Below are 72089 nucleotides of genomic sequence, written 5' to 3' on the forward strand. Positions count from 1 at the left end.
AATACCACTTGGTAGGACCCCCCAGAAACAATTCCAAACCTCTTTATAGAAAAATTTTGTATAACAAAAAGGCACTGCTATTAATCCTGGATGTAAAACTTTTTCAAATCCTAGTGTTCATTTTGCAATGTGTCCATTGTGAGACTTGTTAATGTTTTTGGCATACCAAATACGCCATGGGAAGCTTGTTAGGCTCTGTCTTGCGGGCTGCATACTCTTGGTAGCTGGCCGAGCTTTCGAGAGGGACAGAGGAATCAATCTCAGGTCGGCCGCATGCAAGGCAAATGAGTATCACTCCAGCTCATATTGATACAATAGAAAAACTTTATTTTATTTAACAATAAGTATAATATCCAAAAGGAGAAAGAGAGAGAGAGAGAGAGAGAGAGAGAGAGAGAGAGAATCTGTACCACAGAAATTGGCTTCGAGGGAGGGGATTATGGCAGCAGGGAATTTGGCTATTTTGGGGATGGTAAATCTACACAGGTGAAGGGTTTGATGTTGGAACGCCCTACCCACTGTGCTATCTCTCCAGCCACAGGAGAAAAGCATTATACAAAAACTTGATTTCCACCTCATCATTTAAAAAAATTGGATTCGCTCCTGAGTCTCGAAACCCAGTGGCTTTTGGCAGAAATCCCTCCAGATTTAAGTGTTAAAATTTCGGAATTTCAAAATCATATGGCCCTACTGCAGGTGCCTGCTCAAGCAAATTGGTGAACAAAGGGAGGACAGTGCTACAGTGCTACAATGCTACAAATATGAGACACATATGATCATAATTTTAAAGAAAAATAAAAAAGTATACAAAGAGCTCAACTTAAGGGGTTAAGATATAAGTAGGGAATTTCTTTGAGGAAAAGTTTCAGTATTATTGGAAATCAAGGTGATTTATATATGGTAAAATATAAATAAAGTATACCGTGCACTCATTATCGTAAAATACATGAATACTTTAAAAATATAAACATAAACACTTTAAAATTTAGTATATAAACAAAAAACTATCCTGTTGATAAACTTCTAGTAGACTATAATGCATTTTAGAAAGTAATAGGATTCAATCCATGGCATCCCATGTGGTTCCCCAAATTTATCAGGAATTTTTTTGAATGCAAAACTCAGAGTAACCTCTGAGCAAGCTTAGTGTGGCCCTCACCAAAATTAAACAAACAAACAAACAAACAAACAAACAAAGAGACCCATGATAAATTTTACTTGGGGAAATCACATGCTATTCCATGGATCAAATTTGGGACAGCCTCATACAGGGTAACTGCCTTCATCATTGTACTATCTCTCCAGACCCTTTCACCACTTTATGTCTAGCCATTTTTTCCTTTGCTTTAAAAAATAGAATAAGATGAATAGAAACTTTGTGAAGGTAGTACAGATCACTTTTTTATGCCCAACTTAAGCCTTCTTGATCACATTCAGTATTTCGACACCAGACCCACCATTATTATTTGAGATTTTACTCCAACACTCAGATCTGCTGAAATGGCCACAGTAGACAATTTTTGTTCTACTGCTGGTTATGAATAACATATGGGTTTTTGGTGGTGGAGAATGGGCACTGGTGAGCTATGGGTGTTTCATTGTATGACTGAGATTTAGACCCGAAAGCTTTGTAACTGCTTTCATGGTGATTCAATAAATAAAATTTTAAAAAATGAAAAAAATGGATTCATCTCTTTTTCAGATTTATTTAATACAGTACCTTGATTTTTGTTTGAAGGGAGAAATTAAAGTTAAAAATTTATCCTTAAACAATTTGCAATAAATGTTTTGTGATTATGTATGATGGACCCCTTTGGACCCCTTCAGTCAGTAATATTTGACTATGGGAACAAATTTGAAAGGAATTGTGGCAATATTCATATATTAGTTGCCTAAATCTGCATCCCAGACTCATACAATGAGAAATATGGGACATTATGAAATCTGAGTAGTTTTCAACAACAGAGCTGTGATTAAATCTTGGATCAGACATTTCTTCATGCACAAGTTCGGAATTTTGTGCAGGAAAATATGGTTCCAAGTAGGGCTTCATGAAGTGGCTCTAGGGCTCACATGATGTGTCTTGGCCAGCAGCTCAATGTGACGACTCAAGGGTGCAGTGCTGCTGAGGCCCTTTGGTATTGACACTCAGCACACCATGTCAGCATGTTTGAAGGCCTCCAGGATCATAGCCAGTGACATTCAGTGACTACATGGTAACAGGAATCAAGCACGGTCCACCATATGCAAGACATGTCCCATGTCCTAAATTTCTGGTCTCTCTTTCCAGCCCCTCAATGCGATAGCACAATGGGTAGGGTGTTCGCCTTACAAGCCTTACAAGCAGCCAACATGGCCGACCCGAGTTCGATTCCTCCGTCCTTCTCGGAGAGCCCGGCAAGCTACCGAGAGTATTCGATATGCCAGACACAGTAACAACAAAGTCTCCAATGGAGACGTTACTGGGCCCATTTGAGCAAATCGACGATCAACGGGAGGGCCTTTACCTTTACCTTACCTTTATCTTGCAAAGTGGGATAAAAATGTATTCTGTAGATTTTCTTATGGTGCCTGAACAGAAATGCTGTATATTGTATCTATCATATAAAACTATATATTTTATTGGATATATCACTTTCATTTATATATGTGTATATAATCATCTTACATACTCATAACACACTGTGTTGATTAAAGACCATATATAGTTTAATAGTTGATACTACAACATTTCTTTCTAGTGTTTGGCTAGTGACATAAAAAAAATAATTATTTGATAAAGAAAATTGTATAGTCTAACTTTCCTTTCTTCAAGTTGCTTCTCTCACTGAATTCAGTATGTGCACTGTTATTTATAAGTGTTAAGAAGCATATTTACATACTCCACTGAACACAAAATTAACTACAGAGAATAGAAAATGGCTTATTTATCCCCAAGCAAGTGCAGATTGAAATGAAACATGAAGATGGGAACAAAGAGTCTATTTTGTTTTATTGATCCTAGCCCTTTATTGTTATTCTGTTCCTCAAACACTTCCTGTGTCCCTCTGTCCTTTGAGCAGGAATGACTTCAGATACAATACTTAAATCTCTGACTGCTTACTTTAGTGCTCTTTCTGTCTCTGTGTCTATGTTTGTATCTCTTTCTCTCTATCTCTGTCTGTCTCTTTCTCTGTCTCTGTCTCTCTCTCTATGTCTTTCTCTCTCTTTCTCTCTCTCTCTCTCCATTTAAGATTGCTCTTTTATCAGTAGTTACCACAACTTGGCGATAAAGGAGATCAGGTTAGTACGAGGTCTGACCTGGGAATTCTGTGCTTAGTGCGGTAAATTGTAAATAGAAAACAAGATAAAATATAGTAAACTGAATATAATGATATAACACTGAGAGTGAGACTCAGATAATACATGCAGATAAGGCCTTAATTAGAAGTATACAAATAATTTTAGGGTGTGTGGGCTACGTGTGAAATTCTCAGGGCCATTGAGAATTATTATAGGACTTAATTGATGATCTAGTGGGTTGGGGAATGTTGATAAATGATTTTCCCCAAACTTGTGCTAGGCAAGATTCTGTCCCTTCCTCTGAATGGTTCAAAATTAGGATACATTTTTATATATGAGAACTAAGTCAGTTCATGGAAATACTTGAATAGTAAAATTTCTACAGATTCTAAGATACAAATAATAATTTTAGTATACATTTTGGTGAACATAATCTTTTGCACACACGTTTTCATATCATTGGTGGAAATTTTGACCACGGGCAGGGGAAAATGCATTATTTAGTGTTAAATATCAAAACTTTTATTTCTGACCATATATACTCAAGTCCTGGCTGTTATTAGCATTTTACTTACATGATTTAGACCTTATCACCCTTTTTTCAGGTTGTTTCTACCGAAGAAGACCTTTAAAATTATCATCAGCTATGGAGTAATGGAAATACCTCAAAGGGCTAGAGGACATATTTTGCATGAGAGGGACCTAAACTTAATCCCTGACATAACACACACCAGGACTCTACACTAAAGGTGGCAGCTGAGAATTGCTGGGTGTAGTCTACAAAACTAAAATAAAAATATCCAGTGTATAAGATAACCAACAGAAATTTATCTATGATTTATGAAATGGTTGATTTTGATATCACACTGATTTGAAAGTAACATAGATTTTTCTTTTAAGTAAAATAATAATTAATTTTTAATTGGTAACTATTATTGTTGTGTGCTGATTGAAACTTTGGTTTAAAAGTTACTTGATTCACATGCACAAATAAGACTGCAATTACGTCTCAAGTTCAGCAATTACCCTGAACTTTCCTGAGCAGCTCTAAAAGGGAAAAACAATAAAATAAATTCAACTTAAGCTACTCACGGGGAATCCAGTATACCTTTTCAATCACTAGACTTTTTCCTGGGGATGAATCTGAACCTAGTTTTAAGAACGAAAAGTTTTGACACTATTTATTATTCCACTGTTCTGCTTCTGAAATCAGATGTGCTGTCTCAGTCTCGACTGTGAAGTTTTTCCAGTATATGAGCTTATTACCATACATGGGTTTAAGCAGATTCTCATTTTCTTATATTCTGCTTCTCTTCCTTCCTTTTGGTTCTTCTGCATGATTTCCCTACCCTCACTGTCTGTCTGTTTTGTGTTTCCTTGCTCATCTTACAGCAAGCTTGCCGACTCCCAGCATATCTATTCTCCTCGGGAGGCATTTAAATGGCTTGTTGTTTGCAGCCCACTGCACTCTGGGGCTGCAAATGGAAATAAGAGAAGGGCTTGTGGACATTTTCCATTGTCCTTAAATATCCAGGGAGCTACACTGTGATGAATTAACCGAAGATTGTAAGAAACATAGGGACGAATAGATACACAGATACGGTCACCTTTTCTAATGCATGTTATAGGATTTTTAGTAATAGATTTTTTTTTTATTCACTAGACCCCTTTTTGCTGGGTTTGTGAAACTGCTGAGATACATTTTGATTTTCTATCATGAAACAACTCTCACAAAAGCTCATACGTCTGTTTATTTTTACACTAAAATATTATAATTAGACGTATATAACAGTTCAATTAAGATTCCTTAAAACCCACTTTTCACCTTTATGTCCCCCCCCCCGGAGCCTCATAAAATTTCTAAAGAAATGTGAAATCTTGCTTTTTTTCTAGTTTTTCTAAGATATGCAATAGAGTATTAATTACTGCAGTGTTTTCAAGGCTCTGCTGTCTACAGTATCACTTTCAGTCTTAGAGATTGTTATAGAGAGCACAACTTTTAAGTATTTCTATGCTTCTTAAATTCCTGACATAACTAATTAAAGTGAGTAAGTATGTCACAATAACATTTCCAAGGTGTGATTTTCAACTTATCTAGATTTATTTGCCATGTGAAAGAATGCACCTCAAAGAACATGAGTCCCTATTTTCTCCCCACTACCATTCATACAGGTTTTTTTTTTATGGTTATGGCCATAATCAAAATTCTGTAGTTTCCTCTATGATGCTATGTTCTTTACATGACATCTAGAGGCCAAAATTGATGTGAGCCATAATTAATCTTTCCACGTGACTATGCAGACCCTTGGTTTATCAAGGATAAGAATCACACTGTCTGCATACTTAAATTTACAGAAGCTCCCAGCACCAATCTATATTCTGTGCAATGCATAGTTTGATCCCATCATCTCACAGATACAAAAGATAGAGCAAGAGAAAGCAGCCTTATGAGGAAAAAGCAGACTTAATAGAATAGCATTCCTTCTTTTCGAGTTCATATTTTTATGCAATAATGTCTTGTGTTAATTTCCACATGAATTTTGAAATAATCTAATTAGTGTTCCTGACATTTACCCATGACAGTCAAAATCCTCTTGGTAATCAATAATGTAAATGTAAAGTAGCTGATTAAATTTCCTTTTCTTTTTCATCAAAAAATTTAAGGGAAAAATTCATTTTACTGTCCCTTATGTGTTTTCAGAACACTCTTCCAACTCCAGCTTTAATCTGCAAATTCACAGAAGGCACAGAAAATAATTTCACTCGTGTGAAGGATAATTGATACTGTCACCACTTGGCTATGAAGTTTTTCCTACATTTCTTCAGTAGCTGCAGCAAAGTAAATTTCAGAATCATAGACTTAATATAGTTATAAATTAAGAAAATATTCTAATACTTTTCTAAATACTTTAAATATTTTTTTAATTACCATGATATTCTAATTGAATTCTTTGACTACAAAAGAAAACTGTTTAAAATTCTAATGTGCTTTGACCAAATGTGATGGAATGGATGCTATGCCTTCAGCCTCAGTTTTATATGCTTAAATCATAATTGCCAGTGTGACGATATTGAAGACAGGGCCTTTAGAGCTAATTACTGTGGAGATTTGGGGAATGGAATCACTACTTTTATTATCTCTCTCTTTCCTCTCTCTCTCTTTCTCTTTGTCTCTCTGTATCTGCTGTGTTTCTGTCTTTCTATCTTTCTCTGTCTCTCTCTCTCTCTCTCTCTCTCTCTCTCTCTCTCTCTTCACTCTACGAGAACACAAAGTTAAGATGCACACTTATAACTCTGAAAAATACACTTTCCATAACCTAACCATGTGAGCATCTATTGCTGAGACTTTCAACCTCCAAACTGAGACAAATTCACTTCTGTTGTCTGTAAGTCACTCCCCACCCCACTTTACTCTAATGACTTTATATATATACAGTAACAGTCACAGAGTAAACTTAAGTTTTAGTCTTAAACATATGTGTACACACATCAATATATGCAAACACGTAGTTAAGTATTCTGTAGACATTCTGTAGACATTCACGGTATTTGTTGTTAAACATGCTCATATGACCTAAAATCACATCATTCAAATGAATTCAAATAAAGTATCAAATAATTATGTGTATTGGTATTTTACTCATGTGCCTAGTTATGCATAATAACATTGATCATTTTCCTGCCTTGTGCAATGCTCTATTATTCTGGATTTCTATGTATGGATATATAAATATGCATATATAAATATACATATATATGGCAAATTGCATACTATTTCTTCATCAAGACTTGCATCTACCATACTTAGTTTGCAGACTGATTTTCTGGTGATAGATACACACAAGATGCTCACAATGTAATGCTATTAAAATTTGCATTACTATTAAAAATAGACCTAAGAAAATGGTCAGAACAATAGCACGGTGGGCAGTGCCTGCGCCTTGCATGTAGATGACCCGAGTTCTATCACCAGCTTCCACATGATGCCCTAAACCCCACCAGGAGTGATCTCTGTGTGTGGATTAAGCTCTAAGAATTGCTAGGTATTGCACCTCCCAAAATAACACCAAAAATGTTAAATAAGTGTCCTTATAAATTGTTCCAGTATATGGACTTGTGCAAGTATTTTCTGAAATATATACTAAGACAAAGATTTCAGAAATTTGACTAAATATTGCCTGACAACTTTCCAGAATGGCTTTTTCAATATATAGTGACAACCTGGCATGAGTTCATAGTCTCATTCTTGCCAGCTATAAAATGCTACCATGTTCTGATTTAACATTCTAAAAATATGCAAATACATCTCATTGTAGTTTTTAAATCATTGTTTAATAACAAGAACAGCTCAAACAAATTATTAGATGTTTAGATTTTTTTGTAACCACTCACAAAATTTCAAATGTTTTGTCATTTTTCTAATGTTTTTGTCTTTTTCTTAAATATCCGCAATAACTTGGATCTCTGCTTTCTTAATTGTTCATTTATTACCTTTAGATTATAATCTCAAACTCTTCCATATCAATGAAATGATTCTTAATTTAAATATCAAAATCCACCAAGTTTTCTGTTTATGATTATTTTCCCTTTGGATGTCTTAAATATTAATTTTAATGTGATAGATCACATATTTTAAAACATATTTATTTTATATTTACTATTCTATATAATTAAGTGTTTAGTCTGGAGGACACCTATTTATGGTGTACAGAGAATTCAGAATTAGTTTTGTCCATATAATGAGATAATTTTTCTTATAATGTCATAAAACTCATTTGTAATTTTTCCAGAACTTTGAGATACCATCCTATTTCACCCAACTTTATTGATATATAATTTACATGTAAAATTTTGCAAATTTAAGCTATAAAAATAAGACTTGGGGCCAGAGTGATAGTACAGATGGTAAGGAGTGATCTTTGAGTCAAAAGTCAGGTGTAAGCCCTGAGTGCAGCTGGGTGTAGCCCCAAAATAAAATAAACAGACACAGGAAAAAGAAAACATATGTGCTCATACTTCAAAATTACCACTCAATAATATTAATATATCTGCCACCTCACATAATTGCATTTTTCTGTCATTAGATGAGATAAGAAGAATTCAGAGTGATTTTTAAATATAGATACAGTATCATCAATTTCAGTTGCCATACTATATAGACCATATTAGACTTCCCAATCATAAATTTGGGTTTATAAACAAAAGTTTATGCACTTTCATAAAAATGTACATGTCATGCCCAATCCTTTCAACTCCTGTCAACCACTATTCTATCTATCATTTCTAAGAATTTAGAATTTTTTTCCTTCTGATACTACACTTAAGTGAGAGATCATACACTTACTTCACCTTATTGAATAATTTCATTTTTCAGAATGCCTTTATAGTTTCTCTATGTTATGTCAGATAGCTGCATATCTTTATTTTTGTAGTTAATAACATTTCTACATATATGTGTGTTTGTGTGTGAATACATCTTCCAAATTCTTTAAATTTATTCTTGTTTTATAAAATTTATTTTTTCACATCTTATTTATTGCAAATAATACTGCCTGAACATGATGGTGTAAATTCAGAGACCTATTTTGGGGAAGTGCAAAGTATCACTGTATCATCGTCATCCCGTTACTTGTTGATTTACTCAAGCGGGCACCAGTAATGTCTCTATTCCTCCCAGACTGAGAATTTTTTATAAATTTATTTATTGAATCCCTGTGAGAAAAGTTACAAAGCTTTCAGGTTTAAGTCTCAGTAATATAATGATCAAATACCACTCCCCTCAGCAGTAATTATTTTTCACCACCAGGAACCCCAATATACCTCCCTCCCACCCTCCCAGTGTCTGTGAGGCAGATGATTTATACTTAACTCTCTCTCTCTCTACTTTGAATACATTCATTCTTTTGACAAAAGATACACCACTGTTGTTTGGAATTTCCCCCCAACAATCAGAACTGCTGAAAAGGCATTGTGAAATAATTTGTTTTCTATTGCTGGCTATGAAAACCATATGATGCCAAGCGGCCACTATTGCGGCTGTGTGATTTTTGGATTTCTGATATTTTATTAATTAAGTCTCGAGGGATTTCTGCCAAGAGCCGGATGATAATGAGATTGGTTTCTGTGTGTCTGGTGCCGTGGCTGTGCTGGAGAGTCGGTCATGGGGGGCAACTCATGGCCTTGGTTCCAGACTGAGATTTTAGCAGCCTCTCCCTACTCATCTTTCCTAACGATTGGAGGCTCTTTCAGGTTCAGGGGAATGAGACCTGTTATTGTTACTATTTTGGCCATATCGAATATGCCATTGGGAGCTTGCCAGGCTCTGTCTGTGCTGGTGGGATACTTCCGGTAGATTGCCAGGCTCTCTGAGAGGCATATATAAATATATTTCTCTCTATGATTTTGTTGCTTACTGTCTGAACCCCATCAAATATGATGTGGTAAATATAAAAAATGGGTGAAAGTGTCTTATGATGTGTCACGTGGTCTGGAGCATGGCAACGGTTGGGTAGTGGAGGTCGGCTGCTGGGACTCGGTCCCTTGGGGTAGGGAGGGCGGGTGCCCCATCCCACTCAGGGGCACCCCAAATGAAAACAGCCTGGCAGGGAGTCCGGCTGTTTGGGGAGGTGCAAAGTAAATTTAAAATTATTGTTTTTTGCATACCAATATTCATTGTTCTTTAGCACTGAATGAAAATCACTTTTTTTTCTCAATTTATTAAAAATATTGTCTTTTCTTCATTGGGTATTCTTGGGTTCTTTATCTAATATTAGTTAACTGTATATGTGTGTGTTTATTTCTTGGAATTCTATTATTTTACATTGGTCTATATGTGTGTTTCAATGTTAGTATCATGCAGATTTAATTATTTTAGCTTTGTACTATTATTTAAAATCAAGGAGTCCCAGTATCCTTTGAGAGTCTTTATCATAGCATCTACTAGCTTACTCCATTTCCTTCAGGTTTATAATTGTATTTATCTAATGAAGTTTACCAGCAGGTCAGAAAGTCGAAGTCAAACTAGTTTAGGACATTTACTCTTCAGTTCTTTCTCAATATTCTTTCAATGGTTGAATTCCTTGACTTAGGATCATAAATCCTATTAATTGCAATCTCTACTGCAACTATATGTCTTTCTCCAGTTTTAGTAAACATTAATTTTTTTCATTAAGATCCAAGGATGCTAATGGCTTTGATTATTTCCAGGCTGAGTACTTTCACATCATTTCTTAGTCCATTAAACTCTGTTCACAAAATGGGAGAGATAAAAAAGATTACTGTTTGAATGAACATGGCTACTGAAAACATTACCTAAACATACCCAGGAAAAGGTGAATTTATCTTAAACTTCATGTGAGACAAATAATAAATACATACATTATTGTTAAGGACTGATAAAATGGTATGCTTTGGTTTGCATTATTTAAATTCCATAGAGTTCAACACATTTCATGAGAGGTGCAAGTATTTTTCACAATGTGTATTTGTTTGCATAAATATTTCTAAGAGAAGTCATTTCATAGTTTTAAAGTACTTAAAGATCATATCTTTTCTAAATATTGTAAAAATCATATATGATTCATATCCTAGAAATTAAAATTGATTTAAAAGTTATTAAAATTGAGATATGAAATTAAAAGATGTATATTGAAACAGAAAATAGAAAGGAGAAGGGATGAGGTTAGAGAGGATAAGAGGTTGTCTAGGAACAATTCCTAAATTTGAAAATCCTGGCTATTTTAGAGGGATTTGAAAACTCTTGTTGCTTTAGGTACTTTAGTCCAAGATGACTGATATAAATCCTGTAGTCAAATTTGCTTTATTACCATTTGACATAGCACAACCCTGTGAGAACTGTGAATACCAGGAATTAACTTGGTTAGATAATTTTGGAGAGGTTAAGAGAATGAGTTTCATCTGGTTGAACATAATTTGTTAATAAGTCTTATTTAAAACAATACAATGCTAGCATAATTCTAATGCTATAACTAATAAACTGTCATTCTTATCTGAATGGGGTAGGTTGGCAATTTTTGGTTGCTTGGACAATATGGTCTGTTCAAATGTGAGTATGATATACTATTTTTGTCATTTTATGTCACAGCTTTACAGAAACCTTGTCTGACCTCAATTTTTCTTCACATTTTGTTTTTAGTAGAAGGACTCTGAGGCCAACCTTTGATTGTCTGGCCAACTCAAAGTATCAGGAAGACCTATCTGATAAACAGGTCAACTTATGAGTCTCAGGGGAGATGCTTTTCACTTTCTCATTTATTAAATAAGTCCAAGTAGAACAAGTAGTTCTCTATTTAAGGACTTTTAAATAACTCCAAGTAGAACACTTCTAACTGAATGATGATAGAAAGATAATAGGATTCTAAAGAGTTCTCATCAAGTGCATGTGGAGGATACTTGTGTTCAAAGCAGATAGTGTTTTCTCCTAGAGTTTTGTCATTGAAGGGGTAATTGAATAGAAGAACACCTCACTGAAATATCAATGAATAAGCATTGACACTGACAGATATTTAAAATTTATATTTTCTTATGCCAACCAAATAATTAGACTTCTTCTTATGTCAATACATCCAAATATTTAAACTGATTTTTATCACCACCCAGTATTTTCATAGGCCTTCAGTTTAGGATTATCAGAGACTTTAAAAGTGAGTTAAAAAAATTTCAAACATCTGAATCCATGTTGTGGGTTTTTGAGTCTTATGTAAAAGGTAAGGGTGCTTTATTTTAGAGGATACAGCCACTTTAGCTTTCTTTATGCTTCCCTTTAAGAAATTACAATTTTCATTTTCTCCACTTGCATCTTTTAGGTTTGTTTAAATAATATTAAATGTGTTATTATTGTAGCCATAAGACATGAAATAATATAAGCCATTCTTTGAATAGAGAAGCCATTTAACCACAGATCTAGTCTTCAAAAAAACTTCACCTTTAATTCCAGAAAAATAATAATTTGATCAAATGGACTTTTAATGTATCCAAGTATAGATTTACATTAAATTTAATTATTTGGAGTGCTTTGAATATATACTATTGTATGAAAATTATCTACTTCTTTAGCAAATGAAGAACCACATTTCTTCCCTTGCCCTCTTTAACTTACAGTAACACATACTACCAAGTTCGCTGCAGAAAGTCAAGTGAACTCTATAAGCAACATTTTTAGGTTTGCAGTCTATAAACAATACAGTAATACACAGAATTCTAGGATATTGCTATTCCAGATACATATATATTACACCTTTGTTAGAGAACCTATCACTATTGTTTTAAAAGTTTAAATAGTTAACTTATGTTTGTATTAGCATCAATGTCTATGAAATACATCAATGTCTATGAAATTCTGAAAATAAATCCCCAAATATATCTGCTCTTAGGTCTTACAGGTGTTCCACTATCTTTTATTTTAAGCTGATAAATTGAATATATGGAGACATTTTAAAGGATATATTTAAAGATGAAGATACAGGCAAATAAAAGCTTAAAACAAATTATGGCATATATGATGATTTGTGTATTGATACAGAATGATTCTCTCTTTTGGATAGTTGAGAATAACGTAGGAGTGACTAGATATATAAGATGTTTTTAACGAGTTAGTTTCTGTTTACTTCCTTTTAATGGGAATTTTAAACCAAGGATCTCCTATGACCTGCCACATATGTAGCACCTCAGGACTGGAGTTTCTCTTCTCTTGCTTGCAAGGAGAACACTTTCATCCAATGAGTCATTACAAACTTACAAATTTTAGTTTGGTTGATGGCTCTGCTTGTTGCTTTAGATTGTATTTATTTATATTTTCTCAAATCTTTATTTTCTGTTTTTTATTAATTTTCTTAGTTTGCTTTTACCTTTACTTCTTTACTTCTCCCTTAAAGTGTAATGTTAGGTTGTTTGTGATCCTTTTTAAAATTACTGTAAATATTTATTGTGCAAACTTTTAGGCAAAAGACGTGGCTCTTACTTACTTGGCAATGGGGTCAAGGATCGATAAGCCTACCAGAAGGGTTGGGTATCAGATTTGAGTTCTGTGTGGTCCCAGGCTAAAAAGAACTGCCTCCAGGATTTAGACAGTAAAAGCTGATACTGAGAAGGATGTACTGTAGAATCTGCCTGTACATGATGACCTTTTACCTGGTGATTGAATGAGTGGGACTTGCTTGGTGTACCTGGGAGGACTCTGGCACTGTAACAGTCTTAGCATGGAGAGGATTAGTCCTGCATGATAACAGGAACTGTAGCCCTGATTCTGAAGTGCTTCAGGGTACAGAGCGAAGAATACAATTGTTGAATGTTACTTGAGGTTGAATGTGACTCTTTGTAAGTCCCTTGATTGCTGGTATGGATGACAAGACATAGAATGATCTCCAGGGGTATGGAACAGTTTCCAGTATCTGTAACGGAAGTTACAGTCAGTATCCAGACCCCGGGAGGAACAGAACTTCCCCGGTGCTGTATTTGACCTTGTGTTCAATGAAAGCATCTGTCTTTTCCTTGAAAACCTGAGCTCCACAAAATGCACTTTTCTCTGTGAATTTCTTCCAAAGATTTTTACTAAAGTGGAATGAGTATTGTGTCATTTTGTTGCTGTCTTGCTTGTATTAACTCTGTCAAGCTGTATGTCAGTGCACATAATATTGGTTATAAGGGATTTATTTATTAAATGTATAGATTTCAACAATAAAGTCATTTCAGTCTTCAAATATGTTTTTGAAGGATTTTAGGTTTTTTTTTTAGTTACACAATTGATATCTTAATCACTGAAAGGACAAAAATCTTTTTCTTTTCAATTTATTTTTTTAATTGAATCACTGTTTAAAGCTGTTCATGATCCGGTTTCAGTCATACAATATCCAACACCCATCCGTCCACCCATGGAAAGGACCATAAGTCTTATATGTCTTCCTTCTTACTTTTTTTGGTTGTTATTATTATTTTTTTTGGTTACCCCAGCAGTGATGTGAAAAAAATGTGGCCTAGGGGATGAGAATGTTGTCACCCACATATGATTTTAGTGACTCAAACTGTGGATTATCCCTTCAGCTCTGCAAATTTGTTCATTTATTGAATTATTAAATCTATTGACTCCAAATAAAGAATTTATGCATTAAATCTGGATAAATTTCAACAATAAAGTCATTTCAGTTTATTGGAAATGTTGAAAGTGACAGGCTAACATAGGTTTGAGGGTAGTTACTGAGCACTGACATGTGTGTCCCCCAAGCACCCACCCCACACAAGTAAACACAATGTTTTAGTTAATTTTCCTCTTGCTGATTCCACATGATAAAAGACTTTTCAACCAGATTTGTAGATATTTGTTTTTATAATTGTCATTAGAGCCTTTTATATTACTAACAATGACTAAGTACTAGATTTTAGAAAGTAATGGAAATGTTTTGTATTTACATGTTTTATCAGTCAGCTAGATAAACTCTACTATTTTAATGCTACTTTGGTGTAAGTACCCAATTACCAATTATAGTGCAATCTAATCCATTAAAAAATTATATTATTCATAGAATTGATCACATATAACAGTTTCAAATATATTTAAAAATAAGTATTATTATATATCCTTTTGTTCTCAGTGCCAGTAGAGATTCAGATAAGTTACTTAAAATGTAAATTTTACGTCATAAATATTCATGAATTGAAATGTCTAAAATTGTAGAAGTTGTAGGATTAAATATTATTTTGTAGGTGTCATATTTTATCTACATAATAGTATTGATTAAAAATGTAAAAAGAGGCAAATGGTTTTATCAAATCTTTGAATATAAATCTAATTTCCTATGTAATAAAAGTTAAAAATGAAGTTAAAATTTAACTTGTTAATTTTCAGTTTGCCCAAAACTTGATTTGTCTTATCATTCTTTAAAAGTAGCAGGGGGCATTATAATACTTTCTATTCAATTGTCCTAGATTAAAAACCATAAAGGAAGAAAGGTATCCTAGAGAGGAAAAATATTCCAGTGACTTTAATATACACTTCAAGATTGTGAGTGTGACACATTTACTCCTAAATGAATTAGTGTTTTTAATATTACTAATTTAGATGGATGTAGTTAGGTTCAGTTAGGAAATTACTCACTTTTCTATATTCACAGTTTATCAATTACTTTCAATGCAATGCATTACATTGCTTGTTGAAAAAAAAATAGAATAGTAAATTTTTTCAACTACTTTGTGTATTTGTATCCATGCAGATTGGTCTTAGAGATTGAACTAGGGCCCCACAAATGCAAGTTGAGTACTCTAGCACTGAGTTACTATTCTGGCCACACTGTTTCCTACTTTGTTGTGTATTTTTAAATAATCTTGGGGGAGAGGTGGGTTACACCTAGCAGTGGTCAAGGGCTAATCCTTCCTCTGTGCTCAGGAGAGCAATTACTGGGGAGCCGCCAGGTGGTGTAAGTGCTTGAACCAGGGTTTACTGCACTAGTAAGCCAAGTGCCTTAATTCTTGAACTACTTTTCTAGCTCTCCCTGTTTTAAAATTTTTTTATTGGTATTCTTATATGAACTTTTTGAGTTTAAAAATTGAAGTTGTAAGGTAAGGTAAGGTAAAGGCCCTCCCATTGATCGTCGATTTGCTCGAGCGGGCCCAGTAACGTCTCCATTGGAGACTTTGTTGTTACTGTGTCTGGCATATCAAATACTCTCGGTAGCTTGCCGGGCTCTCCGAGAGGGGCGGAGGAATCGAACTCGGGTCGGCCATGTTGGCCGCTTGTAAGGCGAACGCCCTACCTGCTGTGCTATCGCTCCAGCCCTAACTACTGATATTACTTTCTATTAGATATTTATTTCTTCTCTATCTTGTTATTATTCTTTTTATTTCTGGAAAAATACCAAGTTCACTTCATGGAATATCAAGTGCAAAATAAATTAAATTTTTGGAATCAAATGCAAAGATGTTTTATGCTATATATTAGTAGTTAATAGAGATTTTTACAAACCCTAAAGTTTTCATAGGCACATAAACCTAGAGATGGCAAACATTCTTCTACTTAATTTGTATGTAGTTTAATTGACACTTTTAAAAATAAATATATTTGTATTATGAACCTCCAAACCTCCTTCAAATCTGCAATGTCGTATTGATGATTATATACATTTAAATAGGTTGTATTTTCTTGCAACATTTAGATTTTTTTATTAGATCATTCTGTGTTGAAAACAAGAGTTGATGTTTCTTTAAATTGCATTCAATACTAAATGTGATGCCATAAGTGACTGATTCATGAAGTTAATATATATTATATAGTCCACACTATCACATAAGCATTTTCCTCTCTAAATGAATAATATATCTTTTTTAAAATTTGTATTCACTAACTATATTATTTTAAATAAGAATTTTGATGGGGCTGGAATGATAGATAGCACAGCTGGTAGGGCATTTACTTGCACACAGCCGCCCTAGGTTTGGTTCCCAGCATCCCATATGGTCCCCTCCTGAGCACCAGGAGTGATTCCTGAGTGCAAAGCCAGGAGTAACCCCTGAGCATCACCAGTGGTGACCCGAAAAGCAAAAAAAAAAAAAACAACAAAAAAAAGACTTTTGAGTGAGATTAGGAACAAATTGACTTTGTTTTCTTAAGTAAAAGCATACCAAATGAAATTGTCACCTTCCTTTTTTCTTAATTTGGAAGTAAAATGTCTGTTCATGTGTCATGATTATTATATGACCAAAGAAATTCCTTAGTAAGAATCTTAACTCTGCATCTATTATATTCTATATGTCATGACAGATTATAATATAAATAAATGAAATCCATAGCTTTTTAAGATGTACTAATACAATAGAGAAAGATTAAATAGGAAAGCACTAATTGAGAGGTATATATTGTTTTGGAGGGATAGTAGCATAATTTAGCAGTGTATTAATTTCTTTTTTTTATTTTTTATTTCGATTTGCTCGAGCGGGCCCAGTAACGTCTCCATTGGAGACTTTGTTGTTACTGTGTCTGGCACATCGAATACTCTCGGTAGCTTGCCGGGCTCTCCGAGAGGGGTGGAGGAATCGAACTCGGGTCAGCCATGTTGGCTGCGTGCAAGGCAAACGCCCTACCCGCTGTGCTATCGCTCCAGCCCCTCTCGGAGAGCCCGGCAAGCTACCGAGAGTATTGGATATGCCAGACACAGTAACAACAAAGTCTCCAATGGAGACGTTACTGGGCCCGCTCGAGCAAATCGACGATCAACGGGAGGGCCTTTACCTTTACCATTTTTTATTTATTGAATCACCAGGAGAACAGTCACAAAGTCTTTCAGTTAAGTCTTGTTCGGTCATACAATGATCAAACACCCACCCCTTCACCAGTGCATGTTTTCCACCACCAAGAACCCCAGTTTACCTCCCTTCCACCCACCCCCTGACTGTGTGGCAGATTTTCACTTTACTCTCTCTCTCTCTCTCTCTCTACGTTGATCACATTCAATATTACAACAAAAGACCCAGCATTATTATTTGGAATTTTCCCCAACATTCAGACCTGCCAAAATGACATCACTAGATAATTTATTTTCTATTGCTGATTATGAAGCATTATGAAGAGCAATAGCGGCCACGCGAATTTGGATTTCTGATATTTTAGTAATAAGCCTAGAGGGATTATTGCCAAAAGTCTTTGGGTTCTAAGATTAGTTTATGTGCCTCTGGGATCATGGTCATTCAGGAGCCGGAGGAGGCGTTTGAGGGTGGCAACCCAGGGCATTGTCATGGGCGGTACCTGAGCCAATTCCACCCCCCATCTCACGAGGCCCCACGTACCTCATCAATGTATTATCATACCTGGCTGTTCATTAGGCTTTAAAAGATAGAGGCCACCATGCTGCCGCTGCAAGCAGGGGACAGGAGGAGGAACAGATGCCCTTCCCCTCCCAGGGTGGCATAACACCAAAGTTAAATGGACAGTCCAGATACATTTTGATTGTGCATTAAATTTTGTTCAGATTTTTCCACCACCATTCAAACCTGTCTTTCTGGGACAAACGCTAGATGATTTACTTTCCTTTGATCACTTTGCATATCAGGAAATATCGTGCAGCCCGCTTATCCGGCCGCACGGTTCGGAAAATAGTCCTGGTACTCGATACTGGAGCCATGCTTGTAGAAGCTCATGGTCGACAGGATTCCATCTGGAGAAGGTGGGGTGACAGCACCTACCCCAATCTGGAACATCCCGGTGATATTGGCTCAATATGGGGCCGAGAGAATTCTCTGGGAGTTGTGGGGCCAGCTGGCCAGTTTTGTTCGCTGCTGTGTGCTGTAAGAGGGCCTGGGGGCAGGTTGTGGGCATTACTTCCAGGATCAGAGGCTGCCTGGGAACCCGGGTGGAACTGCTCAGCTCAGCGTCTCCGTGCAGTTTGGAAAATAGTCCTGGTACTTGCATATCAGACCCATGCTTGTAGAAGCTCAGGGTTGCCTTGATTCCATCTAGAGAAGGTGGGGAGACAGTACCTACCCCATCTGGGATATCCCGGTGATATTTGCTCAGTGATATTTGTTCACCTGGAAAATTCTCCCAGTATATTAATTTCTTAATAAGCCATAATAAATTATGACAAATTTGGTAATCTCAAACTATAAATAGTTCTGGAATTTATAATTCTGAGATAAATTGCTTCAAAGACCATGTTTGGTTCAGAGACTCTAAGACTGACACTGTTTCTAACCTCTTAAAGCTCTAGTCAAATTAATATTGCTTCTGTTTTCACATTTCCTTCTCTCTATCATTCATTTTTTCTTGCTTAATTAATTCCCTGTCTTTTTCATATAGGAAGATTTGTCACTGAATTCAAGTTCCAGTTTGATAATCAAGTATTATCTCGTCTCAAGGTTCTTGACATTCATATCTGCAAGGAAATCTTATTCCAAATACAGTACTCTTTACAGATTCCATGGGTTCACCATAGATTTCAAGGGACCACTATTTAGACTATCACATCAGTAAAATTCAAAATTGATTCTACAGTAAAGCAAGGTCATCCTTATAATAAGGAAGAGAAAAATCTCTGTTCAGTTGTTTGTTTGTTTTTGGAGTGGTCCATACCCAGAGCTCCTCGGGGGTTATTCCTGACTCCTCACTCAGGATTTACTCCTTGAAGTTACTTAGGGACAGTATGGGATTTCAAGGATTTGAGCCTGATTGGCATTAAACAAGGCAAATTCCCTACCAAGTACACTGTCAATCTGACCCTAGGAAGAGAAAAATCTTGATGAACAATATTTTGTAGGACTCTGAAAAAAATACAACATTGCTTTTCTTTTTAATTTTTGAGTGATTAGAGATTATTGTGAAAAATATGTTTATCAATGAGTATACTGGGAATCTTTCACTCTAATTGCTCTTTAATTATTGCATTTCCCTAGGGACAAAGTTAGCCAGGAATATCAAGTATTGCTGATTACCAGATTGTTTTAGGTGCCACACTTCATAGAAACAGTATATAAACATGTGGGTCTAGGTTAAATATACCAGAACGTCTTCTAAAAGTGATGAATTCAACAAGCATTTGGAACTACTCTACTATTACAAAGGGTCTTTCACATTACATTTCAGGGTGAAGCATTTTCTGGTGAAATAACACAGAAGGAACCCACATTCCAGAGAGTAAACAGACTATGAGTAATTATGTTTAATTGAATTACAATAACACCGAGTGCCAATTTAAGTATTTACACAATTTGGGGAAACTTCAAGGACTTTTCAAGCAACACAAATACAATACAGATCAAGCAGCAGTATCTACCCTGGCATTTATTTATTTAGTGGTGAGAACTGTGTTGTGAAACTGACTGCAACGGAATTGGATGAAGACCAGAAAGGTGGACATCAATGTTAAGGATTATGGATCTTCTCCTGGAGATTAATTAACTGCATAGAAAATCTGATCTTGAAATAAAGCCTCTTGCAAATAAGCGTGAGTGCTAGAACTGATTGATATGCAAATGAAGCTTTAGGAGAGGTACAATAGCTCACCTTCATTCTCCTTTCTCAGAAACAGCAAAATGTAGAGTCAGAGAAGCAGAGAAGATGGTTCATGAAGTAAAGTATTTGCCTAGTTCCTGACCACCTCCAGATGGGGCCCACAAACCTTCTCCCTATTCCTGAAAAGCAAAACAAAACAAAACAAAACAAAAAACTCGGTGCTGTGCAAAATTTTCTATCTTGCTCATCTTTTTTTTTTCTTTTAATTGTTGTTCTTGTTTGTTTGGGGGCCACAACCAACAGTGCTTAGGGTTTACTCATGGTTCTATATTCACAGGTGACTCCTAGCAGGGCTCAGCGAAGTTGTCATGAATCAAACCAGGACAACTACGTGCAAGGTAAATGCCTTACCTGCTATAATACTGTTACTTTAGTCCCTTGATCATCTTTTATATAAAGTCCTTATGGCTCTTCATAGTCCAGAATTTTGCATCTTTCGGTAGTATCTTCTCCAAGTTTTTTTTTTTACAATACAACAATAGTTACAGGAAATACGCTCTAATAGAGTAATAAATGGCCCTTCTAAAACAAAATGACATCTGTTTTTAAAAACGTTAGAAAAATCACTATGCTTAGTGTTCCCAGAGATACTATAGTGGGTAGGGTGTTTGCCTTTCAAGCAGCTTACCTGGATCTAATCCCAGGCAACCCATATGGTTCTTTGAGCACCACTAGGATTGTTCCCTAAGTGCCAAGCCAGGTTAAGACCTGAGCATATCCAGGTGTGATTCCAAAACAACAACAAGAGCAATTAAACACACACACACACACACACACACACAATGCTTATGTAGAGTCTCTGGATCTCAACCTCATTCGTTCCAAACTAAGTTTTTACAGAAATATTACAATTATTATTCTTTTTCTTCATGCTAATATAAGGAATGAAAATGGGGTAAATATTAAAAACAATGCCATGTACTAGTTAAGTGTCAGGATTAGCCAAAGTCAAGATCATTGACTCTTGAGTAAGAAAAATTAGAGAAATCTTGTAGAATTATCAGGCACAGGGCAGAATTGCCTCAAATTCCATCTGGGTTCTTCTAAGACTAGTTGGGCAAAAGAATTAGTCATTTTTTGGAGGGGGATGTTGAGAGCTGGACCAAACAAGAATGTGCTCAGGTCTTGTTTCAAGCCCTGTGATCAGAGATCATTCCTGGAAGTGTTCAGAGAATCAAATGCTGTGGTACCAGGGACTGAATCAGGGTCAGCCACACATAAAAGCAAGTTTCTTTTCCACATTGCTGTCTTTCCAACCCTGAAAAAACAAATTCACATCATACATTTTGACAAGCAAACAAAAGTTAAATAGAAACAATTATTAATGACTGTCACATAGCAAATTTACATGACTATCAATTCTGAAGTAAAATGTGGCAGACCTGGGACCTTCGTATTAATAGATCTAGGGCCACTAGCTGACCAGAACCAGAAGCTTTCATATTGAAATAAAGGTACTGTCACATCTTTACTCTTAGAATAAAAAAATAAAACTTTCTTATATAGACAACATATACCTGCATACCCACTGATAGATGTTTGGATATAAAAGGTATAGTACTGAGAGTATGGTGCCGCCAGCATGTCAATCTGTACCTGTGAGACGAGTACATCAGCCGCCTGATAGTGCCTTTAGACTTCCAGATAACTCTAAATTGCTTCTGTGCCTTTGATCAGACCCCCAAAAATTGGGGCAGAGTTTAACAAGAAAGTTAATGGCAAAATGTTAGGTATGTGGGAGACACACACACAAACCACCTCTGGCTCAGCTATATAATTGGAGTGAAGGCCTTTGGCTCCTAATCAAGCTGCTTAATGGCCATGATCCCAGAGACTCAGAAAAAAATCTTGAAACCCAGAAACCTTTGGCAGAAATGCATCTGGACACCGAAAAAGGTTACTGTCGCTGGGCCACCACAGGGGGGGAAGGGTGTTGTCCCTCCACCTGCTCCCCCTTGGCGCCTCAGTGGCTGCCATCCTCCAGAGGCCATTGGACAGTCAGGATTGGGCCGTCAATGATGAGACAAGCAGGGGCTCAAGGGATGAGGGTGGAGCCGGCCCTTTCCTCCCCACCCCAATGAGACCCCTAGTCGCTGCTCACAAATGGCCTCTCTGGCTCCTGATCAAGCTGTTTAATTGCCATGATTCAACAGACACAGGAACAAATCTCAGAACCAAGCAGGTTTGGGCAGAAATCCCTCCAGATTTAATTGTTAAAATTTTGGAATTCCAAAATTTCATATCCACTACTGTGGCCATGCAACATCATATGTTATTCATGACTAGCAATAGAAAACAAATTGTCTACTGTTTCCTTTTTGGCAGATCTGAATGTTGGGGTAAAATTACAAATAATAATAGTGGGTCTGGTGTTGAAATATTGAATGTAATCAAAGTAGAGAGAGAGTAATGCGGAAATCATCTATCCCACAGGTAGAGGGAGAGTGTAGGATGGGAGCTATACAGGGGGTTTTGGTGGTGGAAAATGGGCACTGCTGAAGATATTGGTGTTTCATTGTATGACCGAGACTTAAACCTGAAAGCTTTGTAATTTCTCTCACTGTGATTCAATAAATAAAATTATATAAAAGGGAAAAAAAGTAAGGTGGAGTTCATGCCAAATTCAATCAGCCTAATCAATGGCTAAATAAATAGCAATACTCCTACAAAAAATATAAAATAAAAGGTATGGTACATTCATATAAGGAAATCATATTCAGCTATAAAAATGATGAAATTTTGCCACTTTCAACAAAATGGAGGGAGATTGAAAGAATTATATGAAAAAAATCAATCTGAAGGTAAAAGGTTGGTGTTGGATAATTTAATTTATATGTACAATATAAAACGATAAAAATGATGAACCAGACAAAGTGAAAAAAATATAATAGTGGCCATTGATAATAAAACTGAGGTTAACTGAGGAGAATGAAGAGAATGGTCATAAAGTAAACTGGCATAGAAAAGGAAAACTTCTATTTTTGTTCAAATTTAGAAAGAACTCGAGGTCTGTATGGCTCCCACACAGACCAGCTGGGGAAAAGGTGGATAATTGCAAATGAGAGTCTTTTCTTGAATTTTCAGAGAACTGAGACCAAAAAGCCAGTAACTAGACTGAATTCTGGTATTAAAAGCAAAATGCAGCAGAGGATGCAAGTGCATATATTTATTCAGTGGCAGTAGGAAGAATACCTCAGAGACAAATACCTTTATATCTCAACAGAACGGCTTGCTGGAATGTATTTTTTATAGACAAGTGTATATAGAGATGGGTAGATGAGATGTTTTTGCTGTCTAAGCAAATCTTGATCAGTTAGCAGAAACAGACACATGGTTTCTGTGCCAAGCTGACTTCCAGGGACAAATAATGTGTTTATTTGTTTAGTTTGGGTTTACACCTGAGGTTCTCAGTGCTTACTCTTGGCTCTAGGCTAGGGATCACTCCCAGTGAGCTTAGGGACCATATGTGCCATTAGGCCAGTGTCCTTCCCACTGTACTTTTTCTTGGGCCTCAGGAAAATAAACTTTATTTTTTTATTTTTTAAATTTTTATTAGTGAAAGACCATGAGGTATAGTTGTAGACTTACAAACTTTTGAGCTTGGGTTTCAATTATACAATGATCGAGTACCCATCCCTCCACCAGTGCCCATTTTCCACCATCCCCATCTCCCCCATTCCACCCTGCCTCTGTTGCAGGGCATTCCCTTTTGTTCTCTCTCTCCTTTTGGGTGTTGTGGTTTGCAAAAGAGGCAATGGGTGACAATCATGTTTGGTCTATAGTCTACTTTCAGCATGCTTCTCCCATCATTGGAGGATCCTCCCAACACCCTTTATTCGGTGCTCCCTTCTCTATCTGAGCTCCCTTTTCCCCTAGCATGTGTGGTTGGCCTCCAAACTATGGAGTAAAATTCCTGGTACTAATCTTGGCCATTCTTGGGTGTTAGTCTCCTATTTTGTTACTTTATGTTCCCTAGATGAATGCAGTCTTTCTATGTTTATCCCTTTCGTTCTGAGTCATTTTGCTTAACATGATACTTTCCATGTAGTACCATTCCTATGTAAGTTTCGTGACTTTTCTAACAGCTACATAGTACTCCATTGTGTAGATGTACCAAAGTTTAGGAAAAGAAACTTTAACCTCAGATATTTACCATGAAACTTAGAGCAAAAAGTGAGTAGGAATGTTCTAGATAGTTACCTAGACAGGAGCTGTGGAAGAGAAGAGAGGAAAGAGGGAAATTACAGCAAAATATCCAGGACCTTCGTAATCAATCAGACCCTATTGCAATCAAACCATGCTAGTCACTTTGCCAAAAATGCTTTGCTCAGCAGTTCCACTCTAGACTTGAATGCTGGGAGTCTCAAAAAGATTGCAGAAAACCTGACCACTCCACAAACTCCACAAACTTCCTCAAAGGTATTAAACTGGCAAGGGCAAAGAGGTATCTGAGAAAAGGAATGTTCTCACAAACTCTAAGGTGCACACCTGACTGCCCAAGATAGGCCATAGAATGGCACAGATGACAAAGTGGAAAGGATTCCCAAGGACAGTGTAGTCAAAGGAGCTCCCAATATAATAATTCTAGCAAGTAACGGGGAGTCAAAGTGCTAAAATTTTTTTGGGTACCTGGATCTTTCTTGGTCAGATAAATGTCTTTTGGCCACTTAGAACTTAGTTGGTCACCTGCTCTGTAACCCAATTTTTATGAAGCACTGTAGCACTGTCCTCCTCTTGTTCATTAATTTGCTCAAGATGGCCCAGTAATGTCTCCATTGTGAGACTTGTTGTTCCTGTGTTTGGCATATTGAAAACATCACGGGTAGCTTGCCAGGCTTTGCCTTGCAGGCGAGATACTCTCGTAGCTGGCTGGACTCTCTGAATATCCTTTTATTCTGAATGAATAGCATCACTTTCTGCTTTCTGTATGGTTCACCTGACTTAATTCTTTTTTTTGGAAAAATTCAGAACCAAGTTGCAATGGGGGTCTGTCCCTGCTTCCATTTTCCTGGCTCAAAGAATGAAAGGGGAAAAGGGAAATAAATCTACTCAGGGTGAGGTTCCCAAAATTACCTTCTTCTAGAACATAAGAGAGGGAAGTTACAATTGCTTCTTTTATTAGTAAATGGGCAAAGGACTAAAACAAGATCAAATGTAACCTCTTAACTTTTAGAATCTCACTAACTGAAAAGAAATTCGCATTTCTAAGGGGTGATAATAGTTTCTCTAGAATCAGAGGTTTTGAGTTAACCTTCCAGACACACACCAAATATTTAATTTGACCCTTGTTAATAGTAAGGGATTATTGAGAAAAATCTCTGACCCTTTTGCTGAGACTAATCCCAAAGCAGCAAAGCACTCCAAATGAGATCTGTAACTCTAGTTAACTTCTGAGATTGCTCCAAATGTGCTTGAGGGTACATCAAACTCAAGACACAGTGACAGGTCAGGAAAGGGCTTATTGGCAACAACCTGGCAAGTTGGATAATGCTGGATTCATGTCTTCAAAACAACTATCTTTTCTTTAAGGTCACACACAAAAAAGAGCTTTTGTGAGAAACATTAACCGGTAGGAACACTTAATTTGGAAGAACAGGTTCTGGAGCAGTTGACGCCAGAATGAACAATAAATTCACTTTATAGACTTGTTGGCCTCTAGAGGCATCCTCCACCATACACACAAGCTTAAGTACTCTGAAAGGTAGGCTTTTCAAGAAGGACAAAATGAGGGAGATTGCCTTTATCTTTAGGTGTTTGGGATTAAGGCACTTGTCCTTGTCTAAAATTGAATTTAGGTGTGGTTTCAATAGGAAAGAGTTCTAGGAAATGTTCATATTTAAATACAATCTGTCTTCTATCATTCTCTCATGAAAACATATCATGGCTCATAGCATCTCAGTAACACACTGTGCATCATCATAGAAATTTCACTAGACCTACATAGTTTCTCTGTGAATTTTGTTGTCAAGTGTGAAATAGGCAGTAAATGAGTCAACTAGTCAGACAATGATATCTGAAATCCATAAAACCAGTATGTGATCTGAAAATTAGTTAACTTCTCAGGCCATTTCCCTAGTTTCACTTAAAAAAGGAACTCAGTCCGGACTTATGACAAGTTCAAGACTCCAACTTATGACAATTAATGCCAAACCAGAATTCTGAAACCCTCAGGAGGCAATTCAGAAACAAAGACTAGAATCCAGTCACTACAAAGGCCAAAGCAATGGACACAATAACCCTAGGATAAAGTAGCTTGGAAAAGGTCTAAAGAATCAGATTACTGGGATAGGCTTTGAGCTCCATTTGAGTTCCATAATTATCTCTCTTTACTTATTGGAAATCTCATCTCTCAGATATTCTAAGCATTGTTTGTCCACTGTCCTGTTGTTCATCGATTTGCTCAAGGGGGCACCAGTAACATCTCCATCATGAGACCTGTTTACTCTTTTTGGCATATCGAATATGCCATGGGGAGTTTGCCAGGCTCTGCAGTGTGGGCGGGATACTCTCGGTAGCTTGCTGGGCTCTCCTAGAGGGACAGAGGAATCAAACTTGGGTTGGCAGCGTGCAAGGCAAATAAAACTATTTTACCTCACTATCCATCTTCTATGGGACTTTTTTTCCTCTGGCAAAAGACAAATAACCTCATGATTGGAGAAAGTCCAGGGGGTAGGGGGTAAGCCTATCATGTGGCGAATCCCATTTCCATCCCCACTCTGTTTTCCCCTGGCACCTCTCAGATTGACCACAGAGCCCAGATTCAAGAGAAAGAGCCGAGTATCACTGTGGATGGAGGAGAAACAAAAATCAATTAAAATTATAAAAAAAAACCCAAAAATTCTAAACCATAGATAATGTAGATAATAGGGATGATTTTTTACATAGAGAGTGACTTTGTCTCAGACTGCAAAACACAGCTCCCTGATCATTCTGGCAGTTGAGACAAGCTCCCATAGCATGCAGATAAAGTGGATCTGATCTGACTATAGGACTTTGATATCTACATCCTGCAAGGGCTCATGCAGTCTTTTCCCAGGGCATAACCCCAGGTGCATGAGGCCTGCTTTTTCAGTATTCCTCTGTATCCTTTCCTTATATGACTTTGACTCCTCTGGCAGACAAACAAGTGAGGAGTGAAAGTCACATCAACCATGTGATTTTATAATTCCTAGAATTGCAGTATACTCAGCTAGAGATCTATTTTATGTAGAAGCTAGATCTTAGGTGCTTGCATGCAGTATCTCATGAAAGGCGTTGTTTCTCCTGTAGTCTCATAAAGAGGAAATTCAGACCTTAGACAGTCAGATACCTATTGATCTCTGATCCCTTCATTCCGTCTTTCTGAGGTTAGAAGAAAGTGAATCTCTTCTTCTACTACGTCCCCTGGCTAACTTGGTAGTTCATTCCATTTTATTTCTTCTCTTTGCCCTGGTTCCATTTTTTTTCTGTTTTCCGTTTTCCTGTGAGTGAGCATACCTATGAAAATTTATATCCTCTTTTCACATGTGTGTTCTAGTTCTGAGACTTGTCATTATGAAATTTCTTTCTTGGGTACCGTGCAGTTAATTTGAGGAGAGTACTTGACTATTTTTAGAGATTAGATCTGGCTTTGTGCTCAGAGGTTACACCTACAGTGCTCAGGGGACCAGCTGTGGTGCCTGGGTTAATCATATGTTGGACACAGGCAAGACTAGCTTCTTATGCACTGTATTATGTCTTAGCCCCTGTAATTTCCTTTTTTTCATGAAATGATATCAGAAGTGAACAGCTGAATCTGGAAAGATGGACGCACTTGCCTTGCATGTTGCTTACCTTGGTTCAACGCCCAGCAATGCATTTGCTTCCTGAGAACTATCAGGAATTACCTGAATCCCTGTTCCACCAACAATAAAAAGCAAGGAGTGGTCTTTAAGACTTACCTGAAAAAAATAATGTTAATATTTTGTTAATATTCCTTATTTAATTTATATTTTTGTAATATGGTATTATAAATATATCCATGAGATTCAGATATTAATTTAATTGAAAGAACAGAAACCAATATCAAGTTAACATAGTATAAAAAAGTTATCCCCAACAGAAATATCTTTTCAGTATAGACAACAAATAAGTCTGAATAGTTACAAAGAAAAATATTATAGATCAAGAAACAAATTAAGAATTTATGGCAATAGTTTGGAGAGTGGCAATGAGGATCTGAACCGGAAGGGAATCAAAGTAAAATGCATATTTGAGGTTACTGGTGATTTTATAGCAAAATAAACAGTGTTTTCTGGCAAATTAGACATACACGATAAAAAGAGTGAAGAGGTTAGGAGGTTCTATCTTCAAGCTTGCATGCATGAGTGAACAAAATCGCAATATCTAAAATAGGAAGTAGAGTGGGAAACATGCATTTTAGGAAGGAGAGAAAGTAATGATTATTTTGAAAGATTATAGCTGATCTGTAAAACCACTCAGAAAACATTTAAAGTTTTGGTAAAAGCTCTCAATTACAGAAAAATGACAAAAAAAAAAACTCTCTACATATATTCTTGAAAAAAGAAAATTTTATCAAGTTTTAATGTTAAACAATATCAAAATTTACATAGTGTATACAAGTAGCTTTATTTTGGTAAAAGTGGAGATTCACTTTTGAATAGATGACTGTATTTTTCAGCTAGGGTTAGGTATTATATGTGTGTGTGCAAGCTACATGTGTATGCTATATACAAATAAAACTGACATATATATGATTATGCTGTTTGACTATCGCAGAATCTTGATGAATTAATCTCATAATATTGATGTAATATGGGTTGTTAAATTATCGAAAAAATGTAGTTGTCTAGTTTCCCAGTATTTTCAGTTTTACTGTTACATACCTTAATAATCTTTAAATATAAGTCATTAAGTATTTAAAACAATTTGAACATCATTGACTTTTTGATACGTTAAGGTTTTGTGCATTTAAAATATAGCATAGGCTTTACTGTTGATAAAAACAAAAGTGCTATAAGGGATGCATTCCTCTCAAAAGAGGCATATTGGGAGAACAATTTCTTTGCCCGTCCAGTTTGAAAACAACACCTACATTCTTCATTTACACTTTGTTTCTTTTCAACATAGCATATGTATGAGCCTAATTTCACCTTCACTTTTCTTTATTCCATCTTTAACCTGTATCTTTCATTTATGACTTTTATGGGAACTCATTCTTGCAGTTTTGTTGCACCAGTGTTTTCATTGCAAAATCGTTGCAGATTTTAGGCTTTTTTTTTTTTAACAAAGAATGTGTAGTGCAGCAATTTTCTCTGAAGCTTTTTAAAATATGTTTGTGCCAGAATTTCAACAGTCCCACATCCACAGCTCCTAAACCCCTGCCTTCTGCACACCTTACCCGGTGAGATTAATCTTCAGACTCCATACTTGACCTCTGCCATTTCAGCAGACCCATATGGAGAAAATAATGTTTGTTCAATAAATGGTATAGCTACATGTAAAATAACGAAATCGAATCACTATCTATAACCACACACAAAAATGAACTCTAAATGGATAAAGGACTTGGATTGTAGACTCAAAATCATAAAATAGATTGAGGTTTGCTCTTCAAGCCTGTGTTCTCACTTGAACACTTATCTTGCTTGCTTGTCTCTCTTACTTGCTTTTACATTCTGAAGAACTACATTTTCCCTTGAACACATACGAGCTCTTTTTCTCTCCTTTCACGTATTTCTTAACAAGTTTTTTTCAATAAAAATATCTTCTTTGTTAAAAATAAATACACCAAAAATGCATATGTTAAAAATACCTAAAATATGTTGTAAAACAATCCACAACTTTTGTTATATTAATAACTAGCACATGGGAAAAAAATCTGATTTCCCTGTATCTGGAAGGATTTGACTCAAATATCAATAGAACAAAATCAAACATTAAAAAATGGGATCATATCAAACAAAAAAGCTGCTGAGCTAAAAAAGAAACTATTACTAAAGCAGTGACAGAAAGCATTCTACTAAAAGGGAGAGAACATTTGCACAGAGTTTACCCAAAAAAATGACTAATATTCAAGATGTATAAAGAATTCACAAAATCAAGAAGAAAATTATGAGTTCCATTGACCAGAAAACTGAACCAGGACTTTAACAAAGAGGACACACAGATATTCAAGATGCATATGAAAAAAAATATGCTCTGCTTTAATGAACACGAAAATGAAAATAAGAATTACAATATCACCTCACACTGGGGAGAATGACCCATATCAATATAAACAGAGAAAAGTGCTAGCAAGGATGCTGAACATGCCCACATGTGCACACATACTATCAATGGGCTTATAAAAACTTATCCAAATGCTACAAAAATTAGAATAGTTATATCTTATATATAAAAATGAATCTACCATGCATTTTAGCAATTTCATTCTTAGGTGTCTGTCTGAAAAATACAATATGAAAAAATAAATCTGTGATAATATTCATTATTGCTACACTATTTACAGTATACCCAAGATTTGTAACAAAAGAAGTATCCAACAACAGACGAATGAAAAAAGAAATATAATGTATATGTTGGAATATGTATCTACACAAAAAGAAGACTTGCATGAAACCAACCTGGTTCATCCATACCACATAATATGGTCCCCTAAGAAGCACCAAATCTTAAGTAAAGAGATAGGAGTAGCCCTGAGTCCAACATCCTGCCACCAAAAAGGGAAAAAAGAGAGAGAAAATATGAAAACCTGTCTTTTGCCACAATATTGGTGGAATTGGAAGGGATCACACTAACTAAATAAGTTAAATGGACAAAAACAAACATTAAGTAATCTTACTTTTATGTGGTATATAAAGAAGCAAGCAAGAAACAACCAAAGTTCAATAAAGTCAAACCCTAAGTCTTTACCACAGAGTTCCAATTACTTACAGGGGGAGGAGAGAGAAGAACCAAAGACTTGCAAAACTTTGGAAAATAGTTTTTCATTCTATCAGCTAGAGTGTTTGCCTTGCTTGTGGCCGACCTGGTCAACCCAGATTCGATTCCTCCACCCCTCTTGGAGAACCCCGCAAGGTACTGAAAGTATCTCACCCACAGTGCAAAGCCTGGCAAGCTACCCCTGACGTATTCGATATGACAAACACAGTAACAACAAAATCTCCAATGGAGATGTTACTGGGCCCGCTCGAGCATTAATCTCCATGACATTAAAGGTAAAAGGTAAAGGCCCTCCCGTTGATCGTCTATTTGCTCGAACGGGCCCAGTAACGTCTCCATTGGAGACTTTGTTGTTACTGTGTCTGGCATATCGAATACTCTCGGTAGCTTGCCGGGCTCTCCGTGACATTTATCATCTAGAAAATTCTGGTGTTAGATAGTGTCTAATAAAATACCTTGGATATTATCAAGGCAACATTTAAAAAAATAAATGACTTATTGTTAGAAACAAATTCTATTTTTTGACAGACGTAGACCATTTGCTTAGACGTCACTATTTCCTTAATGGATAATATGTTAAGACTTTAAAGATGGACTATTTTATTTCTTATTCCCTCTTAATATAAATCTTAATTACCTTTTGATATAAGAACCTATTCTAAATACCTTTATATCACAAATCTGTAGATAACTAAAACTTATGATACTTGGGCAGTGGATAATACCAATGTGCAGGGTTCTGAGATGGATCTTCTGTACTACATGTTCCAAACATTACAGGGTGTGGCCCCTGAGTGCCATCTGAACTGATCATGACCTCTGCAGTAATACTGAGTGTAGCCCATGGAATCTAACAAAGCTATAAATATTATTAAATAAAATATTTATATTTATGCTTTCCTTATTTGCCTATTTTGAACTATCCATCTATCAAAGTATTAAGTTTCATAGAAAATGGACACTCCTATTACTTCATATAATTTTATGTAGATTAAATTTTCTGAGAAACATAAGAGTAGAGGATTTTTTTTTTCTTTTTGGATGACACCCAGCCATGCACAGGGGATACTCCTGGCTCATTTACTCATGAATTACTCCTGGCAATTCTCGGAGGACCATATGGGATGCTGGGAATCAAATCCACGTGGCTGTATGCAAGACAAACACCCTACACATTGCACTATCACTCTAGCCCCAAGATAGAGGATTTCATATGAGATTTAATATATAGTTTCATAATTTTAACCATAAGCTTAGAAAATCATGGCTATTTAGTAGAAATTTGGTGTCTACACTCTATCATATTATGTATTAGAATGTTGATAAAAATTTTTTTTACTTTCTACTTTTAATTTTTTTTATTAGTGAAACACCATGAGGTACAGTTGTAGACTTACAAACTTTCATTCTTTGGTTTCAATTATACAATGATCGAGTACCCATCCCTCCACCGGTGCTCATTCTCCATCACCAATGATCCTAGTAGCCCTCCCACTCACACCCCATCCCCCCACATCCCACACCGAATGGCATTCCCTTTTACTCACTCTTTCCTTCAGGGTAATGTAGTTTGCAACACATATTGAGTGGCCATCGTGTTCGGTCTATAGCCTACTTTCAGCATGCATCTCGCATCACGAGCAAGTCCTCCATACATCCTTTACTTGGTGTTCCCTTCTCATATGAGCTGACGTAGAGATCTGAGCACATTTTTTTGCATGTAGCTGTCCAGTTTTGCCAGCACAATTTATTAAAGAGGCTTTCCTTGCTCCACTTCACATTTCTTGCTCCCTTATGAAAGATTAGATGATCATATGTTTGGGGGGAGATGTCAGTATATTCAACCCTGTTTCATTAGTCTGTGGCTCTGCCTTTGTTTCAGTATCATGGTGCTTTAATTATTACTGTGTTGTATTAGAGTTTGAGGTTGGGGAGGTTGATTCCTCCCATTTTCTTTTCCCCAAGAATTGTTTTATCCATCCGTGGAGTGTTATTTTTCCATATGAATTTCAGAAGTGTTTGCTCCTTCTCTTTGAAGAATGTCATGAGTATCGTTATAGGGATCACATTGAATTTGTACAATGCTTTGGGAAGTATTGCCATTTTGACAATGTTAATCTCCCAATCCATGAGCAGGGGATATCTTTCCATTTCCTCGTGAAAATGGAATTTTTTTTTATTTCCTGAATATGTCTTTTACCTCCTTAGTTAAGCTGATTCCTAGGTACTTGATTTTCTGGAGCACAAATGTGAACAGATTTTTTTTATGTCACTTTCTTCTCTCTCATTATTTGCATATAGTAAAGCCATGGACTTTTGGGTATTGATATTATAGACTGCTACTTTACTATACAAGTTTGTTTTTTCTAGGAGTTTCTTGGTAGAGGTTTTCAGGTTCTCTAAGTATAGTATCATATCATCTGCGAATATTGAGAACTTGATTTCTCCCTTTTTTACCTGAATGCCCTTAATATTTTTTCCTTGCCTAATCTCTATTGCAACTACTTCCCATACAATATTTAACATCACTGGAGAGAATGGTTATCCTTGTCTTGTCTCTGAACTTAGAGGAAAGGCCCTTAGTTTTTCCCTATTGGGGATGATAATTTCTGTAGGCTTGTGGTACATGGCTTTAACTATATTGAAGAAAGTTCCTTCTATCCCTATCTTGGCAAGGGTTTTAATCAAAAATGGGTGCTGGATCTTGTCAAATGCTTTCTCTGCATCTATTGATATGGTCATATGTTTTTATTTTTTATTTTGTTGATATGATGAATTATGTTGATTGATTTCTGAATTTTAAATCATCCTTGCATCCCTAGAATGAATCCCACTTGGTCATGGTGTATGATATTTTTGATGAATTGTTGAATTCTATTTGCTAGCATTTTGTTGAGAATCTTTGCATCTGTGTTCATTAAGGATATCGGCCTATAGTTTTATTTTTCTTGTGGTGTCTTTGTTTCCTTTTGGTATTAGAGAGATCTCAGTTTCATAGAAACTATTTGGGAGAGTTTCTGTTTCTTCAATTTCCTGGAAAAGCTTGAGAAGTACTGGAAAAAGGTCCTCTTTAAATGTTTGAAAAAAAACCGCTAGTGAATCCATCTGGACCTGGGCTTTTGTTTTTGGAAAGACTTTTGATTACAGTTTCAATTTCCTTGATATTAATAGGACTACTCATATATTGTAGATCTTAATTCAGCCTTGGGAGATTATAGGAATCCAGGAATTTATCCATTTCTTCTAGGTTTTCTTGTTTTGTGGCACACGGGGGGTGGAGCGATAGCACAGTGGTAGGGTGTTTGCCTTGCACGCAGCCGGCCCGGTCAATCTGAGTTCGATTCCTCTGCCCCTCTCGGAGAGCCCAGCAAGGTACCGAGAGTATCTCACCCGCACGACAAAGCCTGGCAAGCTCCCATGATGTATTCAACATGCCAAACACAGTAACAACAAGTCTCACAATGGAGATGTTACTGGGCCCGCTCGAGCATCTTCTATTTTTTCCTTCAGAGCCATTATTTCCTTGCTGAGTTTTAATTTTCTTGATCTCTCTAGAGGTGTTAAGGTGGTGTTGAAGTCTCTAACTACTATTGTGTTGCTTGTAATATCCTGCTTAAGGTCTGCTAGCAGTTATTGTAGGTATTTGGCTGGTTCCTTGTTGAGTGCGAATATGTTTAGGAGTGTGATTTCTTCATACTGTACATATCCCTTGATTAATAAAAAATGGCTTTCATTGTTCCTTCTAATCTTTCTCAACCTGAAATCTATGTTGCCCGATACTAGTAAGGCCAGTACAGCTTTTTTGAGAGGGTTGTTTGCTTGCAGCGTTGTTTTCCATCATTTGGTTTTGAATCTATATTTGTTCAGATTGCTCAGATGTGTTTCTTGTAGGCAGAAGAAAGTTGGGCTCTGTCTCTGAATCCATTTTGCACTCTGTGTCTCTTAATTGGTGAATTTAGACCATTGACGTTGAGAGAGATTATTGTTATGAGGTTTTATGTCATCTTTCTGTAAGGGTTTGTTGTGCTTGTAGGTATTTGTCTTGTCTTAGAGTAGCCCCTTTAGCCCTTCTTTTAGTTTTGGTTTTGAGCCTATGAAGTTCCTGAGCTGTTGTTTATCCAGAAAATAGTGTACTGCTCCTTTGAGTTTGAGTGAGAGTTTAGCTGGATAAAGTATTATTGGTGAAGCGTTAATTTCAGGGATTTTTTTCACTATGCCCCACCATTGCCTTTGGGCTTGGAGGGTTTCCTCTGATAGGTCAGGCTGTGAGTTTAAGGGGTGCTCCTTTGTAGGTGATTTCCTTCTTTGACCTTGCTGCTTGCAGTATTGTGTCTCTATCAGCAGCATCCATCATTCTAACTATGATATGTCTTGGAGTGCTTTTGTTAGGGTCTCTTTTAGCTGGCACCCTTCGGGCTCCTTGAATTTGGATGCCTGCATTGTCCAGCTCTGGGAACTTTTCAGCAATGATTTGTTTAACTGTCGCGTTTTCATTGGGGATGTTTCCCTAACCTTCTTGTACTCCAATGATTCTAATGTTGTTTCTCTTGGAATCATCCCCTAGCACTCTGATTCACACTAGAGTTATTTTGAGGTCTCTTGCCCTTGTTTGTTGTTGCCTATAGGCTTCGTGCATGTCATGTTTCAGCTCACTGATTCTGCCTTCAGCTGTAGCCATTCTACTGTTGAGGCTGTCTATATGGAAGTTACTTTTATTCTTATTCTCTCTCTCTCTCTCTCTCTCTCTCTCTCTCTCTCTCTCTCTCCTCTCCCATTTGGGGCATTATGGTTTGCCATACAGATGCTGAGAGGTATTAATATTTAGTTCTTTTTTGGGGGGCTTTTTGGGTCACATTCGATGATGCACATGAGGTTTTTCCTAGCTCATGCACTCAGGAATTGTTCCTGACGGTTCTGGGGGACCATATGGGAAGCTAGGAATCAAACGCAGTTCAGCTGCACGCAAGGCAAATGCCCTACCCATTGTGCTATTGTTCCAGCCCCGATATTTAGTTCTTTACCTACTTTCAGCTTGCAGTTGATCATTGGGTGATCTAGGGTCACCCAATAAAAAACACACTGAGTTTTTTATTTCATCTATGGAATCTTTTATTCATGACATTTCTGTGCGTAGCTTTTCAATTTCTGCTCTCATTTCTTCCTGTATTTTCTCGATTGTCTCTTTCATATCCTCCTTTAATTTACTTGATATCTGTCTCCCTGTTTCATTAAGTTCAGTGAACATCTTCATATTTGAATTCTTTCTCAAACAGCTCCCAGACCTCTGGGCTCTGTTCATCATTCTCTCCTTGTGGTGGGGATTTGCGTTTTTTTCTTCATGTTGGTGTGGTGAGATGTTACAGAAGGTTGTTGGGTATGAGTAATTTACCTGCAACGCATGAAGGTCCGCTGGCCCAAAATTAGGCAACGCCCACTTCTGCAGAGGTCACACCCACTTCTACAGAAGCCAAGCCCCCTATGAGTACCTGGTGTGTGTAGGGGGTAAAACCTGGGAGGAGAGGATGACCCGGCGCAGCACTGGGGACAAATAGGAATAGGTTCAGGATAGTGGGTGACCCAGGATCCTAGAGGACTCCTGGGTCGCTCACACGGGGAAAGCAAAGTCCCAGGTTCCAATAATAACTGACCTGAGAGGAGAAAAAGACTGGGCACAGTGTTGGGGATGAACAGGAAGAGGCTCAGGGATGGTGGGTGGCCCAGGGTCCTAGAGGATGCCTGGGGCATGTATGCGGAGAAAGCGAAGTCCTGGGTTTGAATAATGACTGACCTGGGAGGAGAAGAAGGCCGGGCACAGCACTGGGGATAAACAGCTACTACATTTAATTTTGTTTTTCTCTGTCTTGTAGTACTTATCCCTTATATGGTGAACAAACAATTTGGTGCTTTGGTAAACTCTTCTGGGGAATCAGCAGTATCACATCCCGTGGTTCTCAGAAGGCCATGCAGTTCTGCAAATCAAATTCCATGCACTTACTTCCTCCAACATCCTGCCTCTGTGGGTAGATTTGTTTCTTGACAAATTAAGATTACAAGATTTGTTATTGTCAGTCCTTTTAAAATTGCCTACTCAATGATAATTGATCATGTTTCAGAACTAATCTCCTAAAAAAAGTTCCTAGCAACTCTGGCTAATTACACTCAGGTCATTATTCAGATAAACAAAGAGTAAAAGCTTTAGTGGATATGAAGTAATGGGATATTTTAGGACTGGAATAAAGTTGTTATGGTTGAATGCTGTGAGTGAAGAGAGAGGGATTATGAGAGTTTACCAAGGTTAGCACAGGTGAGTTGTAAAACACAACAACTTAAGTCTAATAAGAATTCTAGGCATCTCAATAAAAGGAAAATAGAGGAACTATCAGAAAATTTTAAAAAAGAGAATGATAATATAAATTATGTCTTTGTAACAATGAATGAAAAAACGAAGAAGCTTTTTTATTTCTATCCAAATTATGCAGTATCTGTGGACTGAAGTTGACAGATTGGAGGAAAGAAAAATAAAATCTCTAATGGTGGAATGTACCTTTGTGTTCAACAAAGAGATAAGAAACCTCCATGTTCCCATTATAGAAATTGGCTTTCACATAGAAATACATAGGAAGACTTTAGAAAATTTTAAGCACAGAAACCCGATTCCATTTATAATTAAGAGAAATCCTCTGGCTGCTATATTGAGAATACACGAAAGAATGCTAGAATGAAATCTAGGGGCAATTAGAGAAAAAGTAATTTAAAAAAATTGGATCAAGATACAAATGCATATAAATAATTAAAATAATCAGAGTTTGATTTAGAATAGAAATAGAGAATTTAATGACTTAAGTAGTGAATTTAATTTAAAGGGAATAGTGTGAGAGTGTGTGCAACAATATTCTGTGTATGTTTTGAAGGTAGAGCCTTTCAGACTTTCCAAGTAACTGAATGAAGGTGATAAGAAAAAAAGAATAGGAGTAAAAGATAATGGATTTTTACAAGGAATAATTGACATGTGGAAATTTCTGAGACAAAAGATATGTGGGCACAAATAGAAAAGGGGTGAGCATGAATACTGTATATTCTCTTATTATGTATGAAAGATCTGTTAGTCATCAAGGTAAAAATCTGGGGTGCCAGTTTCAATATTAGTTCAGAATTTAACAGCAATTTGTAGGCTCAAAGATGGAATTTTTAAAAGCAGCAGAAAATGATAACTAAAGATAAAATATTTAATTAAATCAGCAAGGAAGTATCTGCAGAAGAACAAAGACAAGTCTGAAAACTGAGATGTAGAGTCCTTCAAGTTTTTAAGGTCAGAGAAATGAGTACCAACCAAGATAGAAGGTCTAAGGAAGATTCATTTCCAAAAGGAGGGGGATAACCAACACATTTTAATGCCTTTGAAACCAAATAAAGAAGTGTTTTAAGAAGAAAAAAAAGTGAGCAAAGACGCCAAGAATTACTGATAGCTACAGTTAAAATGCTAACTGAAAACTGATTCTTGGGTTTAACAAAGTGACTGAAAATCATAAAAACTTGAGTGAAGTGGCTCAAGGAGACTTGGACTATGGGATTGAAGAAAAAGCATCTGAAAAGCTCAACTTTAAAAGCATAAAAAAGGAGGGGGAAATCCCAATGTGGTTCTCTATTATTGCAAAATAATCTAGCACAGAAATTGTGATAGGTAATGAGAAAAGAAGTGCTAGAAATCAGTACACAAATTCCATGTGAAATACGAGGCAAGGTTATCTGCTGATGGGACCAGGGATGTAGATAAATTAGTGCTTTGAGAAATATTTTTATCACAGAACGTAAGTGTGGCAGAGACTAGGAGAACATTGTTACTGGAGGAATGTGGCAAAAACACAAAAAAGTGGACATTATTGAAAGTTTGAATGAGGTTAGACCTGGTTTAGGATGTCAAAAAAGCCATTGTTTGAGTGGTTATTTCCAAATGGTCTTCAGTTTTTGATTGTAGTCATGGAAAAGGCAAGCTTAGCATGCAGGAGGTCAGAATTTGATCAACAGCATCACATATCCCCTAAGCTCTTTTAGGCTTGACCCCAGATCATAGAACATGGTGTTGAACCTTAGCACCACCAGGTATCACCACCAGGTATCACTGTCATTGTATCACTGTCATCCCGTTGTTCATCGATTTACTTGAGCGGGTGCCAGTAACATCTCCATTCATCCCAACCCAGAGATTTTAGCATCCTCTCCCACTCGTCTTTCCCAATGCTGCTGTATTGGAGGCTCTTTCAGGGTCACAGTAATGAGACCCATTATTGTTACTGTTTTTGTCATAGAGGATATGCCACAGCTAGTTTGCCAGGCTCTGCCGTGCAGTACCGCCAGGTCACTGTCACTGTCACTGTCCTCCGGTTGTTCATCGATTTGCTCAAGAGGGGCCCAGTAACATTGTGAGACTTGTTGTTACTGTGTTAGGCATATCAAAATGTCACGGGTAGCTTGCCAGACTTTGGTATGGTACAGAAAAAAAAAAAGAAGTTACACTTTTTGGTTAATTGAAGGCTGATTTATTTATTTATTTTTTGTAATAAGCAGGAAATAGTACATCAATAAGCTGATGATGTTTCTTAGGTAGAGATTATAATTATTTAAAATTCAATTCTTGGATTATGCTGGATGTGAAGATAAGTAGCACTGTCCTCCCGTTGTTCATCTATTTGCTTGAGCGGGCACCAGTAACATCTCCATTGTGAGACGTCACCAGTAATGTCTCCATTGTGAGAATTGTTGTTACTGTTTTTGGCATATCGAATATGCTCCGGGGAGCTTGCCAGGCTCTGCCATGTGGGTGGAATAGTCTCAGTAGCTTGCTGGGCTCTCCGAGAGGAGCAGAGGAATAGAACCTAAGTCGGTCACGTGCAAGGCAAACACCCTACCCATTGTTCTATCGCTCCAGCCTGTGAAGATAAGTAAAGGTAAAAATGGTGTAATGTTCAGTGAAAACAGAAGATTCATGGGATTATATTGAACAATAGAACAATGATCATAAGGGATTCTTATATTGGAATTGATAAATAAAGTTAGAAGGACCAGAAGATTTTACCAGTATATAGGATTATTGAACTAGTGACTTCAATGGTGACAATTGATGATGGCAATTTAACTGATGACCTTAACATCTAGTGCAGGAGAGAATGATCAGAAGCCGCAGAGGCAGGGTGGGATGGGGGTATGGGGGGTGGGAGGGATACTGGGATCCGTGGTGGTGGTCACTGGTGAAGGAATGGGTATTTGATCATTGTATAATTGAAACCCAAGGACGGAAATTTGTAAGTTTACAACTGTACCTCATGGTGTCTCACTAATAAAAATTTTAAAAAAAGAATTTTTAAAATTCAAGGATGATGCTGAAAGTAGTCATTTTGGTCACTGTCACTGTCACTGTCCTCTCGTTGTTCATCGATTTGCTCGAGCGGGCCCAGTAACGTTGTGAGACTTGTTACTGTGTTTGGCATATTGAATATGTCAGAGGTAGTTTGCCAGGCTTTGCCTTGTGGGCGAGATACTCTCGGTAGCTTGCTGGGCTCTCTGAGAGGGGCAGAGGAATAGAACTTGGGTTGGCCATATTGGCTGTGTGCAAGGCAAACGCCTTATCTGCTGTGCTTTCACTCCAGCCCATCATTTTGGTAGATTTTATAATACACAAGAAAGAAAACCACACTATAAAGGCAGTGAAGGAGAAAAGAGAAGTTAGTTTAAGATATAAATTAAATTTGCACGCAATTATGGCTGTTGGACTCCAAAGTATCCTTGATGGAAGAATGCCACAAATGTTTTGCCTTATAGCTGTGCATTATTGCATAGGCCATTGTTGTTTGTCACAGTGGATATAGTTAGTTTCTTAAAATTAATTGATAAATGGATGACATAATCAAGTTTTAAAATGAGCCTAACCAAGGTTTCACCCTATAACAATCTGATTTGTTGATGTAAAGTTGAATCTTAGGTGAGTGTGTCCATTTACAATTCAGGATATGTTGCAGTGCTAAATTTTCGTCTTCAGATGCTATGTGGTATCTTCTTCAGGTATGTAATTAGAAATGTCAGCTGAGGGCCATAAGCATACTGAATTATGTTTCAGACAGAAATTATTCAAGGTATTCATTTCTTCTAGACTACCTTTCTAATCACTCCTCAAATCACTCAGATCTCTGAGTCTATATTTGTTTTTAGTTCAGGTTCACATATAGCTGTGCTTGGGATTAATCCTAGCTCTATACTTGGGAAAGACTTCTACTGGTGTTCAGAGAACCATATGCAGTCCCAGGGATAGAAATTAGGTCAGCTGCATGTAGGACCTTGTGCTTTGCTCTCTGTACTACCTCTCTCGTCCCTCAAACTACTTCTGGAAGTTCTATTACCAGTGAATTTTTTTCAAAGAGCTTATCCCCGCTACACCATAGAAAGTGATATATTTATAGCATTATAAATATCACATCTTTATAATGTACACATAAACATTGTTAAAAACTGATACTGTAGATATATTAGAGTTACCTTTGCATTCACTAAATTTCCTAAGACAGCATTTAGCACTTAGTGTCTTTTAAATATTTGCTGATTGTCATTATATAAATAAGTTTAATAGCTTGAATATGTCTGGTTACAATTAGCTGTGTGTTTGAATGATATTTTATGTACTATTAAATTGTGTTAAAATTGAAATTAGTGTTCCTCTTTGTCCTGTTGTGAAATTTAGTTACAATCAGTAAAAAATTCAGATTACTGATTTTATAATTTCATTGCATCACAAAAATCACTATTATTTGAGATTAGGTTACAAAAAGTTTCAATAACTAAGTCCTATTTTAAGGCTCATTACAAGAAATACACATAAAATAGGCCTACCTGTAAAATTGGCTAATTACTTAAAAATACTATTGTTTAGGTATATAGATAAAAATAGTTTAAGTTCACAGTTTTGACATAAAAATTCACAACATATAGCCAACAACAAAGTGCCCATAACCTTCACTACTGTCTTATGTCACTTTTGGTCTATTTTCTTCATCACTCCCCATTCAATTATTACTACTTTTTACCAAGTTCATTTTTTTTCCTTTGCTTTAGGGCCACATCTATCTGTTCTCAGGGCTTACTCCTGGCTCTGTGCACAGGGATCACTACTGGAGTTGCTTGAAAAACCATATGGAGTGATCAGCCATATGCAAGGCAAGTTCCATCTTTGCTGTACTATCACTTTGGCCCTTGTTAATATGCTTTTAGTTCAAGACCAAGGGCTTGCTATTATCCCATACCATTTATGCCCTTATTTTTTGTTTCTAAATTACACAGATGAGTAAAACCATATGGTATTTGTTTTTCTCCCTCTGGCTTATGAAATTATTTTTAAAAATTTAATTAAATCAGAAAATTAGGTCATTTTATTTTCTGAGTTAAACATTCTGAAATAAAGTTCAATATTGTGATGCCAGATCTTGGACTTTGATAATCAAAAATGCTAGTTATGCAGGCATTTATGTCATATTATCAATTGAAAACTAACATATTTATTTAGTAGCAACTCTTTTGAAAAGTTCTAGTGAAATTTAAAGTGGCTTAAATGTAGCCATTTTCACTGGACTAATTGTTATACTTAGGTTTTACTTTGAGTCAAAATATCTCCTTGTCCTATACATATAGTTAAGGTGGGTGGCAATTTGAAGAAAGTACTCAAGATGAAACTAAATTTGCTACTTTTTCTTTTAAATCTTGTTTTCAATACCGCTTAGAGGTCTTTCAGAAACAATGCTGTTTACAAGATTGCCAACTTGGTGGAAAACATTGAAACATTAAAATGTTGAACTGCTGCACTGTCTCATAAACACATTTATAGAAAAAGGCAGAGCCAATTAAAAAAATAAATTCTTCATGTACTGTAAGATAAATTGCTGGAAGCCAACCAGTAAAAATAATAGAGCTGTCAAAACAATATAATTTCTGTGCACAACTAAAGCATATCCAATATAATAATATAATGAAGGTTTCCTGAATTAATACCTAGTCAGTAATGTACTTTAGGAGAAAATACACTTATTTAGAGCTTAGTTAGTTCATAGAAACAAATGTCTGCTCATAAGTTTGCAATATTTGACAAGGGAGGAATATAGTTCAGCCCTGGATTCCAAGAACTTAAAATATTAGCAGCTTTAGACCTTGCTCAGTTAGATGAGTTACCCAAATGTTCACCTTCTGCAGATTGATAATCTAGCTATAGACTGGGACACTTCACTATCTGCAAACTGATGAATGATCAAGGCATTTTGCTTGATAAATCAGGGTCCTTTGCTAAATAAATTAAAGAAAATAGGAGTAACTGAGAAAGTTCTTTGCGGGTTTAATGGAAATTTGTCAAATTAATCTCAGTCAATGTTTGTGAAGAGATGTGTTCCAATTCCATCCTCTTCATTAGGGGACAGAGTCTGTTCGTGAATCCTGAATGGTCACAGTGCATTCATTTAGATGGGTCAAACACACAGTACAGAATCGCACAAAAGAAAAATAGAATCCCTTTTCAAATAGAAACTGGGATAATACAAACTCATGTCTTTAACAGGTATTTAGCTGTGGAGTCACAATAATGGAGCCATTCATATAGATCTTCAATTTGGGAGGCAGAATAAAAAACATGATTGAGGTAGATTCCAAATAAGGGTTATCGGAAAAGCTTTTATCTTGAAATCAAAATTACAGGGACCACTCGGTAGAGGTAGCAGTTTAATTTCAAATAAGCAGAATATGTAAGATGACATAATCCTTTAGAATGGAAATTATAATTATTAACTATACCAAGGGTTGGAGCAATAGCACAGCAGGTAGGATGTTTGCCTTGCATGCAGCCAACATGACCTACCTGAGTTCAATTCCTCCGCCCCTCTTGGAGAGCCCAGCAAGCTACCGAGAGTATCTCGCCCACATGGCAAAGCCTAGCAAGCTACCCCTGACACATTCGATATCCCAAACAAGTCTCACAATGTTACTGGGCCCGCTCAAGCAAACCAATGAACACTGGGAGGACAGTGAAAGTGACAGTGACCAAGGGATTATATCTGAAACACAGGGAACTTCAGATGGAACTAGGTTGAGAAAAAAAAATATTTATGGAAATAATAGAAATTCTTCTGGAATTTCTATTTCTGGAAGCCCAGCGATAAATAAGAAAATAAGATAAGGTAAAAATCTCAATTTGAGCAATTTAGTATGAATTACCACCATTTTTCCATGATTACTAAAATGCAATAGGTATTTATTCATTAACGATGAGTCTCATCTGTCTTCTCAATATGATGCCTTTAACTGATATTATCTCATAGTATTATGTGTATATGATCAAATAACTAATTACATGATAAATATATATCTCAAATTTCTGCAGATACAACCCTCTGCTTTATAAAATATAAAAAAGATGAACTGAGGAATATTACAAATGTCAAGTATTTATTAAGTTATCAGTTGTTTTATGTAGGGGGCAGAGGAGCAATGCTGGTTATTTTTCCCAGGGCCTGATACATGCAAGGAAAGTACTTTCCTACTGAAACACATCTACAGCCCTTGGACGTTTACTTGAGGGCCTGAGAGATAGTACAGGTATTATAATGAGTGCTTAGAATGTGGTTGACCTCCATTTGACCCTGAGCATATATTGTCCTCTGTGGAGCACCACATCCTTGGGCCCTTTTAACCACAAACACAATTGACTGTGGGGCCTTTCAGGCCCCTGAACTCTCTTTGTTTTGTTTTGGAATCACACTTGGTGTACTCAGAGCTTACTCCTGATTCTGGATTCAGGAATAACTTCTGGAGAGCTTGCAGTACAATATGGGATGCTGGGGATCAAACCTGGGTCAGCCACATTCAAGACAAGAACCCTATCCATTATATTATTACTCTGGCCGCACCTGAGCACTCTTTAGGTACATTCCAATCCCCCCCCCCAATAAAAGTTTTATTTCAGAAAAAAAATGTGTTTTAATCATACAATATAAGACCAAAGCAGATAGAAAAAAATTCCCAAGTTTCTCTGTAACATGAAACACACTATTATATATACAAGATGTATGAGTAGACAAGGAAGTTATACTAAGCAAACTGAGTCTGAGCAGGCCATTGCATAGTCACTTTCCTTAAAGTTTAGTGATAACATATCAGTTAGGTTAACTAACTAGTGCTAATCCTAATAGTAATTCCTAATTTACTGGTTTAAGATGTTTATATTTTGAAGAGTTAAAGTTTAACTAAGACAGTAAGATAATTAAGCTTTCTTAAATAATGTTCAGCACACACAAATTCCCAGCTACTTTTTTGTTTTAATATTTGGTATCTTATATTAATCTGTGGTGGTGAATCACTTTCTTACTTATATCGACAATGCAATTTTTGACACTAAAGTCAATTATTTCCAAAACAATATTTTATCTATTGTTAATAGAGATACTGTAGACTTTTGATTCACTGATCATTTAATAATAATAATAATAATAATAATAATAATATATGTTTTTATCACTGTGAGATAGATATTTTTCACAAAAGATTTTTGACACACACTTCAGGTCTCTGCTTATGCTGAGGGTTCTTTGTACTTCGTTGCTTGTTTTCTTTTGCAGTTCCTTGAAAGCTTCTTGATTATTTCTTTTTCATAAATATTGCTACCACATTTTGTAGTTAGAAAGTTGACCACTTTCTAACAGTAACAACCATGATAGGGTTTACCACAATAAATTAATGTAGATCCTAGTCTATCCGTGTGGAATTTTCATAAATAAGCAAATTTAAACGATGGACATGGGAGTCTCCAGGTGGACGATTCCACAATGAAATAGACCACATCATATTCAATCGATGGTTTTGCCTGACCAATGTCCCAAAATTTCGAACGGGATCGGACCACTGTCTCCTTCGTGCAAAATTCTACTTCACAGAGTGGGGAGAAAGGGCTGCAAAGTTGAAAAAGAGAACTCCCAGAACGACCACCAACTGGAAGCTCTTAGGCACTATTGCAGCAACATGGGAAGATGCCATTGTTGACAACATTGACGAGGAATACGATTGACTGGTTCAGCACCTCCATGAATGTGCGAAGAATGCCAAGAGAGAGATAGCCACAAAAAATCGCCTATCTTCGAAAACTCTTGAGCTAATTCGCCAGCGTGGTTTGGCGCATGCCTCAGGCAACCGCAAGCTAACGTCCGAGCTCGCAAAGCAGTGCAGAGATGCGATCAAGGAAGACTTCAAAGAGAGAAGAGCAGAAGTACTGGTAGATGCGGCAGAAGCCGGGAAAAGTATTCGTAAGGCCCGCCTGTCCTTCGCCAACTACAAGACCAAGATGACTGCCCTCCGACGTCCTGATAGATCCATCACATCCTCCAGAACGGCAATGGAGAAGATTATCCATGACTTCTACTCAAATCTCTTCGATAGCCATGTCCACTTGCCGACATGCCAAATTCCACAGGATGGATATGTCGTTCCCAACGTTCTCCCTTCCAAAATCAGACACGCCATTTCGTCGGTAAAGAAACAAACAGCACCCGGCCCAGACAAGGTCAGACCTGAACAGCTGAAGAATCTGCCGTCAGTACTCATCAATACACTGGCTCGGCTCTTCACTCGCTACCTGTCTGAATGCAATGGAAAACCAGCAGGACCGTACTACTGTTCAAGAAGGGAGACATCCATGACATTGGCAAATATCGCCCGATCTGCCTATTGTCTGTCATCTACAAGTTGTTCACTCGAGTCATCCTAAATAGGATTGGCAGAACACTAGATGAAGGACAACCATGCGAGCAAGCCGGGTTCCGCAAAGGATTCAGCACCATTAACCATATCCACACGATAACCAAGCTCATTGAGGTTTCTCAGGAGTTCAAGATGCCGCTCTGTTTAACGTTTATTGATTTAAAGAAGTCCTTTGATTCTGTTGAGATGGAAGCGGTCATTGAAGCCCTAGCCAAGCAGGGCATTCAAGCCCAATACATCAGGATCCTCCGTGAGCTGTATTGCGGATTCTTTACCAGGATCTCACCATTCTACAAAGAAGTAATCATTGATGTCAAGAGAGGGGTTCGGCAGGGTGATACCATTTCACCAAAACTCTTTAGTGCCACCCTCGAGAATATCATGCGACGACTGGAATGGGAAGGAATGGGAGTGAAGATAGATGGTCGGCAACTACACCGTCTCCACTTTGCTGATGACATTGTTTTAATAACACCAAACATCAGCCAAGCAGCACAAATGCTGGCCGAATTTGACCGTGAGTGTGGAAAGGTAGGACTACAGCTGAATCTTATGAAATCAATGTTTGTGAGAAACAGCCTCGTTCCTGATGCCCCATTCGCTCTCAACGGAACAACCATCTCCGAATGCAACAGCTATGTGTACCTAGGTCGAGAAGTCAACATGACAAATGACCTGGCACCCGAGCTGCGCAGGAGGAAGAGAGCGGCTTGGAATGCCTTCAAGAACGTCGAAGAAACAGCTAAGAGGACGAAGAACCTCCGGCTCTGGGTACATCTCTTTGATTCCACTGTTCTTCCTGCATTAACATATGCCTCAGAGACCTGGGCCCTATGCAAACAGGATGAGAACGCTATTCAGGTCTCCCAAAGAAGAATAGAAAGAGCTATGCTTGGAATATCACGTTTCACTCAAATGAGAGAAAGAATTCCGGAGTTCTAACATCCGTCGATGATCAAGAATCAAGGACGCTGTCTCATTTGCCAAGGTGTCGAAAATCAGATGGGCTGGTCACGTAATGAGATTTAAAGACGACCACTGGACTAGAGCTGTTACCGACTGGATTCCACGGGATGTCAAAAGACCGCGTGGCCGCCCACCTACCAGATGGTCAGACTTCTTCGTCAAGATCATGCACGATCGGTTTGAGGCTCTTCATGTTCCCAGAGCGAAAAGATGCCATTGGGCTACACTAGCCTGCAACAGGGACAAATGGAGACGTTACTGGCGCCCGCTCGAGCAAATCGACGACTAACGGGAAGTTAAGTGATTTAAGTGATTAAGCAAATTTCATAATATAAAAGCAATAAAAAATAGGAGTATGTATTTAAAATTATGCACAGATTAGCAAGGTTATCATATTTGAGAATAGGAAAGGCTTCACTAGGGAGATAATTAGAGATAAATTTTAAAATAAGAGTAAGAATTATATAAGTGGATTGGAGGCTGAAATTATATCCAAAAGTTTTGTTTTAGAAGAAAGCATATGGTTTTGAAGAATGCATTGACAGTAAAAATAAAGAACAGCTAAAGAAAGAAATTGCTAGGAATAAAACCACAAATAAATCAGAAATATAGAAATATGTAAAATATTCTAAGCATTTTGAGATTTTCTTTAAATAATAATAAACCAATGATGATTATTTATGCAGATACGAAAACTGTAATCACAAAATGTTTGATGGCTATAGCATGGGACATAAGAGAAAAGTAGATAGAGTTTGTCCAGTTAGAATTACATATCCAGTAGTGGATAATTAAAATAAATTTATTTTTATGAAACTAATTTGTATAGAAGTCACAGGAAATAATACATATATTCAAGAAAACAAATTATGTAAAATAAATAACTTTTAGATGAGTTAGATAGGAGTGTGAGCCTTTTAGTGAGGAAAAGGTTAGTGACAAGAATATCAATTAATTTTCTCAGCTGTTAAACAGGTGATGCTATTATTTGGATATAGGTGATGAGTTCTAATTTTCCCATATTCAATTGATAAAATTAAATTAAGGTGTAAAAAGGCTGTATATATAGTTTTCAATTTGAGAAAATACAGGGCATGATTGCTGGAGTGATGGCAAAATGAGTAGAGTAGGGCATTTGCCTTGCATGCTGACAACCTTGGTTCGATTTCTCCACCCCTCTCTCTCAGAGAGCCCAGCAAGCTACCTAGACTATTCCAACTGCACGGCAAAGCCTGGCAAGCTCCCCATGGTGTATTCGATATGCCCAAAACAGTAACAACAAGTCTCACAATGGATACATTACTGGTGCCCACTTAAGCAAATCGATGAACAATGGGAGGACAGTGCTACAGTGCTACAGTGCTACAAGGCAATGAAAGTCAAGTTGAAAATAGTATCTTCAATGCAGCAATTAATTCTGTCTTCAGAATTATTAGAGATTTATAAATATGGACTCATCTACTTTTTGAATCAACCCTGTATCATTTGACCCCATTTGAAATGAATGAAATAAATAAGAATTAAAAAGGCATTCAACTCTTGCCAAATTAATAAAGTTAGTGAATATCAGATATATTTGAATGCAGAGAAGATGAAAAGCATTTACATTCTTAAGTTTCATGAGATACAGATTGACAATGTTGACAACCTTTAAAATATTAGGCTGCTACCTGATATGAATGAAATTGCATAAGAGCTGACCCAAAATTCAAAAACCTGGTGGTGTGCCCATAAAGGAGACAAAGGAGAAGTTAGAAAGATAGTAAAACAGGAATATAAGTCATTGTTGACTTATGTTTTTTCTCTCCTACATTTTCCATTTCATCTGTAAATATCAGGGTCCTCAATTCAAGACATATCTAAAACTATAAAAAGTTTTGCCATTCTCACTGGTGGTCTCGGTTGCGGAGCCATTTCTCATGCAACTTATTGTAATAGATTCATACCACTCCCTCCAGTTTTTATGTATCCCACTTGATAAAATTTGAACAAAACAGTAAGCAATCACACTGAAAGGCAAACAAGGTGGACATTTTAAAATTTAATTTCATCCTTCATTCCACATAACTTACTTAACTCTTACTCTTAGGTTATTATAAATACTCCTGAGAATTTAAGTAAAGTCAAAGGGGGAACTTGATTTGGATTTTAAAGCTCAATTTAGAAATTATGGTTTACTGGTTTATTATTCCAAGTTTCCTTCAGAGCAATAAGCTAAAAGCTATGAACCCAGTTTGAGGGAAATTGAAGAATGAAGTAGAAAGTATGAAGGAATAATTGTAATAGAATCTTACCACTTCTTCCTGTCTTTATGTATGTACACTTGATTAAATTTGAACTAGCAGTAACTGAACACACTGAAAAATAAACCTGGTGGGCACTTAAGAAAAACAAATTTAAGTATACTTTACATAAAGTATAATTTATCCATGTTAATTGTAGAATTAAAGTTTTAACAAATGTATTTGTATCACCCATATTCTGAGTAGAAATAAAACATTCTTTTCTTTATGACATGTTTTTAGTTTGATATCTGTGAAAGTGAAACTTTATGCATATTTCTGAAGTTCTTCCTCTCTTTAGTTATTTCTTCTCTGTCTTTTCAATCAACTGAGGTCACCTTTTGATGTTTTTGTCTTCCCTATACTGTACCATGCAACATAAAGATTTTCAAATCAGAATGAAGGGGCACAAACAGAGTGAAACATGCCTTCTTAATATCCCTTTATTAATTTCTATCCTGCCTACTGTCTAATAATTGAAAACACTGTCTTATATTCTTTTTGTTTTATTTAGAAAGGAGTTCTAGCCTAGTATGTAATTTCACCATGATCATAAGCAAAAGTTACTTTATGATAACTCTGATCTCCTCACCCTCTTATAAGCTTATGTAACATTATAATTAAATATATTGTTAGTTTTTAAAATTCTGCACACTTACACTGGTAGTTTCTCTGCAATATTGGCTCCTGATATATAGAATTACTGTCTGTATTTTGTCCATAGATCTTTACCTGCTAATCATATGGCATTTCGTTCTTTGGGGTAGCTAGTTATCTGTGCTTGTTTTATTCTTCAGATGAGACTAAACTTTAAACAGTAGAAAGCAGCATGCCATAAATATTTATAGGGTTGAATTGAATATATCAGAGAATCAAGTGAATAAGAATGAATCTGATGATTATGATTTTATGGTGAACTATAAGCCCAAGAGATGAAGAAATCTGTTTAATTTTTAATTACTTTGGGGATGCTGTGGGTAACTAATACATATTTATTAGATGATAGGAAGGACAGGCTCAATAAGGAAAAGTTTAAGTTTTTGTTGTTGTTGTTTTTGCTTGTTTTTTCCTCTTAGTAGATTCACAACTAATTTCTATTGAAATGCTCTCCTTTCTGTTTGAATTTGAGATGAAAAAGACCACCCTATGCAGCTAGTGAGTGAATGTCATCTTTAGAGTTAATTTAATGGGAAGAACAATTATAAACGGAAAACATTTGTTGTTGCTTTTCTTTTGTGTAGGAGCAAAACACTGCAATGGAGGAGATTGATTGGAATGTGATAGCATATGCAAGAGGAGAATATTTAGTATGTAGATGCAAGGAAGAAGCATTTAAATTACTTTCCGAGATGGGTTAGACAATCCTATGAACACAGACAAATAAAACAAAGCATATACACTAATGAGATCCAGAATAGAAGGAAATTGATTTTCTGACTGTTAATCCTAACCAGCTGCTTATATATTTAACAAAGTGGTCTATGGGGTCACCTATACAATTGATTCTGTAAGTCTGGTATCAATAATGTAATACATGAAAGAAATCAAATCAATGCTCTGATCTGGTGAGATGTCACAAAGAAGTTGTCTGTATGTCTTCTTTATGTGGCCTTTGCTTTATAGTAATTTTCTTTACTATCAATGGCTAAACTATTAGTTAATATTATTAAATCTTATACTATTTTATTTCAACTTGTTACAATTTAGCTTCTGTTTAAAACAATACTGGCTAGGACGATAGTATTGCAATTTTTTAGAAATGTTCCTGCCTGTTAGTTTTAAAGTATTTTAAGAATACCTTAAAAGAGATAACAAACCTGATAATGATTGTTCTCTTGAAAATAGCATTTTAGGGAATATCTTGAAAGTTATAATGTAATAAAATATGTAAATCCTATTTTCTAAGCATAATAACAAGTTTCCCCATTTTGGTGAAAAAGTGAAAAAATACTGAAATGACAGTCTTCTAGATTTTCTATTATGCACACTATATCCCAATATACTTAGTATCCATAAAATATATAAAAAAGCAAAATAATAGGCAATTCTCTTATGTTCAAAATCCTGGTTAAGATTAAAAGTCAAAAAATCAATTTCTTTCTATTCTGTATCTCATTAGTGCATATGTTATATTTTTTATTCTGTGTTCATAGGATTGTCTAACTCATTTAGAAAATTCTGTTGTTTACATATATGACCCTATTAAACGACTTGGATATTGAAAGATAAGTAGTTCAGTGACATCAAAGATGGTTATTGAATCAGAAGAAGAGAAAAACTTTATTAAAACATCAATTTATTATTACATGTGCTGATAGTTGTATAATAAAGATATAGACATATGACCTTCTGAAAGATAACTTGTAATTTGGTTTCTTTTTGATTACAAAGTAATGATTATAAGAATATTAACTATACTATTTTATTGTATAACAATTACACAGAAATAGGATAGGTAATTAGCACCTGTGGTATTCATTCTATCATAGACCTAGCCTGATATAATCAGTCTTTAGAAATGTCATGAAGTCAATAGATATAGAAATGGATATTCTGAAGGAAAAAAAAAGCAAATTAGCTTTCTCAACATAAGAACCTCATTGAGGCAACAGTAATTTTTATGCAACAAATAAATGAAGCACTCAATATGGAGGAGGATAAAAATGAAATAACCAAAATATCAAATTATAAAATATGAGTCAATAATCACAACCATGTATGTTACCTATACAGAAATATCTTTAATACAAAATATATGCACAAAAAATCCCATGACCCCCCAAATGCATAGATTAATGTTTAGTTATCTTAGGTCATTAATATAACTCCAGATGTCCTTATAGAACTGAGATACACTCATGCAAATCTCTTTGAAAAAATGTAATGCAATAACTAGGAAAATAAAAGAAATCCTTAAATTTGCGTGGTCATAATTACTTGATGCATATGAGTTGGAACAAAAGATTGAGAAAAATATGTTTCTTCTTTCAAATAAAAATACTGAAATTAATAAAGGTTTCTTCCATCTCATTCCTCTGTAGGTAAAGAATGAAAATGAACTTTCAAATATCTGGTTCTTTCAAATATCTGGTTACTGCTAATCAGTTATATGGCAATACGCCAAGATAACCTCACATTCCAGCAGGCTAATATTCACTGTTATTATTGTGAGGGACAAGGCCCTGAACCAGATGAACGCTGACCAACTTGTTTCTCCTAGACCAAGAATGTGAGGAATAGGTCTAGATAGCCTTTTCAGATCCTCTTTACAGGAGCCTGCATTGCAAAATAACTTGTTTTTCTGCCCCTGAGCAAGGAATTTGGATATAGGTTCCCCGAGGTGCAAGTCACGAGAAGGGTGGGGGTCAGACCAGATAACCAGATGTCTCTCACAAGATCAAGTAAAGTAACAAAATAGGAGATTAATACCCAAGAATAGCCGAGATCAGTACCAGGAGGATTACTCCATAGCTTAGAGGCCACCTGGGCACTCTAGGAGAAAGGGCAGCTCAGATAGAGAAGGGAGCACCAAATAAAGGGTGCTTGGAGGATCCTCCCAGGGGAGATGCATGTTGAAAGTAGAGTATGGACTGAGCATGATTGCCACTCAATGCCTCTTTTGCAGATCACAACACCCAAAAGGAGAGAGAACAAAAGGAAATGGCCTGCCACAGAGGCAGGGTGGGACGGGGGGGGGGGGGGGGGGGGGATAGGTGTGGGAGGGATACTGGGATCCATGGTGGTGGGAAATGGGCACTGGTGGAGGGATGGGTATTTGGTCATTGTATAATCGAAACCCAAGCACAAAAATTTGTAAATCTACAACTGTACCTCATGGTGTTTCACTAATAATAATAATAAAAAAAAGATCATGTCACAAAACCCAGGACTGCCCTAAAAACCAGGACATTCCTAAGCACTGACGCAAATGCTGATCTTTAAACTATAGGCTAAGGAGTGATGTACTTTGAAAATGGATTGGTTAGGAAAGTATGTGTTGTTATAAATCTATTGGCTATGAAATGCGCGGGCTCTGCTGTAACAGCCGGTGACAGCCTATATAAGATCTCCTTTGGAGAAGCTTGGGGTCTTTCCCAACCTGCTGCAACTGCGTGTCTGCGTAGGTGGCTTGACCCTGGCTAGTCAGTCTTACAATAAACCCCGCTTGTTGTTTGCAATCTCTGCAGTCTCTTTGTCATTAAAGAGAGATCTCACTCTGTGCCCAACACTTATTATTACTCCTTAGTAAATTCTTTTTTCATTGTGAAGCTCTTTTAAACTTGGGATTACTCCGAATATGGAAATTCATTGGCTAGGTAGAACTGTGAGATTGAGATTTAAAGGAAAATTTCATTGTTTTTTTCATGCATCTTTAGTTAAAAAAAAACAAAAAAGTAATGCACACAAGGCAGGTTGAGGGGTTGAAATGCTGCTCTAATATAATTTTCCTTGGCAAGTAATGCCACACTTAATTGGACTAATGTCAAGGGAGAACTTTAGTACATTTATTTCTGAGAAATTTAAAAATAAAGAGACTGACTGACATATGGGGGAAAATATTCTCCCAAAAGTCTATTGTTTTCTACAATTTAGGCTTTCTATTTATTAGTAGCGATTACTAGGTGAGAAAAAGTGCTTGCCCTTATCTAATGTTCATGCTAGGTAGACTTCTATTATTCCTCTTAAATAAGCTCATCTTAGCTCAGTATAGACAAGGAAAAGTTCTCCTTTGCTATCAAGTTTACCTTCAAGGCAGTTGGCAGAGGAGAAAATGAATGTCATTCCAAACTCTGTGTTACCTGATGGTTATTCATTTGACATGTTTATATTTCTCCCCAGGCATAGCAATTAAGAGAGTTCACCTGCTTCTGTTAGAAAATTGACTGAGGATGAGCTGCTAAAACCAACCACAATGCCCAAGGTCATTGTCTAATAGAGTAAATTGTCCAATTATAGAGTAAGTTGCAGAAACAATAGGGAAATACATGATAAAAATCCTTTAATTAGTGTTGTCTCTTTAATCAATGGGACTCCTTTCCACAATGTCTGGACAATAAGATTTAACTAATCTTTTCATATCTTCAGGGTGAAATCTTGGCAGGATCCTTCTTGTGAGAGGGCTTAGTAGATGTTCCAAGGCTGCCAATTTTACATCTGCCGTGAGATTACTGTATCCAGATGTAATTCTAAACACTAGACATTTATGAGTTTTCTAGCTTAAGTATTTTCAATGAGTTATAAGGATTTTTATTATAAGTTATTTTGAAATTTATTGAGGTAGCATTGATTTGCAAAACAGTTAACATCAGTTTTAATGTTATCACACCATGGCAACATCAGATTACAAAAAATATACAACCATGGTCCATAGGATCTTCTTTTTTTATTTTTTTTAAATTTTTGCCTTTACTTAAATAGCATGGTTTACAAAATTGGCCATAAAATAGTCATTTCGATCATTCACTCTTCCAACATCAATTTCATCATCAGTATGTCCTTCCTTCCTCCTTATTCTAAATTTACCATCCACCCTCCAACCTGCCCCCTTAGTAGTCATAAAATTATTCATTATATATTACTTGTTGCAACAAAATGATTAATGGGATTATCAAAAATATTTCAGTAAAGAAAATTTTGTATGAGAATTATGTGTTACCATGGAGCCATTAAAGTCATTGTCTGAGGGCTTACTAAGCTATGTGCAGAGATGCCAAACCAAAGGAAAAATCCGCATAGATCTCCTGTCATCAACTCACTCTGCAATAACTTGGCAACCCTATGCTATCTTCTAAGTCTAAAGGTTTGTTTTTTATTAAATATATACTATTTTTCTCTTTCATTATATACCACATGTGAAATTTATCATACAGTATCTGTCTTCATTTGATTTAATTGTCTTAATATAGCAATCTGTAGATTTGCTAGTTCTGTGTTGTAGGAAAAGGTAAGAGTTCAGTCTTATAGGTGAGTAGTTTTCTTTTCTTTTTTTATATGCCACACATTACTGATGCCTCACACTGAGCTATTGTTGGGCAATTGTTTTCCAATTTTTGACTTTTATAACAAACACTACAATGAACAAATGTGTGCAAATATATTTTTTGGTTTTTGTTCTGTTGTTTTGAGAGATACTTAAGAGTGAAATTGCTAGATTATATGGCAGTTCTATCTGTAATTTTTTGAGAAGTTACTACAGAGGCAGAACAAGATGACAGTCACACTAAGAGTTGTAAGAGCTCATTTTTCTCCACTTACTTCCATACATATATGCACGTGCATATATATGTGTGTGTTATTTCAAGCCTTTTTTCATTGGTGTGAGACGTCATATTATCAGTGCTTTGATTTCCATTTCCCTGATAATTACTGATGATGATTTTTTTTTCTATGTATCTATCAGGTGATCATCTTATTTATTCAGTAAGAAAGTGTCTATTTGATTTTTCTCTCATTTTTTAATGAGGCTTCTTATTCTGTTGGCATTAGTGAATTGTGTGAGTGCTTTATATAACTTGGAGTTTAGCACTATGTCAGATTTATGATGTGCAAACATTTTCTTCCATTCGATAGGATTCTATTTTTTAACTTAACCAACAGTTTCTAAGTGATTTTATTTTTAGTTTGATGTAATTTGCTTTGTTCATTTTTGCTTTTGTTTTCCTTGCCAATAGAATTACATTACTGAAACCAATATGGAGTTTCACTAAGTATCTACTAGCCAATATAATTATCTAATAAATTAATAAGGTAGCCTTGTAGCACTGTCCTCCCATTGTTCATCGATATTTCTCGAGTGGGCACCAGTAACGCCTCCATTGTGAGACTTTGTTACTGTTTTTGGCATGTTGAATACACCACGGGGAGCTTGAGGGGCTCTAATTAATAAGGTATGAGTTAGTAATGTTCTGATTTTATATAAGAAGAAATGAAGTAATAAAAAAGAAATTATAATAAAATTACTTCAGCACTTAAAATCATATGAAGTTAGTAAATTTAATTATGCACCTCCCCAACCAACAAGATATGCTTAAATATCTTGGTTATGTGTGTATATAATAAAATCTGTATGTATATAATTAGCCTAATAGGAAGTCAAATTGGTGTACCCAACATTTAGTATCTACTCTTTAAGGTTAAGTGTCAAGATCCAAAAGTTTTCTTTGCTTTCCTATTCATTTGTTTTGTTTTTGCTTTTTTAAAAAATGTTTTACATACTGGGTCATATTACACAATATTTGTTTTTTTTCATTTGACGTATTCCATGTAATATAATCTTCTCAGGGTCATTCTAAGTCTTGGTGCAAAGACCAAGACTTCATTTTTATTTTGTTTCCATAGCTGAGATAATCCACTGTGTATTTATACTACTTTGTGCGCAATCAGCTGTCAGTGAATAGATTGTTTCTATGTCTTGGGTTTCTGAATATTATTTCAATAAACATGATGATGCAAATATATTTTTGAAAAGTGTTTTACATTCTCTGGAAAATACACATAAGTAAAGTTCCTGCATAATATGGTAGCTGATTTTTTAATCATTTTGAGGAAACTCCACGATACTTCCCATCATGGTTGCACCATTCTGTATCTCTACCAACGGTGATACAGACTTTGTTTATTTATTTAGCTCTAATAACAAATGCAGGTAAACTCCAGATGAACTCCAAACTCCACACACAGGTAAACTTCTGGGTCAACTCCAAATGATTTACTAAACATTTACATTTGCTAAACAGCTCTGCATGAATGTTTCACTGAAGCTTAATCTCAGTTTGTCAGCATTTAGGATTGTTACCAAAAGCATTTAGGAATACATAGTATTAGATATATTAGCTAAAGTCTCAAACAGAATCATTTTCTTCCCTAATTCATTTATGTTAGAGAACTTCTTTTTTTTTTCAATTTTTACCAGTCAGACTCCAACTCTTCAGCAGGTCTCTTTTATTTTTTGTTTATTTTCCATCGCCCATTTCTTAAAAAAAATTTCATATACTAATACTTAAACTAAGGAGCAGAGCAATAGTATAGAGGGTAGGTGTTATCTTGCAAACCACAGACCCGGGTTCAATTCCTGGCATCCTTGGTTCATGCAGCCCACCAAGAGTGATCCCTGAGAGCAGAGCAGGAGCCAGTGCTGAGCAACAACAAAGAATAAACTAAAAGACAAAGAAATTAAAAAAAAAATAAGCAAAGAAAAAAAAATTCAAAGCGTGTTGCTTTATATCTTTTTCCCTGAATCTGATTGTTCCATCACATATGCAAATCTAGTGAAACAATATTCATTCTTAACTGTTCTTCATAAAATATTTAAAAATAAAACAAACTCCATTTGTCTGCAAAAAAACCATTTTGTTATTAACTTCTAAGCATAGCTAGCATTATTGACAAATTCTTCAATCTATTCCTAAATTCCAGCCATAAAAATAATCAAACTTTTTCCAATTGTTTGCCCTAATTCTCATTGTTTTACCCTAATTATCCCTTCTGTAATGAGATTTCTAGCCAAAAAAATGTTAAGTGGAAGTTCTTAACTTCCTATTTAGAAGCTATTGACCTAAGATTCACTCTTATTTCTTCAGGAAGATTGACATGATTCTCTTCTTCCTTGCATTGTTAGAGTGCTGTTGCTTAGAAAATTATTCCCCAATCTATGACATTACTGGTTTTCTTATTTCTACTTATCAAAATATAAGAATGTTGAGGCTAAGAAATATGCTGAGTATCTAAAATTTTGTGTTTCCAGTATCTATCTCAGATATTTGCAACAGCATTCAAAGAAGTTCCCCACCTCTTTTTTCTTTTGCTTTTTGGGAAGCCATATCTGATGATGTTCAAGACTTATTCTTGGCGCTCTGCTCTGGGTCATGACAGGAAGTGCTCAGGGGACCGAATTCAGTGCCTGGGATTGAGCAGAGGTCAAGTGAAAAATAAATCAACTTTCTTACTGCCATATATATTCTAGTAAGTGCCTTGCTGCCTAGTGACTTACTGTCCCAAGGAATTTTTTTTAATAAATAAAATAAATAAATAAAATGTGTATCTCAAATCTCTCTTCACCTGTACACATGACCTTCTTTATGACTTTTTGAAACTCATGGGTATGAGTTCCTCATCTTTTACAGAATGTCTCTGCCTTCATTTTGTCTCCATTAAGCCAATATTTGAACATCTATTCAAGCTTTATTTTCAGTGTCTTTGTTCCTATTATAAAATGAATCCTTTCTCCACTTGTTTGTTTAATTTCAATTTTCAAATATACTAAAATAACTTAAACCAAAGAAATTTATATCTCTGACCTTTTTTTTTATTATGTCACTTCCTTTCTTCCATGTCTTTTTTTTATAATTTATTTATTATTGAATCACTATGGGAAAAGTTACAAAGCTTTCAGGTTTAGGTCTCAGTCATGCAAATATCAAATACATTTCCCTTTACCCGTACTTATTTTTTACCACGAAGAACCCCAATAAAACCCCACCTCCCACCCCTCCCAATACCTTTGAGGCAGATGAATTCTAGTTAACACTCTATCTATTTTGACTAGATTCATTGTTTCGATAAAAGATGCACCATTATTATTTAGAGTTTACCCCCACCCATCAGAAATGCTGAAAAAGCCTTGTGAAATGATTTGCTTTCTACAACTGGGTTCAAGAATTAAATGTTGTCACTCGGCAGTTTGGATTTCTACTATTTTACTTATTAACCCTGGAAGTATTTCTACTGAAAGTCAGATAATTAAGAAATTGGTTTCTGTGCTCTGGAGTTGTGGCCGTGCCGGAGAGCTGCTCGTGGGGGGCAACTGGTGACCTAGGTAGGGCATGAAGGACGAGCTGGAACGCCCCTCTTCCCATGAGGTTTTCATCGCCCCCACACCCCTGCTCATACCTGCTCTCCACAAGGCTCCCATGCGGCCACCATCTTTCTTTCCAGACCTTACATGTCTTTTAACAAGCCAAGAGTTATTGAATAATTCATCCTATATAGTAATTCCAAAATATGTAATTTCTTTATATTTTTTAGATAATGACAATCTGGACATTTAGGTGATATGCTTGTGATGTAAAATAAATTTCTAAAATAATAGACCAAAATAAAATTAATGTTAAAATTAATCCTCATTTTTTTTGGGGGGGTGGTGCCCTTCCACTTTCACTCTTACTGCTTGATTTTGGTCATAATCTTAATTCTTTTCAAACATATGAGTACATTTCATTTTTATTTTTACTCTTTGCTACTGTTTTTTTCAGCTTTTAATCTAAATTTTTCATTTATGTTTTTCATTCTGAAATGTTTTTCTTAAACCATACTTTTCTGTTATTCAGATAGCTTTTTTTTTTTTTATCAATAGGGCATTTCCAGTGTAAGTCATACAGGAAATTCAAACTTACACTTCTAAAATTTAAATTATTTTCTTTTCTACTAAATTTACGTTATATATGTCTTTTCTGCTTAGATAATATTATATCTTTATCAGATGGTACATCTGTCAACTATGGCTTTTTTCTTCCACTAATCTTTTATTAATAGCTGAGCAGTTAGCTTGTGTCTTAATAGTATGCAAATGTGTTTCTCCTCCATTTTTAGAAGCAACTCAAGTTGAAATCCTCATATTGTTTTTCTCACTGGGCTGGCATAACAATGTTCTTCCTTGAGCTCCTTGACATGGTCAGTATTTCAAATGGAATGTATCTGCTTCTTGAACTTTCCACTTTAATTTGACCCATTTGAAAATATTGTCAATGTTTAATGATTATCCTAGCTCTAATTTCCTTTATATTGTTAGAGTGTAATTACAAGGTCAACTTTTTAGTACATTTTCAATAACCATTTGTTAAGCTTTAGTTACCCAGACATTAAGTGAGAAAATAGAAGTCTAATCTTTAATTCATATTGCTCCAAACACCATTTCATTTTTATTATATCAATATAAGAAAGTTAAATCAGAAAGAAAAGCTGGTACAAAGGAAATTTTCTTGCTCTAAGAAAGAGTAAATATTTGAATAATTTATATCTTTCTCCTAACTTGAACTATTACAGTGAGAAATGAATGTTAAAATAATAGCAATGACATCCATATTGATATCAAATATTTTTAAGCCTTGCATGGTGAATATTAGTCATGTTTACATTACCTCATAATTATTTAATAATTTATTTTTCTTTTCCTGCTAGCCATACAAACTTTAGTTCATACTTTTAATGGTCAGGTATGGTTATGTAATGAAATTGTACCAGTAAAATATAAGCGGAAATGATATATGATTGACACAAATAACTACTATGATTGATTTTGAATGTCCAATGAGAACCACAACTGATTGTGTGAACACCACATCCAATGTGTTGTGTGACTAGAAATCCTTACGGCATCCACTGAGGGAAAGAAAGAGAGAAAGAAAGAAAATGAAATGCAATGCTATTTCTCCTATTAATTTTTGTATAATAACAATTTGCAAGAATATGTATATTCTAAACTGTTATAGAAAATCATTTTAAGATACCATTAAGTGAAGATACCATTAAGTGAAGTCTCTGCCCCCGCGCCTGGGTGTTCCTTCCCGGAGTCCCTTGGAGGGGAGCGGGTTGAGCTTTCCTCCCCGCCCCGGCCAGGGCTACGGCAGCCGGAGACCTCCAGGACCAGCCACCACCATGCTGAGACCACTCTCCGCACACCTGAAGGTACTGGCAGAGGGACAAAGCCACGCGGGTTCCGGGGCCGAGACCTCCAAGCCTACTCGAATTGGAGTCGAGCATCTTCCACCCAGATCCTCCAAATTCCAGTAGGCGGGGGTAACACCCACCACCTGGCCCCCTGGCGCCGTGTAATCCCATCAGCGGCCAAGACTCAGAGACTTTAAAATCCAGAACCCGGACGAGAACAGTGCAGTCTCTGCCCCCGCGCCTGGGTGTTCCTTCCCGGAGTCCCTTGGAGGGGAGCGGGTTGAGCTTTCCTCCCGGCCCCGGCCAGGGCTACGGCAGCCGGAGACCTCCAGGACCAGCCACCACCATGCTGAGACCACTCTCCGCACACCTGAAGGTACTGGCAGAGGGACAAAAGCCACGCGGGTTCCGGGGCCGAGACCTCCAAGCCTACTCGAATTGGAGTCGAGCATCTTCCACCCAGATCCTCCAAATTCCAGTAGGCGGGGGTAACACCCACCACCTGGCCCCCTGGCGCCGTGTAATCCCATCAGAGGCCAAGACTCAGAGACTTTAAAATCCAGAACCCGGACGAGAACAGTGCAGTCTCTGCCCCCGCGCCTGGGTGTTCCTTCCCGGAGTCCCTTGGAGGGGAGCGGGTTGAGCTTTCCTCCCCGCCCCGGCCAGGGCTACGGCAGCCGGAGACCTCCAGGACCAGCCACCACCATGCTGAGACCACTCTCCGCACACCTGAAGGTGTGCGGCCGCGCGACATCTTAACAGAATTTTTTCTTATGACATCTTATTGTCTTATTCCTACTTTGGACAAACTTGCAGGCTATTGAATGTAGCCTGCCCACAGGGCAGAGTCTGGCAAACTCCCCGTGGCGTACCAAATATGCCAAATACCAGTAACAATGATGGGTCTCATTCTCCTAAATAGCCTTGAATATAATCTCAGGGCAAGGATGAAAGAGACGTTACTGGGGCCTGCTCGAGGCAATCGACGAATAACAGGATGATGAAATGAAAATGAAATTAAGTGAAGATAGCTTAATAGCCACTTATTAGAAGACATTAATGTTTTCATATAGTTTGAAATCAAATTAGTTAAGAAATACTGGATTATAAAAATAGAAAATAATAACTGATTTGTCATTTCACAATACTATAGAGTTTCAAGAATGGAGTTCCACACTTAGCACTCTATTAAAAATACCACACTGACCATAAAAGTTCTGGTGTCATCTCACTATCAAAATGACCCCTTTACCCATTTCTTCTACTTCTCATCCAGTTTTGCTCTTCCAATCACCACAGTGTTCCTTGAGTCTGAATTAGTTTATATTTTGCTACTTTGCTTGCTTGTTCATATTCTATATATGAATGAAATCATCCTTCTATTGTCTTTCATTCTTTATTTTTTCCAATTTAGCATAATTGCATCATCCATGCATTTTGTCTAAAAAGATACAATTTCATCTTTCTTTTAATATGATGGTGTCTGGCAGTGCCACAGGTGGCTCATGCCTGAATTTGATTTAATTAACAAAAATTGCAGCACTGATGTCAACTTAATGTCAATGTAATGGTCCATTTAGGACTAAATTTATGCCACATTTGTACCATCACTTCTTTGTTTATTTACATTCTGATGAGATAAACTCTATTATCCAATGCTTTGGCTATTTATCATAGTCCTTATAGTATTAATATAAGGGCACATATATTTTAAAATTTTTATATATTTTAGATAAAGTTTTAGAAGGAATATAGCTGGATAATAAATTTTTCAAAAAATCCTCATACAGTTTTCAAGAATGGCTATACTTACCAAGTTGCATTTCTACCATGTAACTATTATTTTTATACAACATACTCATCAACCCCTTTTAGTAATTTCCTTGATAATATTTAGCCTTTTTTTATACTTTTCATGTTAGATTAAATTTTATTCAAACTCACCTTCATTATAGCCTATCTAATTAAGAGAGTATACACAGTGGAATTAGAAATTTATTTATTTTTTCCAAGTCTAGAAAAATACCTTTAGTTGAACTAAACATCATTTTTCATGCTTGCATTATGCTCAGTTCTAAAGAAAAAATATTTGCTTATCATGCTTTGTATATGCATGCGAAAGTTTGCCATTTCTTCTCTTTCTGACTTATTTCACTAACTTGGTGCTCTTCAACACCAAGTTACAGCAAAGTGCAAATTTTCATTACTACTTGTAAAGGTATAGTATTCCATGTAAATATACACCATAACATTTGTTTCATAGTTGTGTTTTACAGTTCTGGCTCTTGAACTTAGTACTGCAATAAGCATATGTCTGCAGAAATCTTATTGAATTACTGGTTCAGCATTCTTGGTATTGAAGCGAAGAATAGGGCCATAAGGAAGTTCTAGTCTTAGATTTTAAAGAGTATCCATAGAGTTTTCGAAAAATACTGAACAAGACAGCAGTCCTAAAAAAAATCGCAAATGCTTGACCTTTGAATGCAAAAACTCATATTATCAAACTGTGAGGAGAGGACAGGGTGGTCTGATACAGAGACAACAGGTAAGAGACTTGGAGGTCTTTCACCAAAAAGGTGGTGACGTTGAAGTAATTTTCTCCATTAAAATCACCCACCATTATAGCTTCTAATTTTTATATAAATTACGTTAAAATAATAAATAATTTCAGAAAGAAATAGTTATTCAGATGTGAGTTATGTAGTTTGTGAACATCTCTCATTTGTAAAAGAAGAAATATTTGAAGAATGGCCTTTAATAATGCTGAAAATGTATGATTATTTAAGTACTATCCTCTCTCTTTTAGCAAATGAACTTGCCAAACTGCATAAACAAATCTGCCTAATCTGAGTTCTGAACAAGGTAAAATCATCTAAGTGAATTCTCCTTAATTCTATTTTCTAAAGTAAATTTAATCCAAAACGTTCTAGTGATACGATAATCCATGGATAGGGAGAACATCACCTCATAAGTGGTAAAATGCTCAGCTTACATATGCGAGACTTAGATTGCATCTCCGGAAAAGAAAGAAAGGAAGAAAGAAAGGAGAAAAGGAAGGAAGGAGGAAGAGAGGGAGGGGGTGGAAGGAAGGAAGGAAGAAATGGAGGGAGGAAAGAAGGATGGAAAGAAGGAAGGAAGGAAGGGAAGGAGGGAGGGAGAAAAGGAAGAAAAAGGAAAGAAAGAAAAAAGAAAAAGAGAAAGGAAGGAAGGAAGGAAGGAAGGAAGGAAGGAAGGAAGAAAGAAAGAAAGAAAGAAAGAAAGAAAGAAAGAAAGAAAGAAAGAAAGAGAAGAAAGGAAGGAAGGAACGAAGGAAGGAAGGAAGGAAGGAAGGAAGGAAGGAAGGAAGGAAGGAAGGAAGGAAGGAAGAAAGAGAAGGAAGGAAGGAAGGAAGGAAGGAAGGAAGGAAGGAAGGAAGGAAGGGAGGGAGGGAGGGAGGGAGGAAGGAAGGAAGGAAGGAGAAGGAAAGAGAGAAGGAAAGGGAAAGAAGAAGGGAAGAAGGGAAGAAGGAAGGAAGGAAGGAAGGAAGGAAGGAAGGAAGGAAGGAAGGAAGGAAGGAAGGGTGGCATGGAGGGAAGAAGGGAGGGAAGGAGAGAGGGAGGAAGGAATACATTTATCTTCCTGTTTATCATGTTTATTATATATTGTCAATATAGTAAATTTTTAAGCCTCTTTATTTATATGAGATTTCAGACTGTTATGTATGTTCTTTCTTTACTCTTTAGGTTTTTAGACAAACTTGGCTCTGTTTACTCCTGACTCTGTTCTCAAAGATCACTCACTCCTTGTGTGTCTTTTTGAACCATGTGCAGAGTTGGGAATTAAACCTGAATTGGCTCTATCTAAGAGCCTTAACTGCATTAATAACTGTTCTATCTCTGACCTCTGGATTTGCTAACTTTCAAAGAAAAGGGGATAGAAATGTTGAAGACACAGTATGTGGATATTACATCTTTCCTCTTTTTCATCAAAATGCCAGCCACAAAATTTTTAAATCTCTCTCTAATATAATGTTTACAACTAATATCATTTGTATATTTTTATAATTATAAATACCCCAATTACTATAATTTATAATACAATCCTTATTACATTTCTGTCACTCAATATGAGTTGGAAAGCTTTGTATTTTTCTGATTTTCTTCAGTTATCAGAGTATATATAAATGATGGGAAGATAAAATAAATATAATACCATTATTCTAATTTAAAATGAAAGGTGATAATGTATAGTGTGGGTACATAATGGCATAGAAAATTGAGCAAATATTGATATGTCTTGCCTAAGTCATATTAAAAATAGAGCTTCATCATTTGCTTAGTAACCTAAAAAATTAATATGGTCTTATTTGCCTCATTTTTATTTTGTTTCTCCACCAGAAAAATATTTTTTTATTTTATACATTAACGCATATAGATTATTTAATTTGTGAACCACCAAAAACTTCCTTATAACTGATTCTGAATATCTAACATAAGAGTGAATAAAATTTCATCTTTAAAAAAAAATATGATACCTATCTTGCCCTCAAATTCCTGACTGAAATATTAAAAACAAAACCCTTATCAATATCCAAGATAAAAAGTTTAGATAAAATCCATCTAAATAATGAGATTGAGAAATCAGTCAAAAATTATGACTAGTTTTGACTAAGGTGTCACAGTGTCGGGGTCCTGTTTGTTCTTCGGGATCACCATGTCACCCACCAGGCCAGGAGCACTTGTGAAGTGTGCAGTCACTATTTCTTCACTAGTTCTTAAGTGAACGTGGCTGTACAATGATGTCTTAACTGTAGTCACTTATCCACATAATAAAGCATGAAAATTACATCCAGCTGTAGGAGTCACATTGGTAAGGCAGCACAGAACCCCATGACACTTAGTGAGTGAATACCGTAGCTCTGAAGTTAGCTGGTAATAACCAGCTGTATAGCCTCACTAAGATATTTAAGGACCTCACAGAAACAATGGAAGAAAGAGCCAATAAAACAAAAGAAGATAGAAGAGCACAACTGTGAAAAGTATAAAAAGAAATCACAGAGCTAAAAAACTGATAGGTGAAATGAAAAGTCTCACTAGAGGGCCTCACTAACAGAGTAACAGCTACAGAGAACAGAATAAGTGAGCTGCACAAAAAGGTACAGAAAAATTCCAGATAACAGCAAAAAAAAAAAATAAATAAAGGGAGGGGCAAAGGGGGACTTAAAATAAAGAGCTGGTAAGAGAACTATTGAATGAATTGAAGAGGAAAACATAGGAATCACTTAGGTCTGAGAGGGCCAGATAATAATGATGATGAAGCAGCCGTCAAAGACATCATTGCAGAGAGCATATAACTAGGATCAAGAAGCCCAAAGGGTATCAGCAAAACAGAGAACTAATTAAAAATATTCCAAGACACAACCGAATCATAATGATGAAAAAGAGGGATGGAGATACAATGATGAAAGAGCATGATCAAAAAAAGAGAATTATGTACAGGGTGTTTCCTTAAGATTTCCTTAAATCTGTCTCCAAATTTACCAAACAAAACCCAGCTGTCCAAAAGTTAACTATGGTGGGATATAGTAAGACATCGTAATAAACTAAAAGCCTCACCAAGAATACTTTACCCAGTCATATTTTCATTCAGATTTGAAGAAATTATATACAATTTCATGAATAAACAACTCTGGACCTTCATAGATCCCAAACCATCTTTACAAGAACTAATGGGGCTACTTTAAGACAAAATTAATCCCACAAACATACCAAACTCTTGCAGAAAGATGGCACAAATCAAATAATCACTTTCAGTATTAATGGGCTAAATAGATCAACTAAAAGACACAGAAAGACAAGATGTGTTAGAAAATTGAACCCAACATTCTACAGCTGTAAGAAACACATTTGAATAGTCAAAACAAATACAGGCTCAAAGGCAAAGATTGGAGGATAATTCTTCAAGTGAACAACTCCCTCAAAATAGCTATGGTGACCATTCTAGTCTCAGACAAAACGGATTTCAAGCAGAAAAAGGTTATGAGAGACAGCAAAGATCATTTTTTAATGATAAAGAGATAGGTACATTAAGAAAAACTCACACTACTAAACATATTTGCACCTAATGAGAGACCAGAAAAATACTTAAAACAACTGTTAATAGACTTGAAGGACATTAGTAGCAACACAATAGTAGTTGGAGATTTTAAAACCGGTGCCACCTCTTGATAGGTGGATTTGAATAAAACCCAGTAAGAAAGCATTTGTTTTGAAAGAAGAAATGGAAGAAAAGGATTTAAAGGATATACAATATTTATATATATATAAACATATATATTATTTTGTATATAGTTATATATATTTTATATATAGTTATAGTTATAAACTATGACGACTGCTCCTTCATCATTATTAACTATCTGGCTCTCTCAGACCTAAATGATTCCTATGTTTTCCTCTTCAATTCATTCAATAGTTCTCTTACTGGCTCTTTATTTTAAGTCCCCCTTTGCCCCTCCCTTTATTTATTTTTTTTTTTGCTGTTATCTGGAATTTTTCTGTACCTTTTCGTGCAGCTCACTTATTCTGTTCTCTGCAGCTGTTACTCTGTTATTGAGGCCTTCTAGTGAGACTTTTCATTTCACCTATCAGTTTTTTAGTTCTGTGATTTCTGTTTATACTTTTCGCAGTTGTGCTCTTCTATCTTCTTTTGTTTTATTGGCTCTTCCTTCCATTGTTTCTTTGAGGTCCTTATACTTATAACTATATTAATACATTGTATATTAATATACTATATATTAATATAGTTATAACTATACTATAATACAGTTATATATAATATATTAATATTAAAATACTGCTATATTGATATATATTACATATGTACATATACAAGTATATATATCTGTACTGATATATAAATATATATATGTGTGTGTGTATATAGGCACACATTGAAAAGACTCAGAACAAGTAGTTCTGGTGTGCTGCAGAAAAACAGTGACTCTCATTCACTGCTGGTGAGAATGCCAACTATTCCAACATTTCTGGTAAACATATGGACATTTGTAAAATAGCCTAATAAATGACCTTCCATTTGACCCAGCATTTCCACTTTGTTGCCCTAAAGGTTCAAAAGCTAAATGGAGAACATACATTTTCACCCCTTTGTTTCTTGCACCATTCACATTAGCCCCAAACTAGAAAAAACACAAATGTCCAGGAATAAATGACTGGATAAAGAAACTATAGTTTCTATGCACAACAGTATGTTACTTATACATTAGAAAAGATAATTCGTGGAATTTACTGCTACATGGGGGGACATATAGCGCATACAATGCTAGTGAAGTTTGTAAGCAGAGAAACTTACACAGAATGATCTCTATCATATGCAAGATATAAAGAAACATCATGGTGGACTAACTAATATTTAGTGATATTGGAAGCAAAGAACCTAAGAACTGGAATTAATAGGAAATATGCCACAGAGGGGGCTGAGACTTAGCACAGGAAGAGACAATGTCTGTGAAAGAGGCAAGAGTTCAACTATGAAGGGAAGATGGCGCTAAAAATAAGTAATGTGCTATGTATGAAATCCTATCTGCAGCAGTTCTGTAAACTATAGTGCAAAATTTTCTTTAAAAAATTGCTTCACAGGGCAGCAGGTAGGGCGTTTGCCTTGCATGCGTCCTACCAGGGTTTGATCCCTGACATCCCATATGGTCCCCAAAGCACCACCAGGGCTATTTCCTCGGTAAAGAGCCAGGAGTTACTCCTGAGTATTGCTGGATGTGACCGAAAAAGCAAAATAAATAAGTAAATAAATAAATTTTTAAAAAATATTTAAAAAGAATCTTAAAAAAATTGCTTCTCATAAAAGCAGACTGGTGGGTGAGGGCATGAAACTGGTGGTGGAGGGAGTGGACATTGGTGAAGGGATTGGTGTTAAAACACTGTATGCCTGACACCCAGTCATGGATATAACTGTAATTTCATGGTGCTGAAAAAGTTCTGGAAATCAAGAAAATCAAGAAAAAAATGATTATTAATAGTCTTAGGCAAATAAAATAGGTATTAATAGTTTTACTTTTCTACACACATATAATAATATATATATTTGAATGTTTTGCATGTGTTTTATACTTATTGACTATGTACAGTCAATAAATAATGCTTATTTTATGTCTGTATGTATAATTCCTTTCAATAACTCAGGTAGTTATTTCAGATATTTAACTCAGAGTTTTAGTGTTGTTGATTTTAAAAGGCTGCTATGTCAAAAACACCATAATTAGTTTATGAAGAAACTATATTTTGTATGTTTGTGTTTTATAAATAATTTTGATACACATGAAGGAAAACAAAGGGAATGTGTTTGTGTTTGTGTTTGTGTTGATATATAGTATTTTCATACACACATATACACACATAAATATTATGTACAAAAACAGTGCTCATTTTATGCATTCTGCATTAATGAAGAATCTACAGTGTTCTTTCTGGCAATATTGGAGAACTGAGTGAAAGAATTTACATGAATTACAGGATTCTATAATTCAGATAGTTCTTGCTTGCTACAATGTCATCTTGTCCTGAGCTGCACACTAATAAGGGGAAATATGTTATGATAGTAGTGGGGGAATGAAGGGGCATGCAGAGTATGTTGAATTTTCATAGCAATTGACCCAGAGATAATGAGGATATCAATGGAATGAAGGTTTTATGAGAAGAAAAGAAATTAATGGGAATATGCTTAAAACCATAATTTACTTGGCGACTGACAGATAAAGAGGATGAATTGGAGAAAAGCATGATAGACTTTAATGCTTCAATCATAATAAAAGCCAATTAACGGGTCATTTAGGATCTAAAGTAATCCAAGATGTGGGCATGTTTTTAATGGCTTGAGGTTTAACTTACTTTTAATTCAATAACACTTGCCTCCAAATCCCCTGCTGCTCAAGTTAACATTCATTTTCTACAGATATTTGTCCCTTTGTTTATCCATACACACCACCATTGTCCACTGTCATAGTCACTTGGTGCTTAATTGTTGACATTTCTAAACATTACTGAACTTCTCTCTCAGAGTTTCTTCATCTTCAGTCTTTTTCTAGTTTCCTGTCTGGTCTTGGAGATCATCGCAATTGGGAATTTCTGCATAGATTAAGACTCATAACTCTGTTCTGTCAATGAATATATAAAACTACCAATAAGATCTGCTGCTTTGCAGTCTCTTACTCTCACTATCTCCAGGCATTCTGATGTTTATTTATATGTAAGATAACCAGATTTTCCCCTGACATTCTTTTTATGAAAAAATTATAGGTGCTGATTTTATGTGTTAATTTTAGTATATGCAAGAGATTCCAACTTCTACCAAAATTTTAAACATAATAATAGGGCTATGATTCAGACTTGATAAGTGGTCTCAAAACTACAGGTTCAGTTTTGAAGGCATTGATTTTATTCCTCACCCTAAACAATCAGAATCCCTGCATACAATCAGGAGAAAGCCTAAGCAGAGATACAGGTGTGGCCCCTGAGCAATGCAGGATATGTTCTCTCCAAACAACAGCACAAAACAAAAGTGCTCATATTTGCTATCTCGTTGGCTAAATTCTGAGAGTCTTTATTTATAATCTAGATATGGTATTCTTAGACATCACATCATTTAATTAGAAGCTCCTATTGCTTAGAGGTGGAAAGTGTTGATAAAATTAAAATTATGCTTACATATAGAAATATTGCTTCTTTAAAATGCAAGATGGCAGCATTTTTGTTATTTAGAGTTAGCACTGGTTTCTTATATAGGCATTTGGAAAAGATTTTATAACCAAATCAAAACGCTTTTAGCACTTTTCACCTTTTTTTCTTTGCTATGTTTTTCTTTGCTTATTCATTTTTGGTTTCACCCTTGGCAGTACTGATAGCTTACTCCCATCTCTGTCCTTGGGATTATATTTGTTCATGCTCTGGAGTCTATAGAATGCTAGGAAATGAACAGGTATCTGCATTAAAAGCATGAACTCAGTGTGTTAGACTAGCTCTCTGGATCCTACTCTCACTTTTAAAAAGTTAATTTTGGCACTTTTTTTTTTTTTTTGCTTTTTGGGTCACACCCAGAGATGCACAGGGTTACTCCTGGCTCTGCACTCAGGAACTACTCCAGACAGTGCTAAAGGGAATATATGGGATGCTGGGAAT

Source organism: Sorex fumeus, unplaced genomic scaffold (assembly GCF_029834395.1).
Source record: "Sorex fumeus unplaced genomic scaffold, SorFum_2.1 ptg000115l, whole genome shotgun sequence".
NCBI lineage: Eukaryota > Metazoa > Chordata > Mammalia > Eulipotyphla > Soricidae > Sorex > Sorex fumeus.